Below are 72,089 nucleotides of genomic sequence, written 5' to 3'. Positions count from 1 at the left end.
GACAATTGGAAGCACGAAATAAAGACCTGGAAGGAAAACAGCAACGGCAGCCTGATATAAAAATTATCAATGAGGGAATGAAGTTTGGTCAAGGACGAAAGAATTTTTTTTCCCGTATTTTTTCATCGGGAACACAGAGTGCCGAATTAAAAGAAACATCTGCCCAGCTTCAAGGAAAGAAAGCTACTATTGAGGAGATACAGATACTTCAAGGAAAGCTCGATGAAGCTGAGAAAACAATTGAAAAAATCCGCCAACAGAAGACTGAACAGGAAGTACAAATGGAGCACAAACTGAAAGAGCTTCTTGAAGAAAAAAAGCAACAGGAAGAAGAAAAACGTATTCTCCAGGACTTTGAGAGAAGGAATCTAGAACTGCGAGAATTTTGTAATGAAATGAAGGAAAAAACATCTGAACTGGAAAGAAAAAAGACAATACGACTGCAGCGCAAACTCAAAGACATGAGGGAAATGTGCGTAGATCTGGCAGTCAAGTTTGGTGAAACAGAGTTCAAAAATATAGAGCTTCTTGAAGAAAAAGAGAAACAGGAAGAAGAAAAACGTATTCTCCAGGATTTTGAGAGAAGGAATCTAGAACTGCGAGAATTTTGTAATGAAATGAAGGACAAAACACCTGAACTGGAAAGAGAAAAAGAAATACCAATGGAGGACAAACTCAAAGCCATGAGGGAAATGTACGTAGAGCTGAAAGTCAGGTTTGATGAAACAGAGTGCAAAAATAAAGAGCTTCTTGAAGAAAAAGAGAAACAGGAAGAAGAAAAACGTATTCTCCAGGACTTTGAGAGAAGGAATCTAGAACTGCGAGAATTTTGTAATGAAATGAGGGAGAAAACACCTGACCTGGAAAGAGAAAAGGAAATACTGGAAAGACAATGTTCAGAGATGCAGTGTACGATCGATGGAATGAGGAAAGAACACTCAGAGCTCATGAATGAGATGTTGTTGAGGGTCAGTGACTTGGAGAGCCAAATAAGTGAAATGCAGGCACAAAAGCAACAACAAGAGAAAAAATATGAATACCTGCTGCTTATGCATCAAGTATTCAAGAGAAAAATTGACCTGATAGAAGAGATGTACAAGAAAAAACAAGAGAGAAATACAGACATGTGCAAGGCAAATCCAATGGAGGAGGCAACGTACGAAGACCCGAAAGAAAAGCCTAGAAAAGAACAAGCAGGATTAAAAGAAATGGAGCAAAGATGCAAGCAACTCGAGGAGCAAAATGCAGAAACAAACGATCAGTTGAGAACCCTTATCCTGGAGAAAAAAGTGCTCATGGAAAAATACCTGGAAATGAAGAAAAGAGGCGTCTGCTGGTTATTCAGATGATTTAGCCTCGTCCTCCTCCACCTGTGATCCATCTTAATTTTCACCTCTCCTGTCCCCCCTCTCCCTTTCTCTCCTAACACATATTCCCTACCTTCTTAATCTTTTTTCTTTTTTTCACCCTCACCCCCCCCAACCAGTCCCAGCAGTTGACTGCCCCCTCCTGAGCCTGGTTCTGCTGGAGGCTTCTGCCCGTTAAAAGGCAGTTTTTCCTCCCCACTGTCGCCTAGTGCTTGCTCAGAGGGGATTGTTGGGGTTTTCTCCCCTTCCCCCTCCCCCCCTTCATTTATTTATTTGATTGTTTAAGTTTCCTTTTATGTTGTTTCTGTAGTTACTTGTTTTACTTTTTTCAACTTATGTAACAAAATAATAAACCAATTGAATTTATCCTTTGAGTATTTTTCATCTAATCTTTACAGAATTAAGCTCTGTCTTTTATTTGCTTGTTAAAACTCCATAAATGGTGAAGTAAAATCCTGGGATATGGTTTAAAACATTGAAAAAGACTAACCAACTAGTCTAAAACTAAGAAACACTTAAATATTACGTTAAATTGAAAACAGTTAAAAAGAGATATCCCTGTTCATAAATGTCATGTGATAATCTCATTGGCTTGTGGAGTGATGATGACATCATCACTCCTGGAGGGAAAAAGAAGCACAAAAGTGGCAGGAAGACGAAGAAAAAACACGGCATAATGATACTTTTACGTTTTGAAATCTACAAAGGTTTGCACTGTGAGAATCAACTTGTGAGAACTGTGACTAATCTTCATGTGTGTGTGTAAAAAATAAATAAATAAATAAAGTGTATAAAGTGTGTGGCGAGGGGCTAGTTATTCTGAGAAACCCTGCTGCAATAAATGAGGGACCACTGTATATACTTTCTCTATGAGTCTCCAGGTGAAGGCACAGCCATGAAGTCGTCCACTAGACAGTCCCAGATGGCCGTCGCTACCTGGGGGATGATCTGGCACACCGTGGACACACCGACTCTGTAACTGAACGCGATGGTCCTGGAGGAGTCCCTGGTGTCAAGGAACCTGGACAAAATTGTTCAAAATTAATATTACGTGTACTGCAGTTACAAAATTACAAAAAATTACAAAATATTCAAACTCCGAAATACTTTTGTGATGTCAGATTTAAATTACAAAACATAAATCTTACATAAAACATTTTGTAATTATAAGGATAATTACATAATATATATTAGATATAATATAAAACAGTCAGTTGTGTTTTGTTTTAACTTTAACATATCATAATTTGATTGGTAGCAACTTTTACCACTACAGTGAGCCAATCACTCATAATTCCTAAACATGTCAATCAGGTAGGAATGAAGTAAGACATTAATAGAAATAAAGAGTTGTATGTAGCCCTTTCCTTGCATAAATCATTGTTAATATTTTTGAAAAATTAGCCTGTGATAAGACAGCATATCAAGATAGAATATGCTGGATAGAACCATATAACTAAAGATGAACCAAACTGTTCACAGTTTTATCTAACTCTCAGTTTTAAGAAAGGCTGGTGACCCCTGTTATAGAGTCTGACAGCTGCTGGGATTATATACAAATATTCAACTATACCAGAAATAAACCAGGTCTAAATTAAAAAAAAAAAAGGAGTGAGTATCACTACAAAGATTAACCCACAGTGGTCCTCATACCACAGTTTGATATCGGCAAACACCGAGAGCATACACTGATATGACACCACAGCCATGCTATCAATGCAAACACTGATAACACAGCATCAATCGAATTAAATCGGGACTTGATGAGACCTTTTGAGTAGGGCTGGGCGATATGGCCTAAAATCCATATCGCAATATAATTTGAAGCATGTGCGGTAACGATATATATCACGATATAAGCCAAATAACTATATATGTAAGATTTAAATGTGCTGTTGCTCACAAGTAAAATGTGAAATAATCAGCAGCTTGTTTTGATTTAAATATTTATTTCCCATAATAAGTTCAACAGGGCAGATGTACTTAAAATGAGGCTTCAGTTTAGGCAAAATAAAGGCAAATATTACAAACTACACAAAAAGTAGCCGCTAAAGCCTTTAAGTTTCAAAGTAGAACAAACAAAACAGACTACTAAATTGTCAGTTCCACTTAGAAACAAAATATTAATTCTAAAAATAAATCTTAGTTTATTTTACAGAAGAGACAAAATTGACTAACTTATAATATTGCTTTGGAAGCGCTGTCTGAGAGACATGTTTATGTTCAAGGAGTTGGTAACGAGGATCCATTACCTTAATTAGCTGCTTGAATCCTTCATTGTGGACCGTGTTTATTGGTAGCATGTCTTTAGCAAGACAGTAAGCTATGGCATTCGTTATGTTGCTATGTCTCTTAGCTTTTTTGTCATATGGTAAGACGCTGGAGAAAGCAGACTCAATTGACTGTTGCTGCTTCACAGGGATTCCCCTGGTTGTTTTCGATGACGAATTAGCGCTTTCAGTCAGAGATTGAGCGTGGGTGGTACTGCTTCAGGTGATAAAAAAGGTTTGTTGTATTTCCAGACTTTGTGCAAACATGCTTTCGGCACAATTTACAGTGCGCGTTACTCTGTTTTTTGTCAGACTTCAAATAGCCGAAATACCTCCACACTACGGAACTTCTCTGGTCTTTCCTTTCGACAATCTCTCTGGCATTGGAGCCGTCATCTGTGCTCTCTTCGGTAACTTGGTCACCTAGACTTTTCTCTAGTCGGAACACTTATTTTCTCCATTACCCGGCCGCACGGCGGCGGGCTGCTTCCCAAACAAATACACATGCGCGGCTTGGCACTTGAGCTGTACGTAACAAGTTACGTGACGTGACGCTGCGGCTGTGATTGGTTAAGCTCTGCACTACTTAATTTGTATTGGCTATTCGTTTTTATAAGAGAGGAAGAGAGAGAGAGATGAGGTCTATCGCAATAGTTTAATTTTTCTATTGAGAAAAAGGTATTTCGCAATACATATCGTTATTGTTCTATCGCCCAGCTCTAATCACTGATATATATTCTTTTCTTCTGTATAACGTATTTTCCACACAAAAAAATCCTTTAATTTTCTCAAAAATCGAGAGTGTGCCTTATGTGTGAATTCTGGTGATCTCGAACCGATTTCTGCGTGCAAAAATTGTTTAAAAAACGTTAAAAAAATGTTTTAGCACAACTTTGGTAAGCCGCACTGCTTGATGAATTGTCAGAGCATTACGGCTGCTGTAGTGAGGAGCTTCGCGGAGTAATCTGGGTCCAAAACTCCGTCCATTTCAGGTCCCAAAGTCAAACGAACACTAAGAGTTAAAAACGGTCTAAATTCTTTCATCTTTAATTAAATCATCAGCGTTGCTGCTTTATCGGGTGTAACAATTACATTTTACATCCATGAAAACAGAATTTATTAAATTTAACGGAGTTAGAAGTTAACAAGAAGTTAGCTCGCTAGTTTCCACCTTTCATACCATGTTCTGACAGAGACTTTTGAAACTAATTAAAACGTATAGCTCTGCTACCACTTCCAACATAAATGAAGACAGAAAACTAAACAGCAGAGGCGTTTGTAGGGTTACTGAAGTTGGATTACCTGGTATATAATGATGTGCTACGTGATTGCTAGCGACACAGCTATGTTAGCATAACATTAGCACAGTGAAGCTGGAGGATGAACGCCAACTTTTTCCCACTCATTAAAAGTTAACGTGACTGATTCTGGTGGTCAGGGACAAATGCAATTGCATAGCAGGATGCTATACACGGGCCAAACTTTAGTCAGGAGAACAACTGAGATTATTAATCCACAATACGAGGTTAGTTATTAATATACTGAGAGTAAGTAAGTAAAGTAAGTAAAATTTATTTATATAGCGCTTTTCACAGATAAAAATCACAAAGTGCTTTACAACACAGGAAATGGGAATATAAAAACAATATAACAGTAAATAAAACAATGTAAAACAATAAAACTTTAAAAACAGCATAAGAAGAAATTAATCAAATGCTTTTCTAAATAAAAATGTCTTCAGCTTTTTCTTAAAAGAATCAATGGAGTCCGTGCAGCGAAGAGACAGCGGGAGAGAATTCCACAACCGTGGTGCCGCAGTCTGAAAGTCCCGATCACCACGAGTTTTAAAACGAGTGCGCGGTACCACCAGCAGTCTCTGATCTAATGACCTTAAAGCCCGAGAAGATGTATGTGGTTTCAGCCGGTCAGATAAATATTGAGGAGCCTGACCATGTAGGGCCCTAAAGGTTAGAAGTAAAATTTTAAAATGAAACCTAAAATTTACAGGCAACCAGTGAAGGGAGGCCAAGACTGGAGTGATATGTGATCTTCTCTTTGTGCCTGTTAAGAGACGTGCTGCAGCAATCTGCACAATCTGAAGACGATTTAAGGCTGATTTGTTAAAACAAGTAAAAAGGCCATTATAATAGTCTAAACGAGAAGAAATAAAAGCATGAATAATCATCTCAGGTTCAAGCTTTGATACCATTAGTCTGAGTTTAGAGATATTCCGTAAATGATAAAAACAGTTTCGGACCAGCTGCTTAGAATGCTGCTCGAGCAACATCGAGCTGTCAAATATGACACCGAGATTTCTAAGCCTTGATTTTACAGAAGGGTCTAAGAAGCTGATATGCTGTCTAATTTCTGGGACCATGTGGTCTGGAGCAATAATTAGAGTTTCTGTTTTATCAGAGTTTAGTTGGAGAAAATTGTCATATAACCATTTGTTGATTTCTGTCAGGCAATTACTTAAATTAGACAATTTATAAAACTCAGACATTTTGAAGGAACAGTATAGTTGGATGTCGTCAGCATAGAGATGATAGGAGATATATTTATAGCGCTTAATAATTTGGCCTAGGGGAAATACATAAAGTAAAAAGAGAATTGGACCAAGGACAGATCCCTGAGGTACCCCACACGGCAAAACTGTTGATTCTGATGTGACATGATTCATGCAAACAGTAAAAGATCTCTCAGACAGATATGATATAAACCATTTTAAAACAACACCAGTAATCCCAAACAAGTTCTCGAGTCTGTTTATCATGATACTGTGATCTACAGTGTCATAAGTAGAGCTGAGATCCAACAGGACTAGCACTGTGTACTCTCCAGAGTCTGCTGCCATCAAGATATCACTAGATACTCTAAGTAAGGCCGTTTCAGTGGAATGCAATTTACGAAAACCAGACTGGAAAGTGTCCATAACAGCATTTTTATCCAGGAAATAGTTAAGTTGTTCTAGTACTACTTTTTCTAAAATTTTTCGATATAAAGGGCAATTTGGATATTGGCCTATAACTGTTAGGAAGAGATGGATCCAGCTGAGGTTTCTTTAATATTGGCTCAACAATAGCTTGTTTAAAGAAGCTGGGGACTGAGCCAGTATGAAGAGAAGTATTTATCATTTCCACAATACAGGGGCCAATTGAATCAAACACACTAGTGAAAAATAAAGATGGAAGGACATCAAGGGGGCTTGAAGTCTGTTTTATATGACAAAGCAGGCCTCTGATGTCTTGTAATGTAACAGGAGAAAAAGAGGAGCAAGTATCAGAGGAGAGCAAGTTGAAAGTTTGATATTTCCCCATATTTCAAAAGTGCTTCATCTCTTTGCTATGACTGTCGCCCGCCATAATTTGCAGATTTTAATGGTTTTAGCCGCCGCTATGCTTTCGACCAAAACAGGCGCAGCTTGATGACATCATCAACATGCGCTATCGGATAGAGCGGTATAGTCAAAATCTCTATCGTTGGCCAAATTTATATTGTTTCTATCAGATATCGTTTATATCGCCCACCCCTACTCGCCCTCAAACTGGGCGAGGGAAAGACGGTGGTACCTGTGATGTTTACAGAACCTTTATTTTGAAAGGTCGAATGTAAGGCGGAAGGAGGATATAGAAAAAGGAGACAACAGAAAACGGTAGATGAACAAGTTAGCGCTGCAGACTGTGTTGCTGCTGCAAGCCTGAGAATTAAAGAATGGAACTGAGAAATACTGAAGGTGTCATCATTAATGTTTGAGGCATGCAAACATTACATTGGCGACGAGAGTAAAGGTTACAACCAAAGCAAGACGAAGGAAGTTGCCCTACCCGGAGCTTAGGAGGCAAGAACATGGCTGCACACGCTACTCCACTTCCACCCTTCGACACGGACACCGACCTCGGTTCCGTCGGACCTCGCTGGACGAAATGGCTTCAGAGGTTTGAGAACTACACCACGGCAATGAATATTACTGGAGATGCGAGATTAATAGCATTATTGCTGCATGTGGCTGGTGAAAAAGTGCATGACGTTTACGACACGTTAGCAACGGTTGGCGACAAGTACGCAGATACAAAACAGAAATTGTCAGCATACTTTGCGCCTAAGAAAAACGCGCAGTATCAGATTTATCTATTCAGGAAAGTGGTGCAGGAATCAGGTGAAACGTTGGACAACTATCACACCAGGCTTAGGATTCTAGCCAAAAACTGTGAGTTTGCAGACATGACTGCAGAAATCAAAACACAAATTATCCAAAGCTGTACATCATCACAGCTGCGTAGAAAAGCACTCAGAGAACCTGATTTAACATTGGATGATCTATTAAATCATGGGCGTGCATGTGAGTTGTCTGAATTGCAAGCTACAGGGATGGAAGCTGACAAGACAGCTGCAGTTAATAAAGTACAGCACAAAACAGGACGTGACACCACGGCTAGAAACAAATGGACACCCTCATGGCAGCCGAATAACCGCTGTGGAAACTGTGGAGGCAGATATCCTCATGAGCAAGGCTGCCCAGCCAAAGACAAAATCTGTAATTCTTGTGGCAAATACAATCATTTTGCAAAGCAATGTCGCTCAAAGAGAAAAGAGACACATTGTGGAAAGAAGTAGAAGAAAAACCTGCCACCGCAAACTGTTCATCAACTAACAGATAGCGCTGCACACGTGGAGACAGGGCACACATCCAGCAGTGATGACGCTTATGTATATGTGGTGAACACAGCTCAACATCCTAAACTCCCACATACTGAAGTCAGAGTAATGGGCACCCAGATACCGGTGCTAATCGATTCTGGGGCCACTGCTAACTGCTTAACTGAAGCTACCTACAACAAACTGACACCACGTCCTACGTTGACTTCTACAGACATCAAGATTTACCCATACCACTCATCTACGTCTCTCCCTGTGTGTGGTGCATTCAGGTGCAGTGTGGAAAAACAAGACAAAACAGTTAGGTGTTCCTTCTTTGTCATTAAAGGAGGAGGTTTCAATATTTTTGAGTTTTGAAACCTGAAAAGCCTTGGGACTCCTCCATATTGTCACTGCGGTCTCTTCTCAGTCTCAACGTTCTGTTGCAGACAAGCTAGTAGAACAACACCCAGAACTTTTTCAGGGAATTGGAAAACTCAAAGATTTTCAAGTGAAACTGCACATAAACACAGATGTAAAATCAACCTGTCAACCACACAGACGTGTTCCTTTTCATTTACGTCAAAAAGTGGAGGACGAACTTCAGAAATTAGAAGCTGATGACATGATTGAAAAGGTTACGGGACCAACACCGTGGGTTTCACCCATTGTAACACTGCCAAAACCAAAGAATCCGGACGACGTACGGATATGTGTGGACATGAGACAAGCAAACACTGCAATCGAACGAGAACGTCACGACCACGATTGATGATGTAATCCATGAGCTGAATGGATCTACGGTGTTCTCAAAATTTGATCTCGGGGCAGGATACCACCAAATTGAATTACACCCTGACAGCCGCTACATTACGACGTTCACTACTCATCTGTGATTTCGGCGCAATAAAAGACTGAGCTTTGGAGTCTCTTCTGCAGCTGAAGTCTTCCAAAATGCTATTTATCAGACGCTGCAAGGACTGAACGGAGTCAAAAATCTCAGTGATGACATTATAGTCTTTGGCAGGGACCAGGCTGATCATGACAGCAATCTTTCTCTTTAAGTGACTATCAGAGTCAGGTCTTACTCTGAATCGAGAAAAGTGTGAATTTAATAAAACAAAACTTGAGTTTTTTGGTTTCATCTTCTCTGCAGGTGGCGTTTCAGCAGATCCTAAAAAGGTTGCAGCAGTTCAACACGCTCCCAACCCAAAAACACCTGCTGACATCAAAAGTCTCCTTGGCATGGCCAATTACTGCTCAAGGTTCATCAGAGACTTCTCATCGATCTCTGAGCCACTGCGCAGGCTCACACACAAGGCCACCCCTTGGACATGGGGTCAAGACCAAGAAACTGCGTTGCAGGCACTCAAGGTCAGTCTCACAAGCGACACGACGATGTCCTACTTCTATCCCAGCAGACAGACTGAACTGATTGTTGATGCTAGTCCAGTAGGACTGGGCGCCATCCTCTGTCAAAAAGATGAAAAGGGGATGAAGCACATTATTGCATATGCAAGCAGAGCACTGAGTGATGTGGAAACGAGATACTCGCAGACTGAGAAAGAAGCACTCGCCACTGTGTGGAGGTGCGAACAATTCCATTTGTATGTTTATGGACATCCATTCACACTGGTGACCGATCACAAGGCACTCAAAATCATCTGGAATAACCCAAGATCAAAACCACCTGCCAGAATAGAAAGATGAGGACTGAGACTTCAGCCATATAACTTCAGAGTGGAATACAGAAAAGGAGCTGATAATCCAGCTGACTTTATGTCACGTCATCCAGTGCCAACACAGGAGAATGAAAGTGCTCGTGCATGTAAGGTTGCAGAAGAGTATGTCAATTTCTTCTCTTATCACTCCAAAAGCCATGACACTTCACGAGATAAAAACAGAGACTCTGAAAGACCAGGTTCTGCAGGAAGTCATCGGTCACATCAGGAACAACACGTGGCATCTAACAGATAAATCCCAGCATGCTGACATTTTGAAATCATTCAAACATGTTCAAAGTGAACTAACAGTAGCTGACTCATCTGACTTCATACTCAGAGGCACGAGGATAGTTATTCCAACTGTCCTACAAGAAAGAGCAATACAACTGGCACACGAAGGGCACCAGGGTATCGTCAAGACCAAAGCGCTGCTACGTATCAAAGTATGGTTCCCAGAGATTGATCGGAAAGCAGAATCTGCAGTTCAAAACTGTCTGCCATGCCAAGCTAGCACACCTGTCACACACACTGACCCTCTGCAGACGTCACCATTACCCGAAACGCCCTGGCACAGTGTCAGTGCAGACGTTTATGGACCGCTCCCTACGGGGGAAATACCTGCTCGTTATCACAGACGAGTATTCTCGCTATCCAGTCGTTGAAAGTGTACGCTCAACATCAGCATCTTCTGTTATCCCAGTCATTGACAAAGTGTTCTCCATGTTTGGAATCCCAAGGACAGTAAAAACTGACAATGGTCCTCCTTTTAACAGTGAGGCTTTCTCACAGTTTGCAGACTACCTAGGATTTCATCATCGCAAAAATCACACCTTGTTGGCCTCAGGCGAACGCCGTTGCTGAGAGATTTACGAGAACCCTATGCAAAGCACTGAGAGTTGCCGAGATGCAGGGCACACCATGGAGACAGCAACTAAACATCTTTCTTCGTGAGTACAGATCTACATCTCATTGCACAACAGCAAGCTCACCAGCTGAAATACTGTTTCAACGCCAGCTATACACCAAGCTCCCTTTCGTTAACACCACTCCACGGAAGTGTTCAGACGCTGAAGTGAGAGCAAGGGATGATAGTGCAAAGATCAAGATGAAGGTGATCGCAGATGCAACTCGTCGCGTCAGACTGGGTGACACAGTGCTGCATCGCCAACCCAAGCACAACAAATTATCCACACCATACAATGCAAAACCCTATAAAGTGACTAAAGTTAAGGGTTCTGAAATTACAGCTACAAGGGATGGACACTCAATTGTCAGCAATGCCTCATGCTTCAAGAAAATCAGACATGGACTTGAAGATGCCCCACCTGGACGACATGTCGACCCCGCCTTGACAGAGAAGCCCAGATACCCAGTCAGATCAAACAGACGCGTACCTATGCATCTGTCTGATTACATCAGATCTAAGACTTGAATATCTGAGTGACCCGTTAAAGGTTACGCTGCGTGTAACATGTTTGTTGTTCCTGAATCTAACACTGTAACCAGTATTCTAGTGTTGAATGTTGATAGTGATTAGTCAGAGATCTGCGCAAATGCAGTGCTGTTTAAGTGATGTTTAGGTGTGGAGAAACTCAAGTAATAAGAACGTTCAGTAATTTTATTAGGTGTTGTTATCATAGGTTCAGATTAATAATTCACCTCACTGAGTACCTAAGTTTGTTAAAGAAAAAAAAAAGGAGGTGATTGTGATGTTTACAGAACTTTTATTTTGAAAGGTCGAATGTAAGGCAGAAGGAGGATATAGAAAAAGGAGACAACAGAAAACGGTAGATGAACAAGTTAGCGCTGCAGACTGTGTTGCTGCTGCAAGCCTGAGAATTAAAGAATGGAACTGAGAAATACTGAAGGTGTCATCATTAATGTTTGAGGCATGCAAACATAACAGTACCGCTGAAAGCGGCCGTCATCCAGGCGCAGCTCCTGGAGCAAATGGTGAAAACTCCAAAAAAAACTTTAAAAAAAAACAAAAAAACAAAAAAAAAAACATCCCCATTTTAAAATGTCATGTGACAATCTGATTGGCTTACGGAATGATGATGTCACAAGATGTGACATCATTAATACCTTTGATCCTTTGAAGTTCTGAAGTCTATAAATAGGGATCAGAAGCAGCAATTTTAAAACAGTTTGTTCGCAGACTTCAAACGTTCGACACGAGATACATTTGCAAATATTTCTAAGCCTTTTCAGAGTCACTGTGCACAGGCTCCAACATGGGACGAAAACGCCGACAAAGAAAAATAAATAATGCTGCCTCTCCTTCGTGGTCTGGCCAGCCAATCTCTTCAGGAGAAATAACCATGGATGTTGTCTTATCAATCCAAAGGGCATTACAGGAAAGTCAGAAGGAAAACTCTGACCTCCATGACAAAGTTAAACAAATTGAAGAAGAGAAGCTTCAACTAGAGGAGAAGTGCAGACAATTGGAAGCACGAAATAAAGACCTGGAAGGAAAACAGCAACGGCAGCCTGATATAAAAATTATCAATGAGGGAATGAAGTTTGGTCAAGGACGAAAGAATTTTTTTTCCCGTATTTTTTCATCGGGAACACAGAGTGTCGAATTAAAAGAAACATCTGCCCAGCTTCAAGGAAAGAAAGCTACTATTGAGGAGATACAGATACTTCAAGGAAAGCTCGATGAAGCTGAGAAAACAATTGAAAAAATCCGCCAACAGAAGACTGAACAGGAAGTACAAATGGAGCACAAACTGAAAGAGCTTCTTGAAGAAAAAAAGCAACAGGAGGAAGAAAAACGTATTCTCCAGGACTTTGAGAGAAGGAATCTAGAACTGCGAGAATTTTGTAATGAAATGAAGGAAAAAACATCTGAACTGGAAAGAAAAAAGACAATACGATTGCAGCGCAAACTCAAAGACATGAGGGAAATGTGCGTTGATCTGGCAGTCAGGTTTGGTGAAACAGAGTTCAAAAATATAGAGCTTCTTGAAGAAAAAGAGAAACAGGAAGAAGAAAAACGTATTCTCCAGGACTTTGAGAGAAGGAATCTAGAACTGCGAGAATTTTGTAATGAAATGAAGGACAAAACACCTGAACTGGAAAGAGAAACAGAAATACCAATGGAGGACAAACTCAAAGCCATGAGGGAAATGTACGTAGAGCTGAAAGTCAGGTTTGATGAAACAGAGTGCAAAAATAAAGAGCTTCTTGAAGAAAAAGAGAAACAGGAAGAAGAAAAACGTATTCTCCAGGACTTTGAGAGAAGGAATCTAGAACTGCGAGAATTTTATAATGAAATGAGGGAAAAAACACCTGACCTGGAAAGAGAAAAGGAAATACTGGAAAGACAATGTTCAGAGATGCAGTGTACGATCGATGGAATGAGGAAAGAACACTCAGAGCTCATGAATGAGATGTTGTTGAGGGTCAGTGACTTGAAGAGCCAAATAAGTGAAATGCAGGCACAAAAGCAACAACAAGAGAAAAAATATGAATACCTGCTGCTTATGCATCAAGTATTCAAGAGAAAAATTGACCTGATAGAAGAGATGTACAAGAAAAAACAAGAGAGAAATACAGACATGTGCAAGGCAAATCAAATGGAGGAGGCAACATACGAAGACCCGAAAGAAAAGCCTAGAAAAGAACAAGCAGGATTAAAAGAAATGGAGCAAAGATGCAAGCAACTCGAGGAGCAAAATGCAGAAACAAACGATCAGTTGAGAACCCTTATCCTGGAGAAAAAAGCGCTCATGGAAAAATACCTGGAAATGAAGAAAAGAGGCGTCTGCTGGTTATTCAGATGATTTAGCCTCGTCCTCCTCCACCTGTGATCCATCTTAATTTTCACCTCTCCTGTCCCCCCTCTCCCTTTCTCTCCTAACACATATTCCCTACCTTCTTAATCTTTTTTCTTTTTTTCACCCCCCCCAACCAGTCCCAGCAGTTGACTGCCCCCTCCTGAGCCTGGTTCTGCTGGAGGCTTCTGCCCATTAAAAGGCAGTTTTTCCTCCCCACTGTCGCCTAGTGCTTGCTCAGAGGGGATTGTTGGGGTTTTCTCTCCTCCTCCCTTCCCCCCTCCCCCCCTTACCCCTTCTCCCCCCCCCCCCTTCATTTATTTATTTGATTGTTTAAGTTTCCTTTTATGTTGTTTCTGTAGTTACTTGTTTTACTTTTTTCAACTTATGTAACAAAATAATAAACCAATTGAATTTATCCTTTGAGTATTTTTCATCTAATCTTTACAGAATTAAGCTCTGTCTTTTATTTGCTTGTTAAAACTCCATAAATGGTGAAGTAAAAACCTGGGATATGGTTTAAAACATTGAAATAGACTAACCAACTAGTCTAAAACTAAGAAACACTTAAATATTACGTTAAATTGAAAACAGTTAAAAAGAGATATCCCTGTTCATAAATGTCATGTGATAATCTCATTGGCTTATGGAGTGATGATGACATCATCACTCCTGGAGGGAAAAAGAAGCACAAAAGTGGCAGGAAGACGAAGAAAAAACACGGCATAATGATACTTTTACGTTTTGAAATCTACAAAGGTTTGCACTGTGAGAATCAACTTGTGAGAACTGTGACTAATCTTCATGTGTGTGTGTAAAAAAATAAAAAAATAAAATGTATAAAGTGTGTGGCGAGGGGCTAGTTATTCTGAGAAACCCTGCTGCAATAAATGAGGGACCACTGTATATACTTTCTCTATGAGTCTCCAGGTGAAGGCACAGCCATGAAGTCGTCCACTAGACAGTCCCAGATGGCCGTCGCTGCCTGGGGGATGATCTGGCACACCGTGGACACACCGACTCTGTAACTGAACGCGATGGTCCTAGAGGAGTCCCTGGTGTCAAGGAACCTGGACAAAATTGTTCGAAATTAATATTACGTGTACTGCAGTTACAAAATTACAAAAAATTACCAAATATTCAAACTCCAAAATACTTTTGTGATGTCAGATTTAAATTACAAAACATAAATCTTACATAAAACATTTTGTAATTATAAGGATAATTACATAATATATATTAGATATAATATAAAACAGTCAGCTGTGTTTTGTTTTAACTTTAACATATCATAATTTGATTGGTAGCAACTTTTACCACTACAGTGAGCCAATCACTCATAATTCCTAAACATGTCAATCAGGTAGGAATGAAGTAAGACATTAATAGAAATAAAGAGTTGTATGTAGCCCTTTCCTTGTATAAATCATTGTTAATATTTTTGAAAAATTAACCTGTGATAAGACAGCATATCAAGATAGAATATGCTGGATAGAACCATATAACTAAAGATGAACCAAACTGTTCACAATTTTATCTAACTCTCAGTTTTAAGAAAGGCTGGTGACCCCTGTTATAGAGTCTGACAGCTGCGGGGATTATATACAAATATTCAACTATACCAGAATTAAACCAGGTCTAAATTAAAAAAAAGGAGTGAGTATCACTACAAAGATTAACCCACAGTGGTCCTCATACCCAGAGGCGGAGCCAGACATTTGAAACACCCGGGGCTTAGCCCTAAAGGGCAGTATGCATGTGGGATTTTTATTTTATTTTATTTTATTTTTTTTTTTTTTGGGGGGGGGGGGGGGATCAATAGGCTCTGTTTTGAGTTTTGTTCAAAAAAAGAATTATTTCATATAGGAAAAAAATATATCACATATGCAGGACACCTTAAACTAGGTTTTTAATTAAGCAGCAAGGCAGAACAAAATCAGGGCTGTATCAAGACACGAGGACTAAACCCCAATTCAACCAGACCTGATCCGGAATTAAAACAGGACTACAAGAGTTCAAAATCAGGACTACTTAGGACTTAACCAAAACAGAACCAGAACTAGATGATAGTAACACTAAAACTCATCATAGACCTGCACTACACTTATTTTTTTAATTCTACCAAAGTACACTATTTAGATTGAGAAAAGTTTATATACCGTATTTCCCGGACTACAAAGCGCACCTGAATATTAGCCGCACAAGCTAAAATCAGGGGAAAATCCTGTTTTGTACATACATTAGCCGCACCTGACTAAAAGCCGCAGGTGTTTCAATGTTGACTTATCATATGTAAGAGAATATGCACAAAGGGAATTGTCAGGAAAGAGATGGCTGTTTGGAGACACACCCCTTTTATTAATATTTTGAAAAACAAGTTATGCGTACATATTTGCATAACTTTTTAGGTATATGTACAAGTAGATACATACAGGTACACTTGGCTTAGGCCCTCACATCGGGCAATTTTGCCACGCTTGTCTCTATTACCATTTTCATTACCAAGGACTTTTCTCAGCCAGAGATTACTTCAGCTGCTGGTCACAACCCTTTTCTGACCCCATGGGTGACCCCTTAATCCTACCAACAGCGGGTGGTAGATTAAGGAACTAGAACCCTTGTCCAGCAAATATATGGTTGTTTTTTATTGAGGTGAGGACTGGATATTGCTTTGGATGCTGTATTTTTGTAAAGAGATCATTTTGACTCCATAACAATGACTCATAGCTTGGACTGCGTTTCCACGGGAGCATGAGGTAAATGTGACGTTGGCTCAGTGTCACATAGTTCTTTATTATATGCTCACCACTTTAAGGTGACTGTAGCTCAGGTGGTAGAGCAGGTCATCTACTGATCGGAAGGTTGGTGGTTTGATTCCTGGCTTCGCCTAGTCTGCATGCCAAATATCCTTGGGAAAGATACTAACCCCAAATTGCTCTCCGATGCATCCATCGGAGTATGAATGTGTGTGAATGTTAGCTATAAAGCACTTAGAGAGATGTGCTTGTGCGAATGGGTGTGAATGGGTGAATGCACAAGTTGTGTAAAGCGCTTTGAGTGCTCAGATGAGTAGAAAAGCGCTATATAAGAACCAGTCCAAGATCCCGGTAGCTGCTACACAAACTAAAAAGATCCTCTGGCTGTTGTGATATTTCCGCCTTGCTGTCATGTTTTTGTGGCCAAGAAGATTTTCACTCTCTTCTCCCGGCTAAAACCTTTCACAGGCTTTTCACTGATGGCCCAACACATTCATTAGTGCGGCCATTTGGTCTTTACCTGCACACCCATGTAACAATCTCTGAACCTCTTACATAAGCCACTGGAAATGGTGAGTCCAGGCACGGTGTGATGCAAAGCTGATCAGTGCTCAATGGGATCTGTTGACTGGCCTATCATACTCTACACCTCCCCTTATATGGAATATAAGGGGAGGTGTTAACTTAGCCTGTTAACTAGTGAAGGGAAGAGTCCTTGACTGGCTGCTCAGGCTCTATTTGTTGTTAAGCTTAATGTGGGAATGCTTTACAGACAATCAGAGATGAACTTACACACTTGCTTTACTTCTCTCTGGGAAAACTTCCTCGGAGATGAAATGCTGGTTTGGTAGCAAGGCTACAAATACACACAGCCGCTCTATCACGTGATGCATACTGCTCCTACGTGCTACGGTTATGAGCCGAGTTACGCCGTGTAGCAAGTTTTGTGAGGTGCTTTTTTGATATTTAATGGATCGGATTACATTTTTTTATTTCTCGCCGATATCCGATCCAGTAATTTGGGTCAGTATCAGACCGATACCGATACGTAATATCGGATCGGTCCATCTCTAATATGTACAAGTAGCGGTAATTACAAGTACGAAACATGTACTGTGTTAGGGTTAGGGTTAGGGTTAACCCTAACCCTACTGTGTTACGAGTAACAAATATAGTACATAACAATAGCCTACAGCACACCAGAAAAATAGATTCGGCCTACCTTTTAGGCTCAGGTGCAGTGAAACGGCTTTAACAAGAAGAAAAGTCAGTCATTCACTACCATCTTCCTGCGCACTAAAACGAATAGTTATGTCTATAACTTCTGTTCCCTGAAGGAGAGGAACGAGGTACAACACATAAGTATGGGATATCACGCCCTGCGTGTCGGGCTGAAGAAACCTTTAATCACGCCTTTAAGGCAGATGACGTGTGATGACACGTGCACGGCCCCGCCTGCACATATAGCCGCTGTCATCACAGTCATCCCTCAGTTCGATAGCTGCTCTTCACAGAGCCAAACTGCTCAGTGGGGCCACCTTGTGTTGTACCTCGTTCCTCTCCTTCAGGGAACAGAAGTTATAGACATAACTATTCGTTCCCTTTCAGTCGATTCACTTGGTACAACACATAAGTATGGGACATATATACACGCCCCACAGAGCAACCACCGAACCAGAATCGGACCACCACATCCTTAATGAGTGGTAGACCCAGCAGAAAGGACAGCATGAGCGACCGAAAGGGCTGTAACGTCCAACCGATAAAACCGCACAAAAGTGTGCGTTGATGCCCAACTAGCTGCCGCACAAATATCAGCTACAGGCACCCCTTTAAAAAGAGCCCATGAGGTTGCCATGCCCCTGGTGGAATGAGCTCTCACCCCGTGGGGCAAAGCAAGACCACCGGTGCCGTATGCCAGTGAGATAGCTTCTATAATCCAGTGGGACAGCCTCCGTTTGGACAGAGCTCTACCTCTATTTGGATTAGCGAAGCAGACAAACAGCAGGTCACATAAACGCACATTCTGAGTGCGCTCAATGTACAGTGGGGCAAAAAAGTATTTAGTCAGCCACCGATTGTGCAAGTTCCCCCACTTAAAATGATGACAGAGGTCAGTAATTTGCACCAGAGGTACACTTCAACTGTGAGAGACAGAATGTGAAAAAAAAATCCATGAATTCACATGGTAGGATTTGTAAAGAATTTATTCGTAAATCAGGGTGGAAAATAAGTATTTGGTCAATAACAAAAATACAACTCAATACTTTGTAACATAACCTTTGTTGGCAATAACAGAGGTCAAACGTTTACTATAGGTCTTTACCAGGTTTGCACACACAGTAGCTGGTATTTTGGCCCATTCCTCCATGCAGATCTTCTCAAGAGCAGTGATGTTTTGGGGCTGTCGCCGAGCAACACGGACTTTCAACTCCCGCCACAGATTTTCTATGGGGTTGAGGTCTGGAGACTGGCTAGGCCACTCCAGGACTTTCAAATGCTTCTTACGGAGCCACTCCTTTGTTGCCCGGGCGGTGTGTTTTGGATCATTGTCATGTTGGAAGACCCAGCCTCGTTTCATCTTCAAAGTTCTCACTGATGGAAGGAGGTTTTGGCTCAAAATCTCACGATACTTGGCCCCATTCATTCTGTTCTTAACACGGATCAGTCGTCCTGTCCCCTTGGCAGAAAAACAGCCCCATAGCATGATGTTTCCACCCCCATGCTTCACAGTAGGTATGGTGTTCTTGGGATGCAACTCAGTATTCTTCCTCCAAACACGACGAGTTGAGTTTATACCAAAAAGTTCTACTTTGGTTTCATCTGACCACATGACATTCTCCCAATCCTCTGCTGTATCATCCATGTGCTCTCTGGCAAACTTCAGACGGGCCTGGACATGCACTGGCTTCAGCAGCGGAACACGTCTGGCACTGCGGGATTTGATTCCCTGCCGTTGTAGTGTGTTACTGATGGTGACCTTTGTTACTTTGGTCCCAGCTCTCTGCAGGTCATTCACCAGGTCCCCCCGTGTGGTTCTGGGATCTTTGCTCACCGTTCTCATGATCGTTTTGACCCCACGGGATGAGATCTTGCGTGGAGCCCCAGATCGAGGGAGATTATCAGTGGTCTTGTATGTCTTCCATTTTCTGATGATTGCTCCCACAGTTGATTTTTTCACACCAAGCTGCTTGCCTATTGTAGATTCACTCTTCCCAGTCTGGTGCAGGTCTACAATTCTTTTCCTGGTGTCCTTCGAAAGCTCTTTGGTCTTGGCCATGGCGGAGTTTGGAGTCTGACTGGTTGAGGCTGTGGACAGGTGTCTTTTATACAGATGATGAGGTCAAACAGGTGCCATTCATACAGGTAACGAGTGGGGGACAGAAAAGCTTCTTACAGAAGACGTTACAGGTCTGTGAGAGCCAGGGATTTTCCTTGTTTGAGGTGACCAAATACTTATTTTCCACCCTGATTTACGAATGAATTCTTTATAAATCCTACCATGTGAATTCATGGATTTTTTTTTTTCACATTCTGTCTCTCACAGTTGAAGTGTACCTCTGGTGCAAATTACTGACCTCTGTCATCATTTTAAGTGGGGGAACTTGCACAATCGGTGGCTGACTAAATACTTTTTTGCCCCACTGTAGGTGCGTAGCACACGCACTGGACAAAGAGAATGCGTCCTCCTCTGCTCCTCAGATGCAAAAGGAGGGGAGCAAAAGCTCAGCAACTCAAACTCCATTGAGCTAGAAGATGCAGGCATGATCTTGGGAAAATAGGCAGCATTTGGACGCAATACGACGTTGTGGCCATCAGAAGAGAACTGTGTGCAGGAGGGATGCACAGAGAGCGCATGAAGGTCACCCACTCGCTTTGCCGAAGCCAAAGCGAGAAGTAATGCAGTCTTATATGAAAGAAATTTCATATCCACAGACTCAATGGGTTCAAACGGGGGGCTGCAAAGGGCCTCCAGCACCAAAGACAAGTCCCAAGCAGGGACACTGGACTTAAGCACGGGCCTCAGCCGGCGAACTCCTTTCAGAAAACGTATGGCGAGGGTGCACCTAGTGTCACCCCGTCAAAGCCAATATGACAAGCAGATATAGCTGCTAAATAAACCTTAATTATCGAAAATGAAAGGCCCTTATCCAGCAGCTCCTGCAGGAATGTCAAAACATCCACAATAGAGCACTGAAATGGGAGAGTGTGGCGGTCCTGGCACCATTGCTCGAAGGCGCGCCATTTGTAAGCGTACAAGCCTCTAGTAGATGAGGCCCTAGCGCTCTGAATTGTCGCTATCACACTAGGTGGCAAACCCTTAGCAATCACGTTTAACCTCTCAGCAGGTAAGCATGAAGGCGCCACAGATCTGGGCGCGGATGAAACACTTCTCCTCCCGCCTGAGAGAGGAGATCCCTGCGGAGAGGAAGCTGCCAAGGACTCGCTGCTAGCAGGCTGATTATCTCTGCATACCACGACCTTGTGGGCCACCAAGGGGCCACTAGAATCAGAGAGAGGGGGAATGCCGATGCACTCTCTCTAGAACTGGAGATATCATTTCCACTGGGGGAAATGCATACAGGAGCACGTCTGGCCATTGGTGCGCTAGCGCGTCCAAGCCCAAGGGTGCATCGTGGTCGATTATGGAGAAGAACAGGGGGCAGTGAGTATTTACCCTGGAAGCAAAAAGATCTATTTGCGCCTTGCCAAATAGGTCCCAAATCTGAGCCACTATTAAAGGGTGTAACCTCCATTCTCTCACCAGAGGACTCCCCCTGGAGAGAAGGTCCGGCCCCAGGTTCAGGTGGCCCGGGACATGGGTGGCTCTTAGAGACAGAAAATGAACACTGCACCACAACAGCAGAGAGCGAGACAGGAGCAGCCCGGGCTCCCTCCAAGGACGGAGAGCTAGCATGCAAGACGCAGTTACTGGCAGCCTCCTCCGGAGGTGACGCGATGCACACAAACGGTGAGAGAGAGTCCAGCGTTGAAACGCTCTCATTTTTAACAGTCCAAGTGGCACTACGGCGATCATAGATGCCATCATGCCCAACAAGCTTAATATTGTCTGGAAACGCAGTCTGCGTCCCAACTGAAACTGAGCAAGGCAGCGATGAAACGCGGCCACTCTGTGCTCCAACAAACGTGCGCGGCTGGTAAGCGAGCATATTTTCAAACCGAGAAAAGTAATCTGCTGACTCGGGATTAGCGAGCTCTTTTGAAAGTTCACAGAGAACCCCAGTGTCTGAATGTGTGACAGAACCAGCGACAGCTGTGTCTCCACCTGCTCTCTGGAGCAAGCTACGAGAGCCCAGTTGTCTAGGTAGGCTAAGATGCGGATTCCTCTCTCTCTGAGGGACGCTAGCGCTGCCTCGGCACATTTCGTAAAGGTGCGAGGAGCGAGCAAGAGCCCGAACGGCAGCACTAGGTATTCGTAGGCTACGCCCTCGAATGCAAACCTCAGAAACTGCCTGTGTTTCGGGTGTATAACCACATGAAAATAAGCATCTGTTAGATCGATTGTTGCAAACCAATCTCCCGGGCCGACCGCATTCAAGAGCTGTCTGAGTGTTAGCATCTTGAACCTGTACGTTCGTAGATACGTGTTCAAGACTCGCAGGTCGAGGATGGGACGAAGCGTTCCCCCTTTTTTCGGAACAACAAAATAACAGCTGTACCAACCTTTGTCTGTCTCCGAAGCGGGGACCACTCGTATTGCTCTTTTCTGCAATAGCGCCTTTATTTCCTCTCTGAGTATCATGGCCGCCTCGGTGTTGACAGTCGTGTTTACGACTCTTTGGAAACGAGGCGGCTTGACCCGGAACTGCAACCGGTAACCCATGGCAACGGTTCGCAGCACCTGTCACTACCCGATCCGTACCGGAAACCCGATCGGTACCCCGCATGCGCGAAAGGTGTCTACTTCCGGTCGAAGCGTTTTACGATAGTTACAGGTCAGAGTATCTGTTAAGATGTTAAGAATAATAAGTATCTCTTAAAATGTTTCCGATAATGAAACATTTAATATAATGTAGACAAAAACAAAAAAAAATAAAAAGATAATGACAGATCGGGACTCCCGATCCTTGCTGAGCATGTGCAAAGTCGGACCGTACAAATCGGGTCTACCCGATCCGTACCGCGCATGTGCAGGGGTTTTCTTCTTCTTCTGTTCGTTTAATGGCAGTGTACTCCCCAGTGTACGAGGATACCGCCACCTGCTGACTGAGCGAATGAACCCTATTGTAAACTGAATTAGCATCATTACAAACGTGTGTTAAATTTGATTTAGTGATAATCGAGTGTGTTTATGCTTGTCTGTGTGGAGAGGATTGTTGAAATAGTGATGATGATGTCCACTATCACTGTCAATTGCCAGTAAACACTTCATCTGGCTGCTGAATCTTCACGTGACATATTACAAAGTCTGTATTATTAACTCTGTAATTAGGCACCATTCTTCTTATTTTACGGCGCTGTTGTTCAATCGGGGAACGCTCTCTGTTGAGGAGAAAAGCGTGAATTTGTTGCGGATACGGATTATCCATTGTTTAAATGTCCCGGTAGTCGAAAAGGAGGCAGAGCTGTTGAGAAATGCTAGGAGCTAACTGGGCGCTAACCGTGTCATTCAAATATATTGAATGTCGCAATGTTGGCAAAGAGAGGAAGTGACGTAAGATTTGCGCATGCGGGGTACCGATCGGGTTTCCGGTACGGATCGGGTAGCGACAGCACCCACGGAGAGGGGGCGCAAGCGCGCCACTGAGGGAAGTGAGCAGCCAGCCGGCTGACCTGCAGCACCGTCGGCGGGACGTTGTCGCCCCCCAGTGTGTCTGCAGGGGACTGCATCACCTGCCTGACCTGGCTCATTCTGCCTGCAGGCTGAGTATTTGATTGTTTGAGAATAAACAACACTCTTTATTGATTGTAACATGGAAACATGTACATTTATACATTTTGTTGGAGGCACCTTTTCTGGGGCACAACAATGAAAAACAGCGGGAACACTCGATGTGGCCACCTGAACATTTAACACACCTGAACAGGGAGTTACCTGAGGCATTTTGTGTGCAGGGGTTTTGTGCTTGGGAGACAGTGTTAGGAAAGTGCAGCGCCTTCTGGGGCTGACAACCTGAACATAACTTAAGCGGCACCTCTTGTGCGGCAACAAAGGGGTAAAAACAGCGTCTCCCTGCTGCTGGACCCCCTCTCCACTTGAAACCACAGCTAAGAGGGCTGAGGCTTCTTCCTCCTGGGCGTCGGGTCCCGCCGGGGGCCCGAGGGTGGGCCTTTGCTCCAGGCCGACTGGCGTGGAGCTCAGGCCGGAGGATGTGCTCTCGCTGGCGGCACACCCACTTCAACAGTGGGCGCCGGTCTCTTGCCAGACGGCAGAGGAGCGGCGGGCCTGTGAGAGCTAGCTGTGGGCTTGGGCTTGGGCTGACGTCTAGGGATGATGTCGCGCAGAGCTTCCGTCTGCTTCTTCCTCAGATCGAATCTAGCCTGATTGGCTTCAAGTGAATGTCCGAATAACCCAGCCGCAGACACTGGTGCGTCCAGATATACAGCCCTGTCCCTATCCGGGACGTCCGAGAGGGTCAGCCACAGGTGCCTCTGCGCCACTACTGTCGAAGCCATCCCTCTGCCCAGGGAGAGCGCTGCACAGCGAGACGCACGGAGGATATAATCTGTGGCGACTCTGACCTCGTTAAGAAGAGGTGCCAGCGGGCTGTCATCAGGAACCAGCGATCCGAGCTCCGTCAGGCACATTGCCTGGTACGTCTGGAGCATGGTGACAGAGCTCATGGCGCGAGCAGGCCCGGCCTGAGCTCGATAAATCTTCTCCAGCTGCGAAGCAGAGAATCTGCAGTGCTTGGACGGCAGAGTTGCGGGGCCGCCGACACCATGGTTATGGGACAGGGCCAGATAAGCAGCCAGAGACCGCTCCATAGGGGGTGGGTTAGCTAAGCCAGCCCCCTTGGCGCCGTCCAATTCCATGTACTGTCCATAGCCGGGCACAGTGACGCGGGTAGACAGAGGTTTGTCCCATGATGCTGTTAGCTCGCAGAGAAAGTCTGGGGACATGGGAAGGCAGTTTTTGGCCGTTGCGGGCTCCTGTGGGAGGAAAAACCCCGCGAACCGCGACGGCTTCTGAGCTGGCGGAGGAGAGGGCCAGTCCACCTGCAGCTTCTCAGCAGCACGGTGAAACAGGGAGAAAAGAGAGGTGTCATCGTTGCCGACCGGCGCAGCAGCGGCGGTACATTGGGCCGACAATGAGCTCTCCTGCTCATCCTCCGACAAACCATGGATGTCCAGGCCGATGTCCAGCACGTCATCATCGTCCTGGGGAGCGCTCCTGCATGGTTCCGGCTCATCATCGGCTAACCCGTCAACATATTCCATGTGGTCAGCCCAGCTAATTGTGGGGACATCAACCGGAAAATCCTCGTCTTCGGACTCGGACGAAGCCGGGGCTCCAGACTCGGAAAGGAGAGGGTCATGCCGTGCGACAGCCGAGCGTCCCAGCACTTTTTCCACAAACGTCACCCGTCTTTCCAGGGTCGAGCGCCGGAGCTGGCGACAAAACGCACAGGCTTCGGGCTCCGTCAACGCTCTCCTAGAGTGGATGATCCCCAGGCAGACAGGGCAGGCATCGTGCTGGTCGCTGTTGTGCAAAGAGAAACCGCATCCCTGAGGACAGGGGCAAAAAGAAGATTTCTGCTTTGCTCACTTCGGTTTGGAGTACATTCCAAAACACAAAGCAAAACGCTGCACGGGAAAACTTGAAATTAGCGCACCGCGGGCAGCCTACACACCAACTGCGCGGTGGAGGCTAACACCAACAGGGGCAGTTAGGCTAAGTTCAAGTCGGCAGACAACGGAGCTAACTAGCAGCAGCTAGCCAGCCCAACTCAGCAGAGGTGTTCTCAGCGAGGTGAAGAGCGTAAGAACTGAGGGATGACTGTGATGACAGCGGCTATATGTGCAGGCGGGGCCATGCGTGCGTCATCACACGTCATCTGCCTTAAAGGCGTGATTAAAGGTTTCTTCAGCCAGGACACGCGAGGGCGTGATATCCCATACTTATGTGTTGTACCGAGTGAATCGACTGAAAGGGAACCACCAAAGTCCTCTTCTCCAGTGTTGGATACGAAAAGGCTCAGGATGGCTACGTCATCCACTCTCCGCTTCTCTCCTTCGTTGTCACTTTTAAAACCAAACAAATCCTCGTTGGCAGTGTCAGAGTCGAACACCCTCAGAAGGGCCATGGCGGTGTCCTCCTCTCCATCATGCAGCAGTCCAGCCCTTTGAAATCCGTTGGTGATCATGGAAGTTTTCACACTTTTCCACGCTGTCAGATTCCACCGGTGGAGTTGAGCATAACTTGCTTTTCGCAAGTTTATTGCCGCTCGCCATCCACGCCTCCCGCTGAACGTGTAGCGCTACTTTGAAGTTTGTTTTTCGCGCTACTTGTATGGCACTAGCATAAGAAAAGAAAACTAGTATAAGAAAACTAGTATAAGAAAAATCTGCCACCGCAAACTGTTCATCAACTAACAGATAGCGCTGCACACGTGGAGACAGGGCACACATCCAGCAGTGATGACGCTTATGTATATGTGGTGAACACAGCTCAACATCCTAAACTCCCACATACTGAAGTCAGAGTAATGGGCACCCAGATACCGGTGCTAATCCATTCTGGGGCCACTGCTAACTGCTTAACTGAAGCTACCTACAACAAACTGACACCACGTCCTACGTTGACTTCTACAGACATCAAGATTTACCCATACCACTCATCTACGTCTCTCCCTGTGTGTGGTGCATTCAGGTGCAGTGTGGAAAAACAAGACAAAACAGTTAGGTGTTCCTTCTTTGTCATTAAAGGAGGAGGCTTCAATATTTTTGAGTTTTGAAACCTCAAAAGCCTTGGGACTCCTCCATATTGTCACTGCGGTCTCTTCTCAGTCTCAACGTTCTGTTGCAGACAAGCTAGTAGAACAACACCCAGAACTTTTCAAGGGAATTGGAAAACTCAAAGTTTTTCAAGTGAAACTGCACATAAACACAGATGTAAAATCAACCTGTCAACCACACAGACGTGTTCCTTTTCATTTACGTCAAAAAGTGGAGGACGAATTTCAGAAACTAGAAGCTGATGACATGATTGAAAAGGTTACGGGACCATCACCTTGGGTTTCACCCATTGTAACACTGCCAAAACCAAAGAATCCGGACGACGTACGGATTAGGGCTGGGACAACGCGTCGACGTAATCGATTACGTCGACACGTAAAATACGTCGACGTAAAAAAATCTGCGTCGATGCGTCGCCACTTTCAAAAAAAGACATGGCGGCAGCGAGTAGCGGCAACATGAGTGAGGCAGTTGCAGTCGACTTAAACCACTCCACCCGAACACGCAGTTTTACAGTATGGGGATATTTTAACCGAAAAGGAAGTGATTCAGTCGTTTGCCGGCTTTGTGAGGTGGAAATGGCCTATCATGAAAGCACGACGGCATCCAGGAGCAGCTTCTGCAAAGGACAAACCACCGTAAGTTTTCAACTTTTTTACTAACGCTAGTTTTTACCCGTTAATTCATGCAAAATGAGTCGGAATGCGCGCAGGCTGATTATCAGAATCGGCGGAAGACGAAAATGTGAGACAGCGAATTGGCCGCAGGAAAAATGTTAAGGATAACGCACCACCTGCTAAACGTAGCCGTCGTGGACACTATTACAACATTGTTAAAGTGCTTGCAAAATCAAAATGACAACAAACTCTTGATTTGTCAAATTTAATGTGTTTCATCCTATTTAAACGCTGTTTTTATACATAATGCTTCTCCAGCTTGATCTTATAGGACAAAGTTATGCCATCTAATGACTAGAAAGCAGTGCACCAGTAAAGGTGCCATCAGCTATGGCTGTTTAAACGTTATTTTTTGCAGCCATCACGATTACTGCATATCATATGTTCAACATTGGGGATTATCATTAACCTTTTACTGTTATGCTATGAAAGCACATGGCATAACAGTGTGTGTGTGCGTGAGTGTATATATATATATATATATATATATATATATATATATATATATATATATATATATATTAGGGGTGCAACGATACTCGTATCGATATTGAACCGTTCGATACAGTGCTTTCGGTTCGGTACGCATATGTATCGAACAATACAACATTTTTAATTTATTTTATCAACTTTCCTTCTGACGGTGCTGTCTGTGTTGAGCGCTCAGTGGATCTGCGCTCGACAGTGCAGCCTAGGCGGAGTAGTCGAACGCAGATTCACTGAGCGCAGGGCAAGCTAGCGAGACAGAAGTTAAGCTCGTTGCAACATGGCAAATTGAACCTTCCCCACCCTCATTCAGATCTGGCGTCTGGAACTATTTTGGTCTTCATGTGACGTATGACCCTGAAGGTAAGCGTGTCATGGACAAAAGTAAAGCAGTATGTCAGATGTGCCACGCAATGCTCAATTACATGAGTGGGAACTAGTGTGTTAGCGCAGTTAGCTCGTTAATGTGTTGACGCTGTCCAGCCCCACACACGGGGCAATCCGCGGTAGCTCGTTAACGGAAATTTGCCGTGTTGTGGCGTTAACCTCATTTCAGATTAAGGCTGACAGCACTAGTGGGAACACAACGAATATGACTGCACATTTACCCGATAGCATCCTAGTGCAAAGACAAGTGGAAGCAGACAAAAGCATGCATACAAACTTTACCCGAGTCATTTAGACAGCCGTTAGCACATGATTCTCCTTATGGGGACCTGATATGTTTAATATGCTGCTGAGAATATAGCCCAGAAGAAGCGTATAGTATAGCTTTTATTTTGGAAAGAGACATTTCTCTGTAATAAACTCTCTTTTCCAAAGATGAGTGATTCCTCAATCAGATACAGGGCTCGCAAAATCGCTAGCCCGACGCCCCGGGGCTAGCGATTTTTCCAGTCGGGCTGCCCTGCCCGTCGGCCTATCGTAGGAAGGAAAAATATATGTCAATGCTTTTGCATTCTTTCGGAAATGTAGCTGGGTAATTATGTCATTGGCATCGGTGAGCCACTGTCAATATGTGACATAATTGAAATCGCGTTTGAATTTGCGCTTGTTTTTTGCTTTCACTTTGCAATCGCGTGAACTGTGTATAGAGAGCGACAGTACTGATTGGTGAGTGATGATAATTTGCGCACTAATTCCTCTGACATCGTCTTATCAATCGTTAGCTTACTATGCAAACATGACAAGTGAAATCTCCCGCAGCAAGCTTAAACATGTGAGAGGTTGATCGCACAGAGAATCGCTGAGCGTTATGTGAGTGCGTGTGTAAAAGCAGCAGGATATATATTTTAGTTCTGCTGAGCCAAATAAGACAGGTCAGGGTGAAGAAGTGACAGCCAAAGAAAAGCTTACCACAAAACGGAAAAGTTATGACAAATCAGACTATAAGGCAAAAAGAAAGTGCAGCTTTATGGTTTCATGGACAAAAGAATTTCTGTGGCTGCAATATGACGAGCTAAATAACCAGGTCTGCACATAAGTGGTCCGCAGGTGCGTATTCGCTGTCAAAATAAAAAACGCGCACAAGATAAGAAGTTGCAACTCGTGTTTGCATACATAAGATTTTCAGGAGGAGGACAGACATTTGTTTAGAACTCTTAAAGATGTCGAAGAAGCTCCTTTAAGCAATTACTTTGGTGTTCCTCCACCTCCAAAGAAATGTCAGGAGTCCGAACCACAAAAGAAGCGCGTATTCTCGGAAAAGTGGTTGCAGGAGGTGAGCTGGCTTCAAACAAATGATGAACGCACAGAGAGGTGGTGCAGAATGTGTCGTGAAAATTTAATAAATGACAAATTAATAAAAAGGCATGAACATTTTTTTGTGTATCGAAAAAATATCGAACCGTGACACCAAAGTATCGAACCGAACCGAACCGTGAATTTTGTGTATCGTTGCACCCCTAATATATATATATATATATATATATATATATATATGCTTTCCATATAATTATTTTGTAATTATTCGACTTCATCTGTGTGCGATTTATGGTTTCAGGAACAAACAGAAAAGTCTGGAGGACTACTGTCAGAGAAGAAGTACACCATGCACACCCCAGGACGTGGCTGTACTTACCGAGAGCGTCTTATCTATGATTTTAAAAGACAAGAGACCACTTGCTGTGGGTGAGGGATTCACCACTTTCCAACAGGTTACACACTGCCGTCTAGGCGTCATTTTACAAGCATGATGGAGAGAAAGTATGAAACTTCAGTGGAGAAACTAAGGAATGAACTAAAAGAGGCCACATCCAAAATCTCCCTTACCACTGATGCTTGGGCAAGTCTGGTCACAGAGTCCTACTTAGGGGTAACTTGTCATTTCATTATTTGTTCAAAGACGCCATTGCTGCTGTTTGTATATTATTAATTTTTTGCTATGATTTCCTTTGTTATATTTGTTTGCACAACATTTAATTTTTTGTTAAAAACAGAAGATTGTACTACAATGTTATTGTGGATTTTGTTTTGTGAATGGAGAGCACTTTTTGGCAGAATGCAAAGTGAATGTTACATTTTGTTTGTTTAAAGACACCATTGTTGCTATTTATTTGAAATGTTTTGCTAACTTTTCCTTTTATATATGTTTGCACATTTCATTTCTTGTTAAATGCTATCTCTATTGTATTGATTGTACGACCTCTACAACTTTATTTTGCAATTTGTTTTTTATTAAAAGGTCTTCAAATGAATAAATTTGTGTTTTTCATTTATATACATAAATTAGTAAATGTGAAATTGCTATACAAGTCAAATAATGGGGAAAAAAATCGTTAATCGAATCGAATCGAAATCGAATCGGATTAAAAAATGAATCGTTAGATTAATCGATGCATCGAAAAATTAATCGCTAGATTCATCGCTTAGGAAAATAATCGTTTTGCCCAGCCCTAGTACGGATATGTGTGGACATGAGACAAGCAAATACTGCAATCAAACGAGAACGACACGTCACGCCCACGATTGATGATGTAATCCATGAGCTGAATGGATCTACGGTGTTCTCAAAACTTGATCTCAGGGCAGGATACCACCAATTTGAATTACACCCTGACAGCCGCTACATTACGACGTTCACTACTCATCTGGGACTTCGGCGCTATAAAAGACTGAGCTTTGGAATCTCTTCTGCAGCTGAAGTGTTCCAAAATGCTATTTATCAGACGCTGCAACGACTGAACGGAGTCAAAAATCTCAGTGATGACATTATAGTCTTTGGCAGGGACCAGGCTGATCATGACAGCAATCTTACAGCTCTCTTTAAGCGACTATCAGAGTCAGGTCTTACTCTGAATCGAGAGAAGTGTGAATTTAATAAAACGAAACTTGAGTTTTTTGGTTTCATCCTCTCTGCAGGTGGCATTTCAGCAGATCCTAAAAAGGTTGCAGCAGTTCAACACGCTCCCAACCCAAAAACACCTGCTGACATCAAAAGTCTCCTTGGCATGGCCAATTACTGCTCAAGGTTCATCAGAGACTTCTCATCGATCTCTGAGCCGCTGCGCTCCACCCCTTGGACATGGGGTCAAGACCAAGAAACTGCGTTGCAGGCACTCAAGGTCAGTCTCACAAGCGACACGACGATGTCCTACTTCTATCCCAGCAGACACACTGAACTGATTGTTGATGCTAGTCCAGTAGGACTGGGCGCCATCCTCTGTCAAAAAGATGAAAAGGGGATGAAGCACATTATTGCATATGCAAGCAGAGCACTGAGTGATGTGGAAACGAGATACTCGCAGACTGAGAAAGAAGCACTCGCCACTGTGTGGAGGTGCGAACAATTCCATTTGTATGTTTATGGACATCCATTCACACTGGTGACCGATCACAAGGCACTCAAAATCATCTGGAATAACCCAAGATCAAAACCACCTGCCAGAATAGAAAGATGGGGACTGAGACTTCAGCCATATAACTTCAGAGTGGAATACAGAAAAGGTGCTGATAATCCAGCTGACTTTATGTCACGTCATCCAGTGCCAACACAGGAGAATGAAAGTGCTCGTGCATGTAAGGTTGCAGAAGAGTATGTCAATTTCTTCTCTTATCACTACACCCCAAAAGCCATGACACTTCACGAGATAAAAACAGAGACTCTGAAAGACCAGGTTCTGCAGGAAGTCATCGGTCACATCAGGAACAACACGTGGCATCTAACAGATAAATCCCAGCATGCTGACATTTTGAAATCATTCAAACATGTTCAAAGTGAACTAACAGTAGCTGACTCATCTGACTTCATACTCAGAGGCACGAGGATAGTTATTCCAACTGTCCTACAAGAAAGAGCAATACAACTGGCACACGAAGGGCACCAGGGTATCGTCAAGACCAAAGCGCTGCCACGTACCAAAGTATGGTTCCCAGAGATCGATCGGAAAGCAGAATCTGCAGTTCAAAACTGTCTGCCATGCCAAGCTAGCACACCTGTCAGACACACTGACCCTGTGCAGATGTCACCATTACCCGAAACGCCCTGGCACAGTGTCAGTGCAGACTTTTATGGACCACTCCCTACGGGGGAATACCTGCTCGTTATCACAGACGAGTATTCTCGCTATCCAGTCGTTGAAAGTGTACGCTCAACATCAGCATCTTCTGTTATCCCAGTCATTGACAACGTATTCTCCATGGAGACAGCAACTAAACATCTTTCTTCGTGAGTACAGATCTACACCTCATTGCACAACAGCGAGCTCACCAGCTGAAATACTGTTTCAACACCAGCTATACACCAAGCTCCCTTTCGTTAACACCACTCCACGGAAGTGTTCAGATGCTGAAGTGAGAGCAAGGGATGATAGTGCAAAGATCAAGATGAAGGTGATCGCAGATGCAACTCGTCGCGCCAGACCACACTCACTAAGTCTGGGTGACACAGTGCTGCATCGCCAACCCAAGCACAACAAATTATCCACACCATACAATGCAAAACCCTATAAAGTGACTAAAGTTAAGGGTTCTGAAATTACAGCTACAAGGGATGGACACTCAATTGTCAGGAATGCCTCATGCTTCAAGAAAATCAGACATGGACTTGAAGATGCCCCACCTGGACGACATGTCGACCCCGCCTTAACAGACAAGCCCAGATACCCAGTCAGATCAAACAGACGCGTACCTATGCATCTGTCTGATTACATCAGATCTAAGACTTGAATATCTGAGTGACCCGTTAAAGGTTACGCTGTGTGTAACATGTTTGTTGTTCCTGAATCTAACACTGTAACCAGTATTCTAGTGTTGAATTTTGATAGTGATTAGTCAGAGATCTGCGCAAATGCAGTGCTGTTTAAGTGATGTTTAGGTGTGGAGAAACTCAAGTAATAAGAACGTTCAGTAATTTTATTAGGTGTTGTTATCATAGGTTCAGATTAATAATTCACCTCACTGAGTACCTAAGTTTGTTAAAGAAAAAAAAAAGGAGGTGATTGTGATGTTTACAGAACTTTTATTTTGAAAGGTCGAATGTAAGGCAGAAGGAGGATATAGAAAAAGGAGACAACAGAAAACGGTAGATGAACAAGTTAGCGCTGCAGACTGTGTTGCCGCTGCAAGCCTGAGAATTAAAGAATGGAACTGAGAAAGACTGAAGGTGTCATCATTAATGTTTGAGGCATGCAAACATTACAGTACCACTGAAAGCGGTACTGTTATGTTTGCATGCCTCAAACATAACAGTACCGCTGAAAGCAGCCGTCATCCAGGCGCAGCTCCTGGAGCAAATGGTGAAAACTCCAAAAAAACTTAAAAAAAAAAACCAAAAAAACAAAAAAAAACACATCCCCATTTTAAAATGTCATGTGACAATCTGATTGGCTTACGGAATGATGATGTCACAAGATGTGACATCATTAATACCTTTGATCCTTTGAAGTTCTGAAGTCTATAAATAGGGATCAGAAGCAGCAATTTTAAAACAGTTTGTTTGCAGACTTCAAACGTTCAACACGAGATACATTTGGAAATATTTCTAAGCCTTTTCAGAGTCACTGTGCACAGGCTCCAACATGGGACGAAAACGCCGACAAAGAAAAATAAATAATGCTGCCTCTCCTTCGTGGTCTGGCCAGCCAATCTCTTCAGGAGAAATAACCATGGATGTTGTCTTATCAATCCAAAGGGCATTACAGGAAAGTCAGAAGGAAAACTCTGACCTCCATGACAAAGTTAAACAAATTGAAGAAGAGAAGCTTCAACTAGAGGAGAAGTGCAGACAATTGGAAGCACGAAATAAAGACCTGGAAGGAAAACAGCAACGGCAGCCTGATATAAAAATTATCAATGAGGGAATGAAGTTTGGTCAAGGACGAAAGAATTTTTTTTCCCGTATTTTTTCATCGGGAACACAGAGTGCCGAATTAAAAGAAACATCTGCCCAGCTTCAAGGAAAGAAAGCTACTATTGAGGAGATACAGATACTTCAAGGAAAGCTCGATGAAGCTGAGAAAACAATTGAAAAAATCCGCCAACAGAAGACTGAACAGGAAGTACAAATGGAGCACAAACTGAAAGAGCTTCTTGAAGAAAAAAAGCAACAGGAAGAAGAAAAACGTATTCTCCAGGACTTTGAGAGAAGGAATCTAGAACTGCGAGAATTTTGTAATGAAATGAAGGAAAAAACATCTGAACTGGAAAGAAAAAAGACAATACGATTGCAGCGCAAACTCAAAGACATGAGGGAAATGTGCGTAGATCTGGCAGTCAGGTTTGGTGAAACAGAGTTCAAAAATATAGAGCTTCTTGAAGAAAAAGAGAAACAGGAAGAAGAAAAACGTATTCTCCAGGATTTTGAGAGAAGGAATCTAGAACTGCGAGAATTTTGTAATGAAATGAAGGACAAAACACCTGAACTGGAAAGAGAAAAAGAAATACCAATGGAGGACAAACTCAAAGTCATGAGGGAAATGTACGTAGAGCTGAAAGTCAGGTTTGATGAAACAGAGTGCAAAAATAAAGAGCTTCTTGAAGAAAAAGAGAAACAGGAAGAAGAAAAACGTATTCTCCAGGACTTTGAGAGAAGGAATCTAGAACTGCGAGAATTTTATAATGAAATGAGGGAAAAAACACCTGACCTGGAAAGAGAAAAGGAAATACTGGAAAGACAATGTTCAGAGATGCAGTGTACGATCGATGGAATGAGGAAAGAACACTCAGAGCTCATGAATGAGATGTTGTTGAGGGTCAGTGACTTGAAGACCCAAATAAGTGAAATGCAGGCACAAAAGCAACAACAAGAGAAAAAATATGAATACCTGCTGCTTATGCATCAAGTATTCAAGAGAAAAATTGACCTGATAGAAGAGATGTACAAGAAAAAACAAGAGAGAAATACAGACATGTGCAAGGCAAATCCAATGGAGGAGGAAACGTACGAAGACCCGAAAGAAAAGCCTAGAAAAGAACAAGCAGGATTAAAAGAAATGGAGCAAAGATGCAAGCAACTCGAGGAGCAAAATGCAGAAACAAACGATCAGTTGAGAACCCTTATCCTGGAGAAAAAAGCGCTCATGGAAAAATACCTGGAAATGAAGAAAAGAGGCGTCTGCTGGTTATTCAGATGATTTAGCCTCGTCCTCCTCCACCTGTGATCCATCTTAATTTTCACCTCTCCTGTCCCCCCTCTCCCTTTCTCTCCTAACACATATTCCTTACCTTCTTAATCTTTTTTCTTTTTTTCACCCTCACCCCCTTCCCCCCTACCCCCCCAACCAGTCCCAGCAGTTGACTGCCCCCTCCTGAGCCTGGTTCTGCTGGAGGCTTCTGCCCGTTAAAAGGCAGTTTTTCCTCCCCACTGTCGCCTAGTGCTTGCTCAGAGGGGATTGTTGGGGTTTTCTCTCCTCCCCCCTCCCCTTCCCCCTCCCCCCCCCCTTCATTTATTTATTTGATTGTTTAAGTTTCCTTTTATGTTGTTTCTGTAGTTACTTGTTTTACTTTTTTCAACTTATGTAACAAAATAATAAACCAATTGAATTTATCCTTTGAGTATTTTTCATCTAATCTTTACAGAATTAAGCTCTGTCTTTTATTTGCTTGTTAAAACTCCATAAATGGTGAAGTAAAAACCTGGGATATGGTTTAAAACATTGAAATAGACTAACCAACTAGTCTAAAACTAAGAAACACTTAAATATTACGTTAAATTGAAAACAGTTAAAAAGAGATATCCCTGTTCATAAATGTCATGTGATAATCTCATTGGCTTATGGAGTGATGATGACATCATCACTCCTGGAGGGAAAAAGTCGCACAAAAGTGGCAGGCAGACGAAAAAACACGGCATAATGATACTTTTACGTTTTGAAATCTACAAAGGTTTGCACTGTGAGAATCAACTTGTGAGAACTGTGACTAATCTTCATGTGTGTGTGTAAAAAAAAAAAAATAAATAAATAAAGTGTATAAAGTGTTTGGCGAGGGGCTAGTTATTCTGAGAAACCCTGCTGCAATAAATGAGGGACCACTGTATATACTTTCTCTATGAGTCTCCAGGTGAAGGCACAGCCATGAAGTCGTCCACTAGACAGTCCCAGATGGCCGTCGCTACCTGGGGGATGATCTGGCACACCGTGGACACACCGACTCTGTAACTGAACGCGATGGTCCTGGAGGAGTCCCTGGTGTCAAGGAACCTGGACAAAATTGTTCAAAATTAGTATTACGTGTACTGCAGTTGTAAAATACATTATTCAAACTCTAAAATACTTTTGCGATGTCAGATTTAAATTACAAAACATAAATCTTGACTAAAGATGAACCAAACTGTTCACAGTTTTATCTAACTCTCAGTTTTAAGAAAGGCTGGTGACCCCTGTTATAGAGTCTGACAGCTGCTGGGATTATATACAAATATTCAACTATACCAGAAATAAACCAGGTCTAAATAAAAAAAAGGAGTGAGTATCACTACAAAGATTAACCCACAGTGGTCCTCATACCACAGTTTGATATCAGCAAACACCGAGAGCATACACTGATATGACACCACAGCCATGCTATCAATGCAAACACTGATAACACGGCATAAATTGAATTAAATCGGGACTTGATGAGACCTTTTGAGTAGGGCTGGGCGATATGGCCTAAAATCCATATCGCAATATAATTTGAAGCATGTGCGGTAACGATATATATTAAGATATATATTCTTTTCTTCTGTATAACGTATTTTCCACACAAAAAATCCTTTAATTTTCTCAAAAATCGAGAGTGTGCCTTATGTATGAACTCTGGTTGTGCTTACTCACCTCGAACCGATTTCTGCGTGCAGAAATCTGTTAAAAATGTTTTAGTACAACTTTGGTAAGCTGCACTGCTTGATGGATTGTCAGAGCATTACAGCTGCCGTGGTGAGGAGCTTCGCGGAGTAATCTGGGTCCAAAACTCCGTCCATTTCAGGTCTCAAAGTCAAACGAACACTAAGAGTTAAAAACAGTCTAAATTCTTTCATCTTTAATTAAATCATCAGCGTTGCTGCTTTATCGGGTGTAACAATTACATTTTACATCCATGAAAACAGAATTTATTAAATTTAACGGAGTTAGAAGTTAACAGGAAGTTAGCTCGCTAGTTTCCACCTAAACATTTCATACCATGTTCTGACAGAGACTTTTGAAACTAATTAAAACGTACAGCTCTGCTACCACTTCCAACATAAATGAAGACAGAAAACTAAACAGCAGTGGCGTTTGCAGGGTTACTGAAGTTGGATTACCTTACGTGTGCATAAGGACCATAAATGGCACCTGTTAAGAGACACGGTTATGAAGCGGATTTCAAACTCCAGGCTGTCAGTCACAAACTTGGGAACAGAGCAGCTGTGAAATCTGCCCTTGTTATTATGCTCAGCGTCTTTTAGTTTAGATTTTGACTGCACAATTGTGAGCTCTTTGTTATGCACAAAAACAACATAGTTTTCTTTTATTTATGGAGTATTTTTATTTAATAAATGCTCATAATTTATTTTTGAGTAATTTTTTTTCATGTACAGTGGGGCAAAAAAGTATTTAGTCAGCCACCGATTGTGCAAGTTCCCCCACTTAAAATGATGACAGAGGTCAGTAATTTGCACCAGAGGTACACTTCAACTGTGAGAGACAGAATGTGAAAAAAAAATCCATGAATTCACATGGTAGGATTTGTAAAGAATTTATTCGTAAATCAGGGTGGAAAATAAGTATTTGGTCAATAACAAAAATACAACTCAATACTTTGTAACATAACCTTTGTTGGCAATAACAGAGGTCAAACGTTTACTATAGGTCTTTACCAGGTTTGCACACACAGTAGCTGGTATTTTGGCCCATTCCTCCATGCAGATCTTCTCAAGAGCAGTGATGTTTTGGGGCTGTCGCCGAGCAACACGGACTTTCAACTCCCGCCACAGATTTTCTATGGGGTTGAGGTCTGGAGACTGGCTAGGCCACTCCAGGACTTTCAAATGCTTCTTACGGAGCCACTCCTTTGTTGCCCGGGCGGTGTGTTTTGGATCATTGTCATGTTGGAAGACCCAGCCTCGTTTCATCTTCAAAGTTCTCACTGATGGAAGGAGGTTTTGGCTCAAAATCTCACGATACTTGGCCCCATTCATTCTGTCCTTAACACGGATCAGTCGTCCTGTCCCTTTGGCAGAAAAACAGCCCCATAGCATGATGTTTCCACCCCCATGCTTCACAGTAGGTATGGTGTTCTTGGGATGCAACTCAGTATTCTTCTTCCTCCAAACACGACGAGTTGAGTTTATACCAAAAAGTTCTACTTTGGTTTCATCTGACCACATGACATTCTCCCAATCCTCTGCTGTATCATCCATGTGCTCTCTGGCAAACTTCAGACGGGCCTGGACATGCACTGGCTTCAGCAGCGGAACACGTCTGGCACTGCGGGATTTGATTCCCTGCCGTTGTAGTGTGTTACTGATGGTGACCTTTGTTACTTTGGTCCCAGCTCTCTGCAGGTCATTCACCAGGTCCCCCCGTGTGGTTCTGGGATCTTTGCTCACCGTTCTCATGATCATTTTGACCCCACGGGATGAGATCTTGCGTGGAGCCCCAGATCGAGGGAGATCATCAGTGGTCTTGTATGTCTTCCATTTTCTGATGATTGCTCCCACAGTTGATTTTTTCACACCAAGCTGCTTGCCTATTGTAGATTCACTCTTCCCAGTCTGGTGCAGGTCTACAATTCTTTTCCTGGTGTCCTTCGAAAGCTCTTTGGTCTTGGCCATGGCGGAGTTTGGAGTCTGACTGGTTGAGGCTGTGGACAGGTGTCTTTTATACAGATGATGAGGTCAAACAGGTGCCATTCATACAGGTAACGAGTGGGGGACAGAAAAGCTTCTTACAGAAGACGTTACAGGTCTGTGAGAGCCAGGGATTTTCCTTGTTTGAGGTGACCAAATACTTATTTTCCACCCTCATTTACGAATAAATTCTTTACAAATCCTACCATGTGAATTCATGGATTTTTTTTTCACATTCTGTCTCTCACAGTTGAAGTGTACCTCTGGTGCAAATTACTGATCTCTGTCATCATTTTAAGTGGGGGAACTTGCACAATCGGTGGCTGACTAAATACTTTTTTGCCCCACTGTACATCTACGCTGTATGTTAATAAAAGTGCCCGTGTGACATCTGGGACACAGCTTTGACTAAGAACTCTCTTTTTGTTCTTACCTTATGGCGTTAAAAAAATATCGAGATACATATCTTATATCGTCATCCAGCTAAAAAATATTGAGATATGAATTTTGGGTCATATCGCCCAGCCCTAGTTAAACATAGTTTCAAAATCCTTAATGCACACCTTTTTCTCCACTGTGTTCAAATGCTCTTAACTGTTTAAGTAGAGGAAAAAGTCTGACATATTTCACGCCCATTAAACGTTAAACACGGCTCTGAAAACGAGGTCATGGTTACTTCCGGAGCAAAAACCTCTGCTTGTGCTCACAGAACCTAAATTGCATCAAATAAGACAATAATAAGACAAATGACTACAAAGTGACACCAGAGGCTGGAGAAGAGCAAGCATAAAGTGACACGTTGTGTGCGCACAAGTTCTCTTGGTACCACTCTTCACATACCAGTGTGTCAAAGTCCTGAATGCAGCCTGCATGCTAGTCCATCAAGTTCCATCTGAGCTTTAAATAAAATACACTCAGCTTTTCCTTGGATTTTCAGAGTTGCTCAGTTCATACAGGAACTGCAGCAGTCGGGGTTAACGTGTCGCTGTGTTGCTCCTCCATCTCAGCCATTGAGACTAGTTGCAATTTATTCTGAGGAAAACAAGAGACACAAAAAGATATTTTAAAAAGTTTATATTTTTTTTCTTTTTTTTTTACCTTGAACATAAACAACAGCAACAAAAAACAAAGGATTATGGCTGTGCGATATGACGATATATATATCGGATGACGATATAAAAATGTGTATTGTTTCATATTATATACCCTATCGTTTGTTTCGTGATGTTGCAAAATAAACTGTTTACGGCAATATTTTTTCATGGTTTTGATGGTCACTGTAGCGGCTATATTAATTTCTTAAACTTCTCTCTCTCTCTTATACTTAAAATAACCACAATATGGACGGACAAGCGACTGTTTCGTACTGTTGTTACCAACAATGACGGTAAAACCATCGTGTGGCTCCGCCGTCCGCTTGTTTATTTTCCACATAAACCTTTCACAAGAAAGCTCAGAGACTTTTCAAAGTAAACTGAAATGATATACATTATTCTCAAACATCAAATTTCAGAATATGCATCAAACAAATGACCTCAAATTAAAACATGAAGTAACTATAAATTGGCGCTTATAGTCACCATGCGGATGAAGGCACAGAGAATACCAGCATGGCCAGCGAGGATGAGGCAGAACCAGCTAGCTCCAAACAGAAGGACCAGTCAAAACAAGGCGAGGACCTTATTGCTAAACGAGGGGCTACCTCTGTAGCATGGACATGGTTTGGTTATGAAAAGTCTGACACGCCCCACAAAACTGTACTATGCAAATTATAGCACAAAACGGTCCCCACCACCACTCAAACATGACAAACCTCTTTAACCACCTACACAAGAATCACATGAAAGAGTATTGTTTAAACTCTTGTCCTAGTTCAGTTGACTTAGGTTTTTTAGTTAATACTGTAGTAGTTCTTTTAATTTAGGAATCTATTTTAGCTTAACTATAATCTGTTAGCTAAGTTGATAGAAGTTTATTAATTAACTGAGCTCCTTAAAGTAGCTGTGTGAACTCCTGAATCAGTTTCATTTTAATTATCAGAGTTGATTGACTGGATGTAAAGAAAAATGTGTATTGAACATCTTAAGTATTTTTTTTTTTTAGCTTTCCATCATCCATTTCAGCAAAACTACCTGTTAGGTTTACCTTAGATCTCAGGTTTAAATATCTACATTCTTTAAATTAGGGATGCAACGATACCAATTTTTTTCAAACCGATACTTGGATCTGAGTACTTGCCGATACAGAGTACAAATCCGATACTTCTACCACACACACACACAAATGCAATGAATTGGAAGACAGGTTTTATTTTATTCTCTACCGATAAAAAAAAAAAATCTTAATAAAAGTGACCACAAAAAAATTTCAAGTGAAAAATAAGCACTTTTGTTAAATTATTACAGAGTCTCCACATTGTAATTTAACAAAATATCACTGAACTATTGGCACTGTCTCGAGCTTTCAGAATAATAAATAAACACTTCTGTTTGGAATAAAATAAATACAAATTAGGTTTGAGAATAAAATAAACTTTTAAATTGTTGCAGAGTGTCCATATTGTAAACAAACAAACAAAATAACGAAAGTATTTGGCATTGACAAACTCCTCATCTGCCCGTGGATCATCAGTCCACTGTGCCGTTAAACCAAGGACTGACATCGCGCACACACTGCTTGTCTTTACCTCTTTAGAAAGTTTTGGCACCATTATCTCCCTGATGTGTGGGCGGTTGGGAATTTCATATCGCAGCTCGAGTATGCTGAGAAGACGGTGCAATCCTATGTTTTCCACGACTGGCATTGGCTGGTCATCCAGAGCGATAAAATGAGTCAGAGTCTCTGTTATTTTAACTGCCCGTGGATTTTCTCTTGACATTTTTCATCGCTTTTCCAAAACCTGAGTTAAAGTTGGCTGTTCCGGTCCACACTGCTGACATTTTGTTTAGCCTAGCTACAGCAGCCTCCAGTTTCTCTTTTTTATCTGGAGCCGCCAGTCTCACTCGCCTAACCCTGTGCCTGTTTAGCGCGGGATGTCCCCCTAGTGGCCAATCTAAAAAACTACAACAAAAATGACATGCCACCCAAATAAGTTAGTAATCGTTCATGGTATCGGTTAACTTTTACGAGTATGAGTACACACACATTTTACAGTATCGACCCCGATACCCGATACCAGTATCGGTATCGGTGCATCCCTAATTTAAATTAATTTTTTGTTGTTTACAGAAAAAAATTCAAACCCACAGATTCCATTAAAGTGTATCTGATCATTTCATGCAGAAAGTTTGTTTTAAGAACATGACAAGACAATTACTCACGAGCACCCAACATTCAGCATTTATTGTGCCATCTTAGGCTACGTTCACACTGCAGGTCTTAATGCTCAGTTCAGATTTTTTGATCAAATCCGATTTTTTTGTCTGCTTGTTCACGCTACAAATAAAATGTGACAACAAATGCGCTCTAGTGTGAACCCTCAAAGCGGCCGCATGCGCGTGCTCCGTTTAGACCCAGACCAAACAGTATCGTTTGACTGATGGCCCTTAATATAAAGACTTGACTTTACGTTTCCCAATTTTGCTTTAAGTTATAAAGTTATTTTGTTATTTACATTTGGCCTAATAATTATCCTTATTGCTGTTTTAGAGAGGAGCGGTGCTTCAAAGGTTAGTTGGAAATTTCTGTCAGAATCTGGAGATTATACAGTACAAATAAAATGTTCACGTTTCTCTGTTGTCTTCCCAACAGTTTCACTAACATCTACACTGGATGGCCAGGAAGCGTTCGCAGTGGCTTCTCCAGCGCCGATAATTAGCGTCTGTCTTGTGTCAGTGACGTAAAAGACGGATTTAATGCGACATGACCGTTCACACAGCAGTGGCTTTCTAAAACGTCAGATATGTATCGGATTCAGAACCACATACAAAAGTCGGATTTGAAAATATCAAATACAAGTAACGCGTTACTGCCCATCTCTGGTGCCCACACTTAGTGAAATTCTCACACCAGCCCTTTTAGCACCAACTACCATGCTCAGTTTGAACTTAGGCAGCCTAAATACATGGAGTTGCTGTCATTTGATTGGCCTTAATTAGTTGAGCACGAGTACCTAAGGAAGTTGCTGGAGCCAAATGAAGGTTGTATTAGATCTGAAACCTTAATTTAAGGGGTTAATTGTACTTTAATGGCAAGAGTTTAAAGATTTTAAGGATTTACTAAAATACTTGAATGTCTAAATTTGACATATGCAAATGAAGTTAACTATAAATAATATTTGAATTTTGGTGTACAGGGCGAGCCACTTTTGTAATCCAGTTGGCAAAGAATGGAGGCCCGGCTCCACAGGTGAACAAAGCAGACTTTATACTCCATGATTTGAGTTATAATCTAGTTTAGAAAGAAATGTTTATTACACTCAACCCACCACTAGAAAAACCTGCTCAAAACAGAAAACAAACATTAATATTTCTGAGGATAGTTTTGTGTCTGTGCTTATTATTTGGCTACTAAAGGAATAAGCACACTGATATGTACTGTGGGCTCAGTGAGGGTCCAAGAACAACTTTCTGCCCCGACGATGCTGAAAATCATCAAAGACACCAGTCACCCATCACATGGACTCTTCACCCTCCTGCCCTCTGGGAGGCGCTACAGGAGCCTCCGGACTAAGACCACCAGATACCGGAACAGCTTCTTCCCCACAGCTGTCAGACTCCTGAACTCTGCCTCCTGACATCTGACCCACGTTAACACATGGACTGGACATCCACACACCCACAACCACCTACACACACACACACACACACAATGGACAACTGTACCCTCAAACACACAATAACAACATGGACTGAGCCACCACTCACAACCACTAGCACTTTATAGCCACTGTAGAAATTATCCACATATCTCACTTATCTTAACTGCACTACTGTATAGTTTTGTGTAAATAATCATTCTGTACATACGATAATTTTTAATCCTACAACTGTTTATAACTTGCATAGTTCACATTTCTGTATAACTGTATATCTCAGATTTCTGTATAGTTTTTTTTTATTTCATATTTATATCCTGATCATAGCCTGTACATACTTATAGTTATAGAATATTCATAACATACTTCATACGTGTACATTATAACATACCATAATAGACCCATTTCTGTAATATACTTACATATCTATATTATTGCTAATATATATTGTAATATATCTATATCATGGCTAAAGCACTTCTGGATGGATGCAAACTGCATTTCGTTGCCCTGTACCTGTGCATGTGCAATGACAATAAAGTTGAATTCTATTCTATTCTACTCTAAAACAAGCAGGTGTGGAATGTGGAATGGGATGATGCAGTTACATGGAAACACAGTTTAAACTGTAACAACCTAGAGAATCTGACAGCACTTCACCTTTGAACGTCATCGTGTGACAACATATTCATCAGAGCCTCAAAAAGAAAACCTACAAACTTCAATTTTGAACAAGATTTAACAACAAAACAACTGAAAGTACACTGAACATTTTTGGTGAGTACTTGCATAGGTAGTTTTAAGGTCATTTTGGTTGATACAGTGTAACATCATAATAAAACACTAGACTCTTTCAAATCCCGCAATTTGTTTTTCTTCAAAATTTGTCCCTGAATCTTGTTTTACTGGGTCCTTCAACTTGAACACAAAGAAAAAAAGCTCTGTTTAAGTTATTGAGATGTTGTGTGATGGAGCAGTAAAGTCAGGAATTCACATCATGTAAAAACTAGGGGTGCAACGATACACAAAATTCACGGTTCGGTTCGATACTTTGGTGTCACGGATCGATATTTTTTTGATACAAAAAAATGTTCATGCCTTTTTAATTTGTCATTTATTAAAATTCTAAATATATATTTTAACTCAAAAGTAGTTTTTAAATTTAATGTTGCTGAAACAACAAAGTAATAAAAAAATAAATCTATCTGATCGAGAAATCACTCATCTTTGGAAAAGAGAGTTTATTACAGAGAAATGTCTCTTTCCAAAATAAAAGCTATACTATACGCTAGGGCTGGGCGATATGGCCTAAAATCCATATCGCGATATAATTTGAAGCATGTGCGGTAACGATATATATCACGATATATATTCTTTTCTTCTGTATAACGTATTTTCCACACAAATGTCTGAGTGGTGTCCCAGAAACGATGTGGGCTTCATAGATAATTGGCAAACCTTCTGGAGGAAACCTGGTCTTGTTAGGAGAGATGGCATCCATCCCACTTTGGATGGAGCAGCTCTCATTTCTAGAAATATCGACAAATTTATTAAACCCCTCAAAACATGACTATCCAGAGTTGGGACCAGGAAGCAGAGTTGCAGTCTTACACGCCTCTCTGCAGCTTCTCTCCTCCTGCTACCCCCCCAAAAACCCATCTCCATAGAGACTGTGTCTGCTTCCAAAAAGACAAAAAACAAACTAAAAACCAGCAACAAACAACTTAAACATTTACAAAGAAAGAACAATACAGTATCCACATCTGAACCAAAGAGTAAAACAGTGAAATGTGGATTATTAAATATTAGGTCTCTCTCCTCCAAGTCTCTGTTAGTACATGACTTAATAATTGATCAACAAATTGATTTACTCTGCCTTACAGAAACCTGGTTGCAGCAGGATGATTATGTTAGTTTAAATGAATCAACACCCCCGAGTCATTCTAACTACCAGAAATCTCGAAGCACAGGTCGAGGGGGCGGTGTGGCTGCAATTTTTCACACCAGTCTATTAATTAATGAAAGACCAAGACAGACTTTTAATTCATTTGAAAGCCTGATGCTTAGCATTGTCCACCCCAGCTGTGAAACTCAGAAACCAGTCTTACTTGTTATCATCTATCGTCCACCTGGGCCTTACACAGAGTTTCTGTCTGATTTCTCAGACTTTATATCTAATTTAGTTCTGAGCTCAGATAAAATAATTATTGTGGGTGATTTTAACATCCATGTTGATGCTAAAAATGACAGCCTCAACATGGCATTTAATCTGTTGTTAGACTCAATTGGTTTCTCTCAAAATGTAAAAGAACCCACCCACCACTTTAATCACACTCTAGATCTTGTTTTAACATACGGCATAGAAACTGAACATTTAACAGTGTTTCCTGAAAACCCTCTCCTGTCTGATCATTTCTTGATAACATTTACATTTACAATAATTGATTACGCAGCAGTGGAGAGTGGACTTTATCAAAGTAGATGTCTTTCTGAAAGCGCTGTAACTAAGTTTAAGAATATAATCCAGCCACTGTTATCATCGTCAATGCCCTGTACCAACACAGAGCAGAGCAGCTATCTGAACGTTACCCCAACAGAGGTCGATTATCTTGTTAATAATTTCACCTCCTCACTACGTACGACTCTGGATACTGTAGCTCCAGTGAAAACTAAGGTCTCTAATCAGAAGTACCTGACCCCGTGGTATAATTCTCAAACACGTACCCTAAAGCAGATGACTCGTAATCTGGAGAGGAAATGGCGTGTCACAAATTTAGAGGATCATCATTTAGCCTGGAGAAATAGTTTGTTGCTTTATAAGAAAGCCCTCCGCAAAGCCAGAACAGCTTACTACTCATCACTGATTGAAGAAAATAAGAACAACCCCAGGTTTCTCTCAGCACTGTAGCCAGGCTGACAAAAAGTCAGAGCTCTTTTGAGCCAACCATCCCTTTAACGTTAACTAGTGATGACTTCATGAACTTCTTCACAAATAAAATTTTTATCATTAGAGAAAAAATTACCAATAATCATCCCACAGATGTAATATTATCTACAGCTACTCTTAGTTCCATTGATGTTAAGTTAGACTCTTTTTTTCCAATCGATCTTTCTGAGTTAACTTCAATAATTACTTCCTCCAAACCATCAACGTGTCTTTTAGACCCCATTCCTACAAAACTGCTCAAAGAAGTCCTGCCATTGATTAATTCTTCGATCTTATATATGATCAACCTATCTCTAATAATCGGCTATGTACCACAGGCCTTCAAGGTGGCTGCAGTTAAACCTTTACTCAAAAAGCCATCTCTAGACCCAGCAGTCTTAGCTAATTATAGGCCAATCTCCAACCTTCCTTTCATATCAAAAATCCTTGAAAGAGTAGTTGTCAAACAGCTAACAGATCATCTGCAGAGGAATGGTTTATTTGAAGAGTTTCAGTCAGGTTTCAGAGTTCATCACAGCACAGAAACAGCTTTAGTGAAGGTTACAAATGATCTTCTTATGGCCTCTGACAGTGGACTCATCTCTGTGCTTGTCCTTCTTGACCTTAGTGCAGCATTCGATACTGTTGACCATAATATCCTATTAGAGCGATTAGAACATGCTGTGGGTATTACAGGTATTGCACTGCAGTGGTTTGTATCATATCTATCTAATAGACTCCAGTTTGTGCATGTAAATGGAGAGTCCTCTTCACACACTGAGGTTAATTATGGAGTTCCACAGGGTTCAGTGCTAGGACCAATTCTGTTTACATTATACATGCTTCCCCTAGGCAGCATCATTAGAAGACATAGCATACATTTTCACTGCTATGCAGATGACACCCAGCTCTATCTGTCCATGAAGCCAGATAACACACACCAATTAGTTAAACTGCAGGAATGTCTTAAAGACATAAAGACTTGGATGGCCACTAACTTTCTGCTTCTTAACTCAGATAAAACTGAGGTCATTGTACTCGGCGCTGAAAAGCTTAGAAATATGGTATCTAACCAGATTCTTACTCTGGATGGCATTACCTTGGCCTCCAGTAACACTGTGAGGAACCTTGGAGTCATTTTTGACCAGGATATGTCCTTCAACGCACATATTAAACAAATATGTAAGACTGCGTTCTTCCATTTGCGCAACATCTCTAAAATTAGAAATATCCTGTCTCAGAGTGACGCTGAAAAACTAGTTCATGCATTTATTACTTCCAGGCTGGACTACTGCAATTCATTATTATCAGGATGTCCAAAAAACTCACTGAAAAACCTTCAGTTAATCCAAAATGCTGCAGCAAGAGTACTGACAGGGACTAGAAAGAGAGAGCATATTTCTCCTGTTTTGGCTTCCCTTCATTGGCTTCCTGTTAAATCCAGAATTGAATTCAAAATCCTGCTCCTCACATACAAGGTCTTAAATAATCAGGCCCCATCTTATCTTAATGACCTTGTAGTACCATATCACCCTATTAGAGCACTTCGCTCCCGCTCTGCAGGCCTACTTGTTGTTCCTAGAGTATTTAAAAGTAGAATGGGAGGGAGAGCCTTCAGTTTTCAGGCCCCTCTTCTGTGGAACCAGCTTCCAGTTTGGATTCAGGAGACAGACACTATCTCTACTTTTAAGATTAGGCTTAAAACTTTCCTTTTTGCTAAGGCATATAGTTAGGGCTGGACCAGGTGACCCTGAATCCTCCCTTAGTTATGCTGCAATAGATGTAGGCTGCCGGGGGATTCCCATGATGCATTGAGTTTTTCCTTTCCAGTCACCTTTCTCACTCACTATGTGTTAATAGACCTCTCTGTATTGAATCGTATCTGTTATTAATCTCTGTCTCTCTTCCACAGCATGTCTTTCATCCTGTCTTCCTTCTCTCACCCCAACCGGTCGCAGCAGATGGCCGCCCCTCCCTGAGCCTGGTTCTGCCGGAGGTTTCTTCCTGTTAAAAGGGAGTTTTTCCTTCCCACTGTCGCCAAAGTGCTTGCTCATAGGGGGTCATATGATTGTTGGGTTTTTCTCTGTATCTATGAAGCGCCTTGAGGCGACTTTTGTTGTGATTTGGCGCTATATAAATAAAATTGAATTGAATTGAATTGAATTGAACAAAAAATCCTTTAATTTTCTCAAAAATTGAGAGTGTGCCTTATGTATGAATTCTGGTTGGGCTTACTGACCTCGAACCGATTTCTGTGTGCAGGAATCTGTTAAAAAATGTTTTAGTACAACTTTGGTAAGCCGCACTGCTTGATGGATTGTCAGAGCATTACGGCTGCTGTAGTGAGGAGCTTCGCGGAGTAATCTGGGTCCAAAACTCCGTCCATTTCAGGTCCCAAAGTCAAACGAACACTAAGAGTTAAAAACGGTCTAAATTCTTTCATCTTTAATTAAATCATCAGCGTTGCTGCTTTATCGGGTGAAACAATGAAGTTTTACATCCATGAAAACAGAATTTATTAAATTTAACGGAGTTAGAAGTTAACAGGAAGTTAGCTCGCTAGTTTACACCTAAACATTTCATACCATGTTCTGACAGAGACTTTTGAAACTAATTAAAACGTACAGCTCTGCTACCACTTCCAACATAAATGAAGACAGGAAACTAAACGGCAGTAGCGTTTGTAGGGTTACTGAAGTTGGATTACCTGGTATATAATGATGTGCTACGTGATTGCTAGCGACACAGCTATGTTAGCATAACATTAGCACAGTGAAGCTGGAGGATGAACGCCAACTTTTTTTCAACTCATTAAAAGTTAACGTGAGGGATTCTGGTGGTCAGGGACAAATGCAATCGCATAGCAGGATGCTATACACGGGCCAAACTTCAGTCAGGAGAACAACTGAGATTATTCATCCACAATACGAGGTTAGTTATTAATATACTGCAACAACATGGGAATAGAGCAGCTGCGAGAGAATTCAACATTAATGAATCAATGTTACGGAAGTGGAGGAAGCGCAGTTTTTGGCTTTCCCCATATTTCAAAAGTGCTTCATCTCTTTGCTATGACTGCCGCCCGCCATAATTTGCAGATGATAATGGTTGTAGCCGCCGCTATGCTTTTGACCAAAACAGGCGCAGCTTGATGACATCATCAACATGCGCTATCGGATACAGCGGTATAGTCAAAATCTCTATTGTTGGCCAAATTTATATCGTTTCTATCGTATATTGTTTGTATCGCCCACCCCTACTTTTGAGTATCACTAGAAATATTATAAACAGTCGTCTCCATACCACAGTTTGCTATCAGTAAACACCCACAGCATTCACTGTTAGCATACCACATCCATGTTAGCAGTGTATAAACAATAGTTTAGCATACATTAGCACAGGCATCAATAAAGGACTACCGTAATAAACACTTTTACTAACCGCAGGCAGATGGAAAGGCGACAGGGATTGAGCGCCTGTAGTTGGTGTCTAAGCGGGCGATGCTTGGACCAACGCGGGACAGCAGGTCCTCAAACTGGGCGAGGGAAAAACGGTGGTACGGCTGAAAGCGGCCGTCATCCAGGCGCAGCTCCTGGAGCAAATGGTGAAAACTCAAAAAAAAAACAAGCAAACCATAAAACCATGAAGTGAGAGCAAGGGATGATAGTGCAAAGATCAAGATGAAGGTGATCGCAGATGCAACTCGTCGCGCCAGACCACACTCACTAAGTCTGGGTGACACAGTGCTGCATCGCCAACCCAAGCACAACAAATTATCCACACCATACAATGCAAAACCCTATAAAGTGACTAAAGTTAAGGGTTCTGAAATTACAGCTACAAGGGATGGACACTCAATTGTCAGCAATGCCTCATGCTTCAAGAAAATCAGACATGGACTTGAAGATGCCCCACCTGGACGACATGTCGACCCCGCCTTGACAGACAAGCCCAGATACCCAGTCAGATCAAACAGACGCGTACCTATGCATCTGTCTGATTACATCAGATCTAAGACTTGAATATCTGAGTGACCCGTTAAAGGTTACGCTGCGTGTAACATGTTTGTTGTTCCTGAATCTAACACTGTAACCAGTATTCTAGTGTTGAATGTTGATAGTGATTAGTCAGAGATCTGCGCAAATGCAGTGCTGTTTAAGTGATGTTTAGGTGTGGAGAAACTCAAGTAATAAGAACGTTCAGTAATTTTATTAGGTGTTGTTATCATAGGTTCAGATTAATAATTCACCTCACTGAGTACCTAAGTTTGTTAAAGAAAAAAAAAAGGAGGTGATTGTGATGTTTACAGAACTTTTATTTTGAAAGGTCGAATGTAAGGCAGAAGGAGGATATAGAAAAAGGAGACAACAGAAAACGGTAGATGAACAAGTTAGCGCTGCAGACTGTGTTGCCGCTGCAAGCCTGAGAATTAAAGAATGGAACTGAGAAAGACTGAAGGTGTCATCATTAATGTTTGAGGCATGCAAACATTACAGTACCGCTGAAAGCGGCCGTCATCCAGGCGCAGCTCCTGGAGCAAATGGTGAAAACTCCAAAAAAACTTTAAAAAAAAACAGAAAAACAAAAAAAAACACACATCCCCATTTTAAAATGTCATGTGACAATCTGATTGGCTTACGGAATGATGATGTCACAAGATGTGACATCATTAATACCTTTGATCCTTTGAAGTTCTGAAGTCTATAAATAGGGATCAGAAGCAGCAATTTTAAAGCAGTTTGTTCGCAGACTTCAAACGTTCAACACGAGATACATTTGCAAATATTTCTAAGCCTTTTCAGAGTCACTGTGCACAGGCTCCAACATGGGACGAAAACGCCGACAAAGAAAAATAAATAATGCTGCCTCTCCTTCGTGGTCTGGCCAGCCAATCTCTTCAGGAGAAATAACCATGGATGTTGTCTTATCAATCCAAAGGGCATTACAGGAAAGTCAGAAGGAAAACTCTGACCTCCATGACAAAGTTAAACAAATTGAAGAAGAGAAGCTTCAACTAGAGGAGAAGTGCAGACAATTGGAAGCACGAAATAAAGACCTGGAAGGAAAACAGCAACGGCAGCCTGATATAAAAATTATCAATGAGGGAATGAAGTTTGGTCAAGGACGAAAGAATTTTTTTTCCCGTATTTTTTCATCGGGAACACAGAGTGCTGAATTAAAAGAAACATCTGCCCAGCTTCAAGGAAAGAAAGCTACTATTGAGGAGATACAGATACTTCAAGGAAAGCTCGATGAAGCTGAGAAAACAATTGAAAAAATCCGCCAACAGAAGACTGAACAGGAAATACAAATGGAGCACAAACTGAAAGAGCTTCTTGAAGAAAAAAAGCAACAGGAAGAAGAAAAACGTATTATCCAGGACTTTGAGAGAAGGAATCTAGAACTGCGAGAATTTTGTAATGAAATGAAGGAAAAAACATCTGAACTGGAAAGAAAAAAGACAATACGATTGCAGCGCAAACTCAAAGACATGAGGGAAATGTGCGTTGATCTGGCAGTCAGGTTTGGTGAAACAGAGTTCAAAAATATAGAGCTTCTTGAAGAAAAAGAGAAACAGGAAGAAGAAAAACGTATTCTCCAGGACTTTGAGAGAAGGAATCTAGAACTGCGAGAATTTTGTAATGAAATGAAGGACAAAACACCTGAACTGGAAAGAGAAACAGAAATACCAATGGAGGACAAACTCAAAGCCATGAGGGAAATGTACGTAGAGCTGAAAGTCAGGTTTGATGAAACAGAGTGCAAAAATAAAGAGCTTCTTGAAGAAAAAGAGAAACAGGAAGAAGAAAAACGTATTCTCCAGGACTTTGAGAGAAGGAATCTAGAACTGCGAGAATTTTATAATGAAATGAGGGAAAAAACACCTGACCTGGAAAGAGAAAAGGAAATACTGGAAAGACAATGTTCAGAGATGCAGTGTACGATCGATGGAATGAGGAAAGAACACTCAGAGCTCATGAATGAGATGTTGTTGAGGGTCAGTGACTTGAAGAGCCAAATAAGTGAAATGCAGGCACAAAAGCAACAACAAGAGAAAAAATATGAATACCTGCTGCTTATGCATCAAGTATTCAAGAGAAAAATTGACCTGATAGAAGAGATGTACAAGAAAAAACAAGAGAGAAATACAGACATGTGCAAGGCAAATCAAATGGAGGAGGCAACATACGAAGACCCGAAAGAAAAGCCTAGAAAAGAACAAGCAGGATTAAAAGAAATGGAGCAAAGATGCAAGCAACTCGAGGAGCAAAATGCAGAAACAAACGATCAGTTGAGAACCCTTATCCTGGAGAAAAAAGCGCTCATGGAAAAATACCTGGAAATGAAGAAAAGAGGCGTCTGCTGGTTATTCAGATGATTTAGCCTCGTCCTCCTCCACCTGTGATCCATCTTAATTTTCACCTCTCCTGTCCCCCCTCTCCCTTTCTCTCCTAACACATATTCCCTACCTTCTTAATCTTTTTTCTTTTTTTCACCCCCCCCAACCAGTCCCAGCAGTTGACTGCCCCCTCCTGAGCCTGGTTCTGCTGGAGGCTTCTGCCCATTAAAAGGCAGTTTTTCCTCCCCACTGTCGCCTAGTGCTTGCTCAGAGGGGATTGTTGGGGTTTTCTCTCCTCCTCCCTTCCCCCCTCCCCCCCTTACCCCTTCTCCCCCCCCCCCTTCATTTATTTATTTGATTGTTTAAGTTTCCTTTTATGTTGTTTCTGTAGTTACTTGTTTTACTTTTTTCAACTTATGTAACAAAATAATAAACCAATTGAATTTATCCTTTGAGTATTTTTCATCTAATCTTTACAGAATTAAGCTCTGTCTTTTATTTGCTTGTTAAAACTCCATAAATGGTGAAGTAAAAACCTGGGATATGGTTTAAAACATTGAAATAGACTAACCAACTAGTCTAAAACTAAGAAACACTTAAATATTACGTTAAATTGAAAACAGTTAAAAAGAGATATCCCTGTTCATAAATGTCATGTGATAATCTCATTGGCTTATGGAGTGATGATGACATCATCACTCCTGGAGGGAAAAAGAAGCACAAAAGTGGCAGGAAGACGAAGAAAAAACACGGCATAATGATACTTTTACGTTTTGAAATCTACAAAGGTTTGCACTGTGAGAATCAACTTGTGAGAACTGTGACTAATCTTCATGTGTGTGTGTAAAAAAATAAAAAAATAAAATGTATAAAGTGTGTGGCGAGGGGCTAGTTATTCTGAGAAACCCTGCTGCAATAAATGAGGGACCACTGTATATACTTTCTCTATGAGTCTCCAGGTGAAGGCACAGCCATGAAGTCGTCCACTAGACAGTCCCAGATGGCCGTCGCTACCTGGGGGATGATCTGGCACACCGTGGACACACCGACTCTGTAACTGAACGCGATGGTCCTGGAGGAGTCCCTGGTGTCAAGGAACCTGGACAAAATTGTTCAAAATTAGTATTACGTGTACTGCACTTGTAAAATACATTATTCAAACTCTAAAATACTTTTGCGATGTCAGATTTAAATTACAAAACATAAATCTTACATAAAACATTTTGTAATTATAAGGATAATTACATAATATATATTAGATATAATATAAAACAGTCAGTTATGTTTTGTTTTAACTTTAACATATCATAATTTGATTGGTAGCAACTTTTACCACTACAGTGAGCCAATCACTCATAATTCCTAAACATGTCAATTAGGTAGGAATGAAGTAAGACATTAATAGAAATAAAGAGTTGTATGTAGCCCTTTCCTTGCATAAATCATTGTTAATATTTTTGAAAAATTAGCCTGTGATAAGACAGCATATCAAGATAGAATATGCTGGATAGAACCATATAACTAAAGATGAACCAAACTGGTCACAGTTTTATCTAACTCTCAGTTTTAAGAAAGGCTGGTGACCCCTGTTATAGAGTCTGACAGCTGCGGGGATTATATACAAATATTTAACTATACCAGAAATAAACCAGGTCTAAATACAAAAAACGGAGTGAGTATCACTACAAAGATCAACCCACAGTGGTCCTCATACCACAGTTTGATATCAGCAAACACCGAGAGCATACACTGATATGACACCACAGCCATGCTATCAATGCAAACACTGATAACACAGCATAAATCGAATTAAATCGGGACTTGATGAGACCGTTTGAGTACGGCTGGGCGATATGGCCTAAAATCCATATCGCAATATAATTTGAAGCATGTGCGGTAACAATATATATCACGATATAAGCCAAATAACTATATATGTAAGATTTAAATGTGCTGTTGCTCACAAGTAAAATGTGAAATAATCAGCAGCTTGTTTTGATTTAAATATTTATTTCCCACAATAAGTTCAACAGGGCAGATGTACTTAAAATGAGGCTTCAGTTTAGGCAAAATAAAGGCAAATATTACAAACTACACAAAAAGTAGCCGCTAAAGCCTTTAAGTTTCAAAGTAGAACAAACAAAACAGATTACTAAATTGTCGGTTCCACTTAGAAACAAAATATTAATTCTAAAAATAAATCTTAGTTTATTTTACAGAAGAGACAAAATTGACTAACTTATAATATTGCTTTGGAAGCGCTGTCTGAGAGACATGTTTATGTTCAAGGAGTTGGTAACGAGGATCCATTACCTTAATTAGCTGCTTGAATCCTTCATTGTGGACCGTGTTTATTGGTAGCATGTCTTTAGCAAGACAGTAAGCTATGGCATTCGTTATGTTGCTATGTCTCTTAGCTTTTTTGTCATATGGTAAGACGCTGGAGAAAGCAGACTCAATTGACTGTTGCTGCTTCACAGGGATTCCCCTGGTTGTTTTCGATGACGAATTAGCGCTTTCAGTCAGAGATTGAGCGTGGGTGGTACTGCTTCAGGTGATAAAAAAGGTTTGTTGTATTTCCAGACTTTGTGCAAACATGCTTTCGGCACAATTTACAGTGCGCGTTACTCTGTTTTTTGTCAGACTTCAAATAGTCGAAAAACCTCCACACTACGGAAATTCTCTGGCCTTTCCTTTCGACAATCTCTCCGGCATTGGAACCGTCATCTGTGCTCTCTTCGGTAACTTGGTCACCTAGACTTTTCTCTAGTCGGAACACTCATTTTCTCCATTACCCGGCCTCACGGCGGCTGGCTGCTTCCCAAACAAATACACATGCGCGGCTTGGCACTTGAGCTGTACATAACAAGATACATGACGTGATGCTGCGGCTGTGATTGGTTCGGCTCTGCACTACTTAATTTGTATTGGCTATTCATTTTTTATAAGAGAGGAAGAGAGAGAAAGATGAGGTCTATCGCAATAATTTAATTTTTCTATCGAGAAAAAGGTATTTCGCAATACATATCGTTATTGTTCTATCGCCCAGCTCTAATCACTGATATATATTCTTTTCTTCTGTATAACGTATTTTCCACAAAAAAAATCCTTTAATTTTCTCAAAAATCGAGAATGTGCCTTATGTATGAATTCTGGTGATCTCGAACCGATTTCTGCGTGCTGTTTAAAAAACTTTTTTTAGCACAACTTTGGTAAGCCGCACTGCTTGATGGATTGTCAGAGCATTACGGCTGCCGTAGTGAGGAGCTTCGCGGAGTAATCTGGGTCCAAAACTCCGTCCATTTCAGGTCCCAAAGTCAAACGAACACTAAGAGTTAAAAACGGTCTAAATTCTTTCATCTTTAATTAAATCCTCAGCGTTGCTGCTTTATCGGGTGTAACAATTACGTTTTACATCCATGAAAACAGAATTTATTAAATTTAACGGAGTTAGAAGTTAACAGGAAGTTAGCTCGCTAGTTTCCACCTAAACATTTCATACCATGTTCTGACAGAGACTTTTGAAACTAATGAAAACGTACAGCTCTGCTAACACTTCCAACATAAATGAAGACAGAAAACTAAACGGCAGTGGCGTTTGTAGGGTTACTGAAGTTGGATTACCTGTTATATAATGATGTGCTACGTGATTGCTAGCGACACAGCTATGTTAGCATAACATTAGCACAGTGAAGCTGGAGGATGAACGCTAACTTTTGTTCCACTCATTAAAAGTTAACGTGAGGGATTCTGGTGGTCAGGGACAAATGCAATTGCATAGCAGGATGCTATACACGGGCCAAACTTCAGTCAGGAGAACAACTGAGATTATTCATCCACAATACGAGGTTGGTTATTAATATACTGCAAACACATGGGAATAGAACAGCTGCGAGAGAATTCAACATTAATGAATCAATGTTACGGAAGTGGAGGAAGCCCAGTTTTTGGCTTTCCCCATATTTCAAAAGTGCTTCATCTCTTTGCTATGACTGTCGCCCGCCATAATTTGCAGATGATAATGGTTTTAGCCGCCGCTATGCTTTCGACCAAAACAGGCGCAGCTTGATGACATCATCAACATGCGCTATCGGATAGAGCGGTATAATCAAAATCTCTATTGTTGGCCAAATTTATATCGTTTCTATCAGATATTGTTTATATCGCCCACCCCTACTCGCCCTCAAACTGGGCGAGGGAAAGACGGTGGTACCTGTGATGTTTACAGAACTTTTATTTTGAAAGGATGAATGTAAGGCGGAAGGAGGATATAGAAAAAGAAGACAACAGAAAACGGTAGATGAACAAATTAGCGCTGCAGACTGTGTTGCCGCTGCAAGCCTGAGAATTAAAGAATGGAACTGAGAAATACTGAAGGTGTCATCATTAATGTTTGAGGCATGCAAACATTACATTGGCGACGAGAGTAAAGGTTACAACCAAAGCAAGACGAAGGAAGTTGCCCTACCCGGAGCTTAGGAGACAAGAACATGGCTGCACACGCTACTTCACTTCCACCCTTCGACACGGACACCGACCTCGGTTCCGTCGGACCTCGCTGGACGAAATGGCTTCAGAGGTTTGAAAACCACACCACGGCAATGAATATTACTGGAGATGCGAGATTAAGAGCATTATTGCTGCATGTGCCTGGTGAAAAAGTGCATGACGTTTACGACACGTTAGCAACGGTTGGTGACAAGTACGCAGATACAAAACAGAAATTGTCAGCATACTTTGCGCCTAAGAAAAACATGCAGTATCAGATTTATCTATTCAGGAAAGTGGTGCAGGAATCAGGTGAAACGTTGGACAACTATCACACCAGGCTTAGGATTCTAGCCAAAAACTGTGAGTTTGCAGACATGACTGCAGAAATCAAAACACAAATTATCCAAAGCTGTACATCATCACAGCTGCGTAGAAAAGCACTCAGAGAACCTGATTTAACGTTGGAGTATCTATTAAATCATGGGCGTGCATGTGAGCTGTCTGAATTGCAAGCTACAGGGATGGAAGCTGACAAGACAGCTGCAGTTAATAAAGTACAGCACAAAACAGGACGTGACACCACGGCTAGAAACAAATGGACACCCTCATGGCAGCCGAATAACCGCTGTGGAAACTGTGGAGGCAGATATCCTCATGAGCAAGGCTGCCCAGCCAAAGACAAAATCTGTAATTCTTGTGGCAAATACAATCATTTTGCAAAGCAATGTCGCTCAAAGAGAAAAGAGACACATTGTGGAAAGAAGTAGAAGAAAAATCTGCCACCGCAAACCGTTCATCAAGTAACAGATAGCGCTGCACACGTGGAGACAGGGCACACATCCAGCAGTGATGACGCTTATGTATATGTGGTGAACACAGCTCAACATCCTAAACTCCCACATACTGAAGTCAGAGTAATGGGCACCCAGATACCGGTGCTAATCGATTCTGGGGCCACTGCTAACTGCTTAACTGAAGCTACCTACAACAAACTGACAACACGTCCTACGTTGACCTCTACAGACATCAAGATTTACCCATACCACTCATCTACGTCTCTCCCTGTGTGTGGTGCATTCAGGTGCAGTGTGGAAAAACAAGACAAAACAGTTAGGTGTTCCTTCTTCGTCATTAAAGGAGGAGGTTTCAATATTTTTGAGTTTTGAAACCTCAAAAGCCTTGGGACTCCTCCATATTGTCACTGCGGTCTCTTCTCAGTCTCAACGTTCTGTTGCAAACAAGCTAGTAGAACAACACCCGGAACTTTTCAAGGGAATTGGAAAACTCAGAGACTTTCAAGTAAAAACTGCACATAAACACAGATGTAAAATAAACCTGTCAACCACACAGAAGTGTTCCTTTTCATTTACGTCAAAAAGTGGAGGACGAACTTCAGAAATTAGAAGCTGATGACATTATTGAAAAGGTTACGTGACCAACACCGTGGGTTTCACCCATTGTAACACTTCAAAACCAAAGGATCCGGACGACGTACGGATATGTGTGGACATGAGACAAGCAAACACTGCAATCGAACGAGAACGACACGTCACGCCCACGATTGATGATGTAATCCAGTGGTTCCCAAACCTTTTTTGCTGGGCCCCCCTTGTTTTACAAGAAAAATGTTCGCGCCCCCCTCACGCGCACGCACGAACACATCCTCCAACCACACACACCCATATTTTGCTCCATTGCGGTTTATTTCACACCTCAAACATTTAGTAAACAATTAAGCAAATACAAATAATCTGCAATAAATTACAGGTAGTAAGAAAATAAACTACTAAGTCTTTTACGCTACGTCCACACCTACACGGGTATTTTTGAAAATGCAGCTGTTTCATCCACACGTAAACGGCGTTTCGAATCACTCTGCAAAATGGGTTCAAAAACATAAATAACTGTTGGATGCTGTTTGTCCGTGATTTGAACCGGGGGAACAAATTGTGGCAGGATCAGCCTGATGTTATTTGTATCCCGCTGTAACTTTACTGTATAAAGAGCTAACATCTCCAAAATGTCAGGAGTAGTTAGTCATTACAACAAGTGTTTGTGAACTACAAATCAAGAATGTGGGATCCTGTTTGTCTGTGATTTATACAGCCTAGCGCTGCTCCCAACAAAGGGAAAACCAATTCTGCAGGAGAGACCAACCTCTGCACTTGTGCAGGTGAAACCAAAGGGCAGATATGCTTCACCATATTTTCTAGTCTTTGGCTTAGAATGAAGTTGGTTTGGAAACATATTCAGCTATGCTTCATCTCCTCCTTTGCGTTTGTGTGGGCGCCCGTGCTAGCAGTGTCCAAGCGTTGTTGTTGTTTTTTTTTTTCCCCTTCATGCCGCGCCCCCCCTGCAATGGCTCTGCGCCCCCCCTAGGGGGCGGGCCCCACACTTTGGGAACGTCTGATGTAATCCATGAGCTGAATGAATCTACGGTGTTCTCAAAACTTGATCTCAAGGCAGGATACCACCAATTTGAATTACACCCTGACAGCCTCTAGATTACGACGTTCACTACTCATCTGGGATTTCGGCGCTATAAAAGACTGAGCTTTGGAGTCTCTTCTGCAGCTGAAGTGTTCCAAAATGCTATTTATCAGACGCTGCAAGGACTGAACGGAGTCAAAAATCTCAGTGATGACATTATAGTCTTTGGCAGGGACCAGGCTGATCATGACAGCAATCTTACAGCTCTCTTTAAGCGACTATCAGAGTCAGGTCTTACTCTGAATTGAGAGAAGTGTGAATTTAATAAAACAAAACTTGAGTTTTTTGGTTTCATCCTCTCTGCAGGTGGCGTTTCAGCAGATCCTAAAAAGGTTGCAGCAGTTCAACACGCTCCCAACCCAAAAACACCTGCTGACATCAAAAGTCTCCTTGGCATGGCCAATTACTGCTCAAGGTTCATCAGAGTCTTCTCATCGATCTCTGAGCCACTGTGCAGGCTCACACACAAGGCCACCCCTTGGACATGGGGTCAAGACCAAGAAACTGCGTTGCAGGCACTCAAGGTCAGTCTCACAAGCGACACGACGATGTCCTACTTCTATCCCAGCAGACAGACTGAACTGATTGTTGATGCTAGTCCAGTAGGACTGGGCGCCATCCTCTGTCAAAAAGATGAAAAGGGGATGAAGCACATTATTGCATATGCAAGCAGAGCACTGAGTGATGTGGAAACGAGATCAAATCAAATCAATTTATTTATATAGCACTTTTCACAGGATAAAAACCACAAAGTGCTTCACAGTAATATAAAACAGAAATACATAAAATACATTAATAATAAAACACAGCACAAATCTAATTAAAAGCCAATCTAAATAAATGAGTCTTAAGTTGCTTTTTAAAAGAATAAATACAATCAAGGCAACGTAATGATGTAGGGAGAGCATTCCACAACCTGGGGGCCACCGCTCTAAAAGATCTCTCTCCTCTGGTCTTAAAACGAGTTCGTGGGACTACCAACAGCCTTTGATTAGAAGATCTCAGGCTGTGAGAGGGAGCGTTTGGTTCTAAAAGATCAGAAATGTAAGAAGGGGCATCACAATTCAAAGCTTTAAAAGTCAGTACCAAGATTTTAAAATGAATTCTGAAATGTACTGGAAGCCAGTGTAATGAACGTAACACTGGTGTAATGTGCTCTCTTTTTCGTGTCTTAGTTAAAAGCCTTGCAGCAGCATTCTGGACTGACTGGAGGAGGTCAAGATTCCTTTTGCTCAAACAAAGAAAAAGGCTGTTACAATAATCTAAGCGAGAAGAAATAAAAGCATGAATAACCATTTCTAACTCAGTCTTAGACAGCAAAGTTTGCAGTTTGGAGATGTTTCTTAGCTGAAAAAGGCAGTTCCTAATTAACTGGCGAGAGTGTTGTTCTAGGGACATGGCAGAATCAAACATCACACCAAGGTACCCGAGGCTCAGGTGAACCGATGAGCCAAGAGAACCAAGATGCTGTTTGATTAGAGATATCTGGTTGTCAGGGGCAATAATTAATGTTTCTGACTTCTCAGAGTTCAACTGTAAGTAGTTGTCACCAAGCCACTGTTCAATGGAAGCTAAACATTTAATTAAAGAGGACAGTTTATGGACTTCCATCGGCTTAAAAGAACAATAGAGCTGAATATCATCAGCATAGAAGTGATAAGACACCTCAGGGAACTGCCTAATTATAAGTCCTAGAGGTAACATGTACAAAAGAAAATGAATAGGACCCAGAACTGAACCCTGCGGTACCCCCACATCTCAGATCTTTAGAATGTGACATAAACCGATTTGCAAAAACACTAAAAGATCTGTTGGAGAGGTACGACTGAAACCACTTCAAAGCCAGACCAGACACACCAACTACGTCCCGGAGCCTGTTAATCAGGATGGTATGATCAATGGTGTCAAAGGCAGATGTCAAGTCCAACAAAACCATGACTGAGGATGCTCCGGAGTCAGCTGACATCATAATGTCACTAGAGACTTTAAGTAATGCGGTTTCTGTTGAGTGACTTTTACGGAAACCTGACTGAAATTTGTCATAAATTTCATGTTTTTCTAAAAAAAGTGGTAAGTTGATCTGCAACTACTTTTTCCAGAATTTTCGATAATAATGGAAGCTTAGAGATAGGCCTATAATTCTTAAGCTGAGTTGGATCCAAACTGCTCTTTTTTAATATTGGCTCAACAACAGCATGTTTACAGAATGTAGGGACCACACCTGTTAAAAGAGAGGCATTGCATATCTCTACAATAGAGGGGCCAATGACAGAGAGAGCATTTTTAAGCAGCCCAGCAGGTAGAATGTCATTTGCACAAGTGGTAATTTTCATTTTATCCAGCAGGAGTGAAAGGTCATGTATGGTCATTGGGTTAAACACTGACAGTAAATGAGGGGGAGGTGATCTAGAGACACAAACAGATGGTATTGAAGAACCAATGCTCATACGGACATGATCAACTTTATCCACAAAGAAATTCAGAAACTCATCACTCTCAGATATAGATGTCACAGGTACTCGGTGGACCACGGGGGAAACAATAGAGTTTATGGAGTCAAACAGTACCTTGGAATTTCTCTTGCTTGATGATATTAACTGAGAAAAATATGCTGATCTGGCTGTTTTTATGGTTTCATGTAAGGAAACCCAAAGTTCCCTAAGGTGAAGCCTGTGAACTTCGAGTTTGGTTGATTTCCAAAGACGTTCTACTTTTCTACAGATTCTTTTGACCTTCCTTACATCATTATTTATCCATGGATGAGCTCTTTTTGGGGCAGCAATGACAGATTTCATAGGTGCCACTGAATTTAAAATCTCCAAGCAGTGATTATTAAAGCACTGTGTAGCAACATCAGCATCAGTGCAGCCACTAATCACATGAGGGTCCAACATATTAGAAAACTTCAAAGCAACATCCTGATTTATGAACCGCTTATGGAACATGAGATTAGAAGGTGGTGCGTACAGTGGGAAGCTAAGACTAAAAGAAACACAGGAATGGTCACTCCCTTATACGTCTTTAACACAGACATTAGTTATGTCTAAGCCAAGAGAAAACACAAGGTTCAAGGTGTGGCCTTTAACATGGGTGGGCCCAGAGACATGCTGAATAAAACTAAAAGAGTCTTTAATAGATAAAAAGTCAGAGGCCATGCTACAGCTAAGATCATCCACGTGGAGGTTGAAATCCCCAATCATTAAGACTTTCTCCAGTTTAATAATGGAAGATAAAATGTCCGTAAAATCTTTAATAAAAACACCAGCGGGGCCGGGAGGGCGGTAAATTAAAACACAATAAAATATATCTGAAGAACCAACCTTAAGAAGTTGTGACTCAAAGGAAGGGAAAACTCAGAGTCCACAGTCCTGCAAGCGAAATTGTCTCGGTGAATAGTGACCAGACCACCACCACGACGGTCCAAACGCGGAGTCCCGATGAAGCGACAGCCGCCCGGGCAGAGCTCATTAAGGTGGATAAATTCATTCTCCCGCTGCCAAGATTCCATGAGAAACATGAAGTCCAGACTATTACTGCTAAAAAAGTCATTCAGTACAAATGATTTGTTGGCTATGGAGCGAGCGTTCAGGAGAGCGATCTGAAGCGGAGGTGACAGGCTGACGTCGTCAAGAGCTGATTGACGGGGAATTGACAGCAGACACCTGGAATGAGGACGTAGTCTCCCGGTACCTCTAGCTGTGGAATTGTGGTCTTGTAGAATGATAGGCCAAAGTGAAAGCATCCCGCATCTCCAGACAAGACGCCGATCCAGGTAATCGTTCTGTTCGCCCGTGATGAAAAGCCGGGTAGGTGGTAACCGATCGGCCTTATCCGCGTCCTGGAGGGGAACCGGTACCAAATACCGGAGACGTTCTCTACCATGGAGCGGAAGAAATCCCCTCTGTCGGGCACGTTTCCTTTTAGCCTGTACACCAGACCTACAGCCCCTTCTAGACGACCTCCTTAACCTTGTTTTTGCTCCTGGGTTATTGTTTGGAGCTAAGAACAGGTACTGGTAGTCGGGAGAGGGAGGAGGGCAGACAAACGGCGGAGGGGAAGCCTGGTGGTAGCTCTGCCAGCTGTCAAAATTTTTTACCATACATATTTTGATACTCAACAATGTATGTGAACTGTAGATCAGAGTAGCAATTAGACCTTCATGATATATCACAGATGAGATGACAAGATAAAAAACAATATACTGAAGCAGTTGACAAAAACACGGAGCAGCAACAGCGGCCAAGCCAAACACAGGCACCATGTTTCAAGCCCCTCGATAGCTCTGTTGAGATACTCGCAGACTGAGAAAGAAGCACTCGCCATTGTGTGGAGTTGCGAACATTTCCATTTCTATGTTTATGGACATCCATTCACACTGGTGACCGATCACAAGGCACTCAAAATCATCTGGAATAACCCAAGATCAAAACCACCTGCCAGAATAGAAAGATGGGGACTGAGACTTCAGCCATATAACTTCAGAGTGGAATACAGAAAAGGAGCTGATAATCCAGCTGACTTTATGTCACGTCATCCAGTGCCAACACAGGAGAATGAAAGTGCTCGTGCATGCAAGGTTGCAGAAGAGTATGTCAATTTCTTCTCTTATCACTCCAAAAGCCATGACACTTCACGAGATAAAAACAGAGACTCTGAAAGACCAGGTTCTGCAGGAAGTCATCGGTCACATCAGGAACAACACGTGGCATCTAACAGATAAATCCCAGCATGCTGACATTTTGAAATCATTCAAACATGTTCAAAGTGAACTAACAGTAGCTGACTCATCTGACTTCATACTCAGAGGCACGAGGATAGTTATTCCAACTGTCCTACAAGAAAGAGCAATACAACTGGCACACGAAGGGCACCAGGGTATCGTCAAGACCAAAGCGCTGCTACGTACCAAAGTATGGTTCCCAGAGATTGATCGGAAAGCAGAATCTGCAGTTCAAAACTGTCTGCCATGCCAAGCTAGCACACCTGTCACACACACTGACCCTCTGCAGATGTCACCATTACCCGAAACGCCCTGGCACAGTGTCAGTGCAGACTTTTATGGACCACTCCCTACGGGGGAATACCTGCTCGTTATCACAGACGAGTATTCTCGCTATCCAGTCGTTGAAAGTGTACGCTCAACATCAGCATCTTCTGTTATCCCAGTCATTGACGAAGTGTTCTCCATGTTTGGAATCCCAAGGACAGTAAAAACTGACAATGGTCCTCCTTTTAACAGTGAGGCTTTCTCACAGTTTGCAGACTACCTAGGATTTCATCATTGCAAAATCACACCTTGTTGGCCTCAGGCGAATGCCATTGCTGAGAGATTTATGAGAACCCTATGCAAAGCACTGAGAGTTGCCGAGATGCAGGGCACACCATGGAGACAGCAACTAAACATCTTTCTTCGTGAGGACAGATCTACACCTCATTGCACAACAGCGAGCTCACCAGCTGAAATACTGTTTCAACGCCAGCTATACACCAAGCTCCCTTTCGTTAACACCACTCCACGGAAGTGTTCAGATGCTGAAGTGAGAGCAAGGGATGATAGTGCAAAGATCAAGATGAAGGTGATCGCAGATGCAACTCGTCGCGCCAGACCACACTCACCAAGTCTGGGTGACACAGTGCTGCATCGCCAACCCAAGCACAACAAATTATCCACACCATACAATGCAAAACCCTATAAAGTGACTAAAGTTAAGGGTTCTGAAATTACAGCTACAAGGGATGGACACTCAATTGTCAGGAATGCCTCATTCTTCAAGAAAATCAGACATGGACTTGAAGATGCCCCACCTGGACGGCATGTCGACCCCGCCTTAACAGACAAGCCCGGATACCCAGTCAGATCAAACAGACGCGTACCTATGCATCTGTCTGATTACATCACATCTAAGACTTGAATATCTGAGTGACCCGTTAAAGGTTACGCTGCGTGTAACATGTTTGTTGTTCCTGACTCTAACACTGTAACCAGTATTCTAGTGTTGAATGTTGATAGTGATTAGTCAGAGATCTGCGCAAATGCAGTGCTGTTTAAGTGATGTTTAGGTGTGGAGAAACTCAAGTAATAAGAACGTTCAGTAATTTTATTAGGTGTTGTTATCATAGGTTCAGATTAATAATTCACCTCACTGAGTACCTATGTTTGTTAAAGAAAAAAAAAAAAAGGAGGTGATTGTGATGTTTACAGAACTTTTATTTTGAAAGGTCGAATGTAAGGCAGAAGGAGGATATAGAAAAAGGAGACAACAGAAAACGGTAGATGAACAAGTTAGCGCTGCAGACTGTGTTGCCGCTGCAAGCCTGAGAATTAAAGAATGGAACTGAGAAATACTGAAGGTGTCATCATTAATGTTTGAGGCATGCAAACATTACAGTACCGCTGAAAGCGGCCGTCATCCAGGCGCAGCTCCTGGAGCAAATGGTGAAAACTCCAAAAAAACTTTTAAAAAAAAAACAACAAAAAAACAAAAAAAAACATCCCCATTTTAAAATGTCATGTGACCATCTGATTGGCTTACGGAATGATGATGTCACAAGATGTGACATCATTAATACCTTTGATCCTTTGAAGTTCTGAAGTCTATAAATAGGGATCAGAAGCAGCAATTTTAAAGCAGTTTGTTCGCAGACTTCAAACGTTCGACACGAGATACATTTGCAAATATTTCTAAGCCTTTTCAGAGTCACTGTGCACAGGCTCCAACATGGGACGAAAACGCCGACAAAGAAAAATAAATAATGCTGCCTCTCCTTCGTGGTCTGGCCAGCCAATCTCTTCAGGAGAAATAACCATGGATGTTGTCTTATCAATCCAAAGGGCATTACAGGAAAGTCAGAAGGAAAACTCTGACCTCCATGACAAAGTTAAACAAATTGAAGAAGAGAAGCTTCAACTAGAGGAGAAGTGCAGACAATTGGAAGCACGAAATAAAGACCTGGAAGGAAAACAGCAACGGCAGCCTGATATAAAAATTATCAATGAGGGAATGAAGTTTGGTCAAGGACGAAAGAATTTTTTTTCCCGTATTTTTTCATCGGGAACACAGAGTGCCGAATTAAAAGAAACATCTGCCCAGCTTCAAGGAAAGAAAGCTACTATTGAGGAGATACAGATACTTCAAGGAAAGCTCGATGAAGCTGAGAAAACAATTGAAAAAATCCGCCAACAGAAGACTGAACAGGAAATACAAATGGAGCACAAACTGAAAGAGCTTCTTGAAGAAAAAAAGCAACAGGAAGAAGAAAAACGTATTATCCAGGACTTTGAGAGAAGGAATCTAGAACTGCGAGAATTTTGTAATGAAATGAAGGAAAAAACATCTGAACTGGAAAGAAAAAAGACAATACGATTGCAGCGCAAACTCAAAGACATGAGGGAAATGTGCGTAGATCTGGCAGTCAGGTTTGGTGAAACAGAGTGCAAAAATATAGAGCTTCTTGAAGAAAAAGAGAAACAGGAAGAAGAAAAACGTATTCTCCAGGATTTTGAGAGAAGGAATCTAGAACTGCGAGAATTCTGTAATGAAATGAGGGACAAAACACCTGAACTGGAAAGAGAAAAAGAAATACCAATGGAGGACAAACTCAAAGCCATGAGGGAAATGTACGTAGAGCTGAAAGTCAGGTTTGATGAAACAGAGTGCAAAAATAAAGAGCTTCTTGAAGAAAAAGAGAAACAGGAAGAAGAAAAACGTATTCTCCAGGACTTTGAGAGAAGGAATCTAGAACTGCGAGAATTTTGTAATGAAATGAGGGAAAAAACACCTGACCTGGAAAGAGAAAAGGAAATACTGGAAAGACAATGTTCAGAGATGCAGTGTACGATCGATGGAATGAGGAAAAAACACTCAGAGCTCATGAATGAGATGTTGTTGAGGGTCAGTGACTTGAAGAGCCAAATAAGTGAAATGCAGGCACAAAAGCAACAACAAGAGAAAAAATATGAATACCTGCTGCTTATGCATCAAGTATTCAAGAGAAAAACTGACCTGATAGAAGAGATGTACAAGAAAAAACAAGAGAGAAATACAGACATGTGCAAGGCAAATCCAATGGAGGAGACAACATACGAAGACCCGAAAGAAAAGCCTAGAAAAGAACAAGCAGGATTAAAAGAAATGGAGCAAAGATGCAAGCAACTCGAGGAGCAAAATGCAGAAACAAACGATCAGTTGAGAACCCTTATCCTGGAGAAAAAAGCGCTCATGGAAAAATACCTGGAAATGAAGAAAAGAGGCGTCTGCTGGTTATTCAGATGATTTAGCCTCGTCCTCCTCCACCTGTGATGCATCTTAATTTTCACCTCTCCTGTCCCCCCTCTCCCTTTCTCTCCTAACACATATTCCCTACCTTCTTAATCTTTTTTCTTTTTTTCACCCTCACCCCCCCCAACCAGTCCCAGCAGTTGACTGCCCCCTCCTGAGCCTGGTTCTGCTGGAGGCTTCTGCCCGTTAAAAGGCAGTTTTTCCTCCCCACTGTCGCCTAGTGCTTGCTCAGAGGGGATTGTTGGGGTTTTCTCTCCTCCTCCCTTCCCCCCTACCCCCTTACCCCTTCCCCCCCCCCCCCCTTCATTTATTTATTTGATTGTTTAAGTTTCCTTTTATGTTGTTTCTGTAGTTACTTGTTTTACTTTTTTCAACTTATGTAACAAAATAATAAACCAATTGAATTTATCCTTTGAGTATTTTTCATCTAATCTTTACAGAATTAAGCTCTGTCTTTTATTTGCTTGTTAAAACTCCATAAATGGTGAAGTAAAAACCTGGGATATGGTTTAAAACATTGAAAAAGACTAACCAACTAGTCTAAAACTAAGAAACACTTAAATATTACATTAAATTGAAAACAGTTAAAAAAAAATATCCTCGTTCATAAATGTCATGTGATAATCTCAATGGATTATGGAGTGATGATGACATCATCACTCCTGGAGGGAAAAAGGTGCACAAAAGTGGCAGGCAGACGAAGAAAAAACACGGCATAATGATACTTTTACGTTTTGAAATCTACAAAGGTTTGCACTGTGAGAATCAACTTGTGAGAACTGTGACTAATCTTCGTGTGTGTGTGTAAAAAATAAATAAATAAATAAAGTGTATAAAGTGTGTGGCGAGGGGCTAGTTATTCTGAGAAACCCTGCTGCAATAAATGAGGGACCACTGTATATACTTTCTCTATGAGTCTCCAGGTGAAGGCACAGCCATGAAGTCGTCCACTAGACAGTCCCAGATGGCCGTCGCTACCTGGGGGATGATCTGGCACACCGTGGACACACCGACTCTGTAACTGAACGCGATGGTCCTGGAGGAGTCCCTGGTGTCAAGGAACCTGGACAAAATTGTTCAAAATTAATATTATGTGTACTGCAGTTACAAAATTACAAAAAATTACAAAATATTCAAACTCCAAAATACTTTTGTGATGTCAGATTTAAATTACAAAACATAAATCTTACATAAAACATTTTGTAATTATAAGGATAATTACATAATATAAATTAGATATAATATAAAACAGTCAGTTGTGTTTTGTTTTAACTTTAACATATCATAATTTGATTGGTAGCAACTTTTACCACTACAGTGAGCCAATCACTCATAATTCCTAAACATGTCAATCAGGTAGGAATGAAGTAAGACATTAATAGAAATAAAGAGTTGTATGTAGCCCTTTCCTTGCATAAATCATTGTTAATATTTTTGAAAAATTAGCCTGTGATAAGACAGCATATCAAGATAGAATATGCTGGATAGAACCATATAACTAAAGATGAACCAAACTGTTCACAATTTTATCTAACTCTCAGTTTTAAGAAAGGCTGGTGACCCCTGTTATAGAGTCTGACAGCTGCTGGGATTATATACAAATATTCAACTATACCAGAATTAAACCAGGTCTAAATAAAAAAAAAGGAGTGAGTATCACTACAAAGATCAACCCACAGTGGTCCTCATACCACAGTTTGATATCAGCAAACACCGAGAGCATACACTGATATGACACCACAGCCATGCTATCAATGCAAACACTGATAACACAGCATAAATCGAATTAAATCGGGACTTGATGAGACCGTTTGAGCATGTGCGGTAACGATATATATCACGATATAAGCCAAATAACTATATATGTAAGATTTAAATGTGCTGTTGCTCACAAGTAAAATGTGAAATAATCAGCAGCTTGTTTTGATTTAAATATTTATTTCCCATAATAAGTTCAACAGGGCAGATGTACTTAAAATGAGGCTTCAGTTTAGGCAAAATAAAGGCAAATATTACAAACTACACAAAAAGTAGCCGCTAAAGCCTTTAAGTTTCAAAATAGAACAAACAAAACAGACTACTAAATTGTCAGTTCCACTTAGAAACAAAATATTAATTCTAAGAATAAATCTTAGTTTATTTTACAGAAGAAGAGACAAAATTGACTAACTTATATAATATTGCTTTGGAAGCGCTGTCTGAGAGACATGTTTATGTTCAAGGAGTTGGTAACGAGGATCCATTACCTTAATTAGCTGCTTGAATCCTTCATTGTGGACCGTGTTTATTGGTAGCATGTCTTTAGCAAGACAGTAAGCTATGGCATTCGTTATGTTGCTATGTCTCTTAGCTTTTTTGTCATATGGTAAGACGCTGGAGAAAGCAGACTCAATTGACTGTTGCTGCTTCACAGGGATTCCCCTGGTTGTTTTCGATGACGAATTAGCGCTTTCAGTCAGAGATTGAGCGTGGGTGGTACTGCTTCAGTTGATAAAAAAGGTTTGTTGTATTTCCAGACTTTGTGCAAACATGCTTTCGGCACAATTTACAGTGCCCGTTACTCTGTTTTTTGTCAGACTTCAAATAGCCGAAAAACCTCCACACTACGGAACTTCTCTGGCCTTTCCTTTCGACAATCTCTCCGGCATTGGAACCGTCATCTGTGCTCTCTTCGGTAACTTGGTCACCTAGACTTTTCTCTAGTCGGAACACTCATTTTCTCCATTACCCGGCCTCACGGCGGCTGTCTGCTTCCCAAACAAATACACATGCGCGGCTTGGCACTTGAGCTGTACATAACAAGATACATGACGTGATGCTGCGGCTGTGATTGGTTCGGCTCTGCACTACTTAATTTGTATTGGCTATTCATTTTTTATAAGAGAGGAAGAGAGAGAAAGATGAGGTCTATCGCAATAATTTAATTTTTCTATCGAGAAAAAGGTATTTCGCAATACATATCGTTATTGTTCTATCGCCCAGCTCTAATCGGTTTGTCTCCTCCTGTCCTGTCGGTGGCGCTGTCACTTGGTGTTCGCTCGCTCTGTGGTATAGTATCGCTTCCTGTTCCTGCTCAAACACAGTGGTGTTTCTGAGTAGCTTATTTGCTTAGCAGTTTAATTAACAACTTTTAAATACATTCTTTTTTTTCCACAGTATAATCTTCACGTGCTTCATCCGAAGCACACTTTCTGTGTACTCACTACCTAATTTATAGCCAAAGTATTCACTCACTGTCTCTGTACTGTTTCGCTAGCTTAGCTCGTAGCCGACCCGTTAGCTTCATGGCTACTTCACCTGTCCCTTCTGCACTTTCTTGCTCATTGTGTCAGATGTTTAGTTACTCCTCGGCCTCCTTTAGCAGTAATGATATCTGTAACAAATGTAGCATATTTGCAGCTCTGGAGGCCAGGATTACTGATCTGGAGACTCGGCTTTGCACCCTTCTCTCACCCTTAGCTAGCCAGGCCCCTTTAGCTGGTGCAGCCGAAGATAGCGTAGGCCCCGCTAGCTGTTCCCCGGCAAATCCCAAGCAGCTGCGGAAAGAAGGCGGCTGGGTAACGGTGAGGAGGAAGCATAGTCCTAAACAGAAGCCCCAGGTACACCACCAACCCGTTCATGTGTCTAACCGTTTTTCCCCACTCGGTGACACACCCGCTGGGGGTCAAACTCTGGTAATTGGTGATTCTGTTCTCAGACATGTGAAGCTAGAGACACCGGCAACCATAGTCAATTGTCTTCCAGGGGCCAGAGCAGGCGACATTGAAGGAAATTTAAAACTGCTGGCTAAGGGTAAACGTAAATTCAGTAAAATCATAATTCACGTCGGCAGTAATGACACCCGGTTACGCCAATCGGAAGTCACTAAAATCAATATTGAATCGGTGTGTAACTTTGCCAAAACAATGTCGGACTCTGTAGTTTTCTCTGGTCCCCTCCCCAAT

At 41.7% G+C, this 72,089-nt stretch overlaps 4 protein-coding genes and 1 pseudogene across 4 annotated transcripts in view; 4 read left to right on the top strand and 1 right to left on the bottom strand.

The window, feature by feature from the left end:
- Positions 1-1,349, top strand: part of LOC148100805 (uncharacterized) — a 1,554-nt gene extending 205 nt beyond the window's left edge. The window contains exon 1 of the mRNA XM_087846785.1: positions 1-1,349. This exon is cut by the window's left edge and continues 205 nt beyond it. Within this exon, the coding sequence (XP_087702911.1) occupies positions 1-1,349 (1,349 nt within the window).
- A 10,881-nt stretch (positions 1,350-12,230) lies between these two features.
- On the top strand, positions 12,231-13,784 carry LOC148100804 (uncharacterized). The gene has a single exon (XM_087846784.1). It carries the CDS (start codon positions 12,231-12,233, stop codon positions 13,782-13,784), a length of 1,554 nt encoding a protein of 517 aa, XP_087702910.1.
- A 4,443-nt stretch (positions 13,785-18,227) lies between these two features.
- LOC148100803 (uncharacterized) lies at positions 18,228-23,404 on the bottom strand (annotated as a pseudogene).
- Positions 23,405-51,370: 27,966 nt separating this feature from the next.
- Positions 51,371-52,924, top strand: LOC148100802 (uncharacterized). Its single transcript, XM_087846783.1, has one exon. It carries the CDS (start codon positions 51,371-51,373, stop codon positions 52,922-52,924), a length of 1,554 nt encoding a protein of 517 aa, XP_087702909.1.
- A 13,661-nt stretch (positions 52,925-66,585) lies between these two features.
- On the top strand, positions 66,586-68,139 carry LOC148100801 (uncharacterized). The gene has a single exon (XM_087846782.1). It carries the CDS (start codon positions 66,586-66,588, stop codon positions 68,137-68,139), a length of 1,554 nt encoding a protein of 517 aa, XP_087702908.1.
- The last annotated feature ends 3,950 nt before the right edge of the window (positions 68,140-72,089 follow it).

Source organism: Neolamprologus brichardi, chromosome 10, assembly GCF_056152115.1.
Source record: "Neolamprologus brichardi isolate AB-2024 chromosome 10, ASM5615211v1, whole genome shotgun sequence".
NCBI lineage: Eukaryota > Metazoa > Chordata > Actinopteri > Cichliformes > Cichlidae > Neolamprologus > Neolamprologus brichardi.
Note: the sequence above shows the minus strand (reverse complement) of the source record. Positions and strands in the feature narration are given on the sequence as shown.

What these genes read in the sequence shown, in the direction of transcription:
- LOC148100802 (XM_087846783.1), top strand. Translation starts at nt 51,371, where the DNA reads ATGGGACGAAAACGCCGACAAAGAAAAATAAATAATGCTGCCTCTCCT.
- LOC148100801 (XM_087846782.1), top strand. Translation starts at nt 66,586, where the DNA reads ATGGGACGAAAACGCCGACAAAGAAAAATAAATAATGCTGCCTCTCCT.
- LOC148100804 (XM_087846784.1), top strand. Translation starts at nt 12,231, where the DNA reads ATGGGACGAAAACGCCGACAAAGAAAAATAAATAATGCTGCCTCTCCT.